Source organism: Engystomops pustulosus, chromosome 4 (genome assembly GCF_040894005.1).
Source record: "Engystomops pustulosus chromosome 4, aEngPut4.maternal, whole genome shotgun sequence".
In the NCBI taxonomy this organism is placed as follows: Eukaryota; Metazoa; Chordata; class Amphibia; order Anura; family Leptodactylidae; genus Engystomops; species Engystomops pustulosus.
This window is the reverse complement of record NC_092414.1, coordinates 226,176,574-226,248,662: the sequence shown is the minus strand read 5'-3', so window position 1 is coordinate 226,248,662 and position 72,089 is coordinate 226,176,574. Positions and strand designations below refer to the sequence as shown.

The window sequence follows — 72,089 nt, the reverse complement described above, 5'->3', positions numbered from 1 at the left end:
ACGTGTACTTGTGCAGTGTATATGGAGGGGGACGTGTACTTGTGCAGTGTATATGGAGGGGGTGAGTACTTGTGCAGTGTGTATGGAGGGGGACGAGTACTTGTGCAGTGTATATGGAGGGGGACGTGTACTTGTGCAGTGTATATGGAGGGGGTGAGTACTTGTGCAGTGTATATGGAGGGGGATGAGTACTTGTGCAGTGTATATGGAGGGGGGTGAGTACTTGTGCAGTGTATATGGAGGGGGATGAGTACTTGTGCAGTGTATATGGAGGGGGATGAGTACTTGTGCAGTGTATATGGAGGGGGATGAGTACTTGTGCAGTGTATATGGAGGGGGATGAGTACTTGTGCAGTGTATATGGAGGGGGATGAGTACTTGTGCAGAGTATATGGAGGGGGATGAGTACTTGTGCAGTGTATATGGAGGGGATGAGTACTTGTGCAGTGTATATGGAGGGGGATGAGTACTTGTGCAGTGTATATGGAGGGGGATGAGTACTTGTGCAGTGTATATGGAGGGGGATGAGTACTTGTGCAGTGTATATGGAGGGGGATGAGTACTTGTGCAGAGTATATGGAGGGGGATGAGTACTTGTGCAGTGTATATGGAGGGGGATGAGTACTTGTGCAGTGTATATGGAGGGGGATGAGTACTTGTGCAGAGTATATGGAGGGGGATGAGTACTTGTGCAGTGTATATGGAGGGGGATGAGTACTTGTGCAGTGTATATGGAGGGGGATGAGTACTTGTGCAGTGTATATGGAGGGGGATGAGTACTTGTGCAGTGTATATGGAGGGGGATGAGTACTTGTGCAGAGTATATGGAGGGGGATGAGTACTTGTGCAGTGTATATGGAGGGGGACGAGTACTTGTGCAGTGTATATGGAGGGGTGAGTACTTGTGCAGTGTATATGGAGGGGTGAGTACTTGTGCAGTGTATATGGAGGGGGTGAGTACTTGTGCAGTGTATATGGAGGGGGATGAGTACTTGTGCAGTGTATATGGAGGGGGTGAGTACTTGTGCAGTGTATATGGAGGGGGATGAGTACTTGTGCAGTGTATATGGAGGGGGGTGAGTACTTGTGCAGTGTATATGGAGGGGGATGAGTACTTGTGCAGTGTATATGGAGGGGGATGAGTACTTGTGCAGTGTATATGGAGGGGGATGAGTACTTGTGCAGTGTATATGGAGGGGGATGAGTACTTGTGCAGTGTATATGGAGGGGGATGAGTACTTGTGCAGAGTATATGGAGGGGGATGAGTACTTGTGCAGTGTATATGGAGGGGGATGAGTACTTGTGCAGTGTATATGGAGGGGGATGAGTACTTGTGCAGTGTATATGGAGGGGGTGAGTACTTGTGCAGTGTATATGGAGGGGGATGAGTACTTGTGCAGTGTATATGGAGGGGGATGAGTACTTGTGCAGAGTATATGGAGGGGGGTGAGTACTTGTGCAGTGTATATGGAGGGGGATGAGTACTTGTGCAGTGTATATGGAGGGGGATGAGTACTTGTGCAGAGTATATGGAGGGGGATGAGTACTTGTGCAGTGTATATGGAGGGGGATGAGTACTTGTGCAGTGTATATGGAGGGGGATGAGTACTTGTGCAGTGTATATGGAGGGGGATGAGTACTTGTGCAGTGTATATGGAGGGGGATGAGTACTTGTGCAGTGTATATGGAGGGGGATGAGTACTTGTGCAGAGTATATGGAGGGGGATGAGTACTTGTGCAGTGTATATGGAGGGGATGAGTACTTGTGCAGTGTATATGGAGGGGGATGAGTACTTGTGCAGAGTATATGGAGGGGGATGAGTACTTGTGCAGTGTATATGGAGGGGGATGAGTACTTGTGCAGTGTATATGGAGGGGGATGAGTACTTGTGCAGTGTATATGCAGGGGGGAGTACTTGTGCAGTGTATATGCAGGGGGATGAGTACTTGTGCAGTGTATATGGAGGGGGATGAGTACTTGTGCAGTGTATATGGAGGGGGATGAGTACTTGTGCAGTGTATATGGAGGGGGATGAGTACTTGTGCAGTGTATATGCAATGTATATGTAGTGTATAGTGTGTGTGTATGGGGGATGTTATTACTTGTGCAGTGTATATGGAGGGGGATGAATACTTTTGCAGTGTATATGTAGTGTATAGTGTGTGTGTGTGTGTGTGTGTGTGTATGGGGGGTGTTATTACTTGTGCAGTGTATATGTAGTGTATAGTGTGTGTGTGTGTGTGTGTATGGGGGGTGTTATTACTTGTGCAGTGTATATGTAGTATATAGTGTGTGGGGGGGGTGTTATTACTTGTGCAGTGTATATGTAGTGTATATGCAGTGTATAGTGTGTGTGTATGGGGGGTGTTATTACTTGTGCAGTGTATATGTAGTATATAGTGTGTGTGGGGGGTGTTATTACTTGTGCAGTGTATATGTAGTGTATAGTGTGTGTGTGTGTGTATGGGGGGTGTTATTACTTGTGCAGTGTATATGTAGTATATAGTGTGTATGGGGGGTGTTATTACTTGTGCAGTGTATATGTAGTGTATAGTGTGTGTGTGTGTGTATGGGGGGTGTTATTACTTGTGCAGTGTATATGTAGTATATAGTGTGTGGGGGGGGTGTTATTACTTGTGCAGTGTATATGTAGTGTATATGCAGTGTATAGTGTGTGGGGGGGGGTGTTATTACTTGTGCAGTGTATATGTAGTGTATATGCAGTGTATAGTGTGTGTGTATGGGGGGTGTTATTACTTGTGCAGTGCGGGCTCTCACCTTCCTGTAGAGGTCTATGGCGGCGACACAGTGACCTATGACCCCAGTGATAAGGCACGTGATGCTGTCTTGCTGTTCCCGGTGCGGCCTGTAGATGGCAGCAGAAGACGGAGGAAAATCACTGGAAGGGAAACCAGGACAGTATAAGGTATGGGGGTGCGGGATAGGGGTACACGGGGGTGTATGGGGGTGCGGGATAGGGGTGCACGGGGGTGCGGGATAGGGGTACACGGGGGTGTATGGGGGTGCGGGATAGGGGTGCACGGGGGTGCGGGATAGGGGTACACGGGGGTGTATGGGGGTGCGGGATAGGGGTACACGGGGGTGTATGGGGGTGCGGGATAGGGGTGCACGGGGGTGCGGGATAGGGGTACACGGGGGTGTATGGGGGTGCGGGATAGGGGTACACGGGGGTGCGGGATAGGGGTACACGGGGGTGCGGGGGGGTGTATATGGTGTGTAGGGGTACAGGGCTGTATATGGTGTATAGAGGTACAGGGGGGTGTATAGGGGTACAGGGCAGGGTGCATATGGTGTATAGGGGTACAGGGCAGGGTGTATATGGTGTGTAGGGGTACAGGGCTGTATATGGTGTATAGAGGTACAGGGGGGTGTATAGGGGTACAGGGCAGGGTGCATATGGTGTATAGGGGTACAGGACTGTGTATCCTCCTCCTCCACCATAGAGTGCGGGAGTGTGAGTTAACGGGAGTCCTCCTCCACCATAGAGTGCGGGAGTGTGAGGTAACGGGAGTCCTCCTCCACCATAGAGTGCGGGAGTGTGAGGTAACGGGAGTCCTCCTCCACCATAGAGAGCGGGAGTGTGAGGTAACGGGAGCCCTCCGCCACCATAGAGTGCGGGAGTGTGAGATAACGGGAGCCCTCCTCCACCATAGAGAGCGGGAGTGTGAGGTAACGGGAGTCCTCCTCCACCATAGAGACCTGGAGTGTGAGGTAACGGGAGTCCTCCTCCACCATAGAGACCTGAAGTGTGAGGTAACGGGAGTCCTCCTCCACCATAGAGAGCGGGAGTGTGAGGTAACGGGAGTCCTCCTCCACCATAGAGAGCGGGAGTGTGAGGTAACGGGAGTCCTCCACCACCATAGAGAGCGGGAGTGTGAGGTAACGGGAGTCCTCCGCCTCCACCATAGAGAGCGGGAGTGTGAGGTAACGGGAGTCCTCCGCCTCCACCATAGAGAGCGGGAGTGTGAGGTAACGGGAGTCCTCCGCCTCCACCATAGAGAGCGGGAGTGTGAGGTAACGGGAGTCCACCGCCTCCAACATAGAGAGCGGGCGTGTGAGGTAACGGGAGTCCACCGCCTCCAACATAGAGAGCGGGCGTGTGAGGTAACGGGAGTCCACCGCCTCCAACATAGAGAGCGGGAGTGTGAGGTAACGGGAGTCCTCCGCCACCATAGAGAGCGGGAGTGTGAGGTAACGGGAGTCCTCCTCCACCATAGAGAGCGGGAGTGTGAGGTAACGGGAGCCCTCCGCCACCATAGAGTGCGGGAGTGTGAGATAACGGGAGCCCTCCACCACCATAGAGAGCGGGAGTGTGAGGTAACGGGAGTCCTCCTCCACCATAGAGACCTGGAGTGTGAGGTAACGGGAGTCCTCCTCCACCATAGAGACCCGGAGTGTGAGGTAACGGGAGTCCTCCGCCACCATAGAGACCTGGAGCGTGAGGTAACGGGAGTCCTCCTCCACCATAGAGACCAGGAGCGTGAGGTAACGGGAGTCCTCCTCCACCATAGAGACCTGGAGTGTGAGGTAACGGGAGTCCTCCTCCACCATAGAGAGCGGGAGTGTGAGGTAACGGGAGTCCTCCTCCACCATAGAGAGCGGGAGTGTGAGGTAACGGGAGTCCTCCTCCACCATAGAGAGCGGGAGTGTGAGGTAACGGGAGTCCTCCGCCTCCACCATAGAGAGTGGGCGTGTGAGGTAACGGGAGTCCACCGCCTCCAACATAGAGAGCGGGCGTGTGAGGTAACGGGAGTCCACCGCCTCCAACATAGAGAGCGGGCGTGTGAGGTAACGGGAGTCCACCGCCTCCAACATAGAGAGCGGGCGCGTGAGGTAACGGGAGTCCACCGCCTCCAACATAGAGAGCGGGCGTGTGAGGTAACGGGAGTCCACCGCCTCCAACATAGAGAGCGGGCGTGTGAGGTAACGGGAGTCCACCGCCTCCAACATAGAGAGCGGGAGTGTAAGGTAACGGGAGTCCTCCACCACCATAGAGAGCGGGAGTGTGAGGTAACAGGAGTCCTCCTCCACCATAGTACCTGGAGTGTGAGGTAACGGGAGTCCTCCTCCACCATAGAGACCAGGAGTGTATGGTAACGGGAGTCCTCCTCCACCATAGAGACCTGGAGTGTGAGGTAACGGGAGTCCTTCGCCTCCACCATAGAGAGCAGGAGAGTGAGGTAACGGGAGTCCTCCTCCACCATAGAGAGCGGGAGTGTGAGGTAACGGGAGTCCTCCGCCACCATAGAGAGCGGGAGTGTGAGGTAACGGGAGTCCTCCGCCACCATAGAGAGCGGGAGTGTGAGGTAACGGGAGTCCTCCGCCACCATAGAGTGCGGGAGTGTGAGGTAACGGGAGTTCTCCACCATAGAGAGCGGCAGTGTGAGCTAACGGGAATCCTTTGCCTTCACCATAGAGAGCGGGAGTGTGAGGTAACGGGAGCCCTCCGCCACCATAGAGAGCGGGAGTGTGAGGTAACGGGAGTCCTCCACCATAGAGAGCGGCAGTGTGAGCTAACGGGAATCCTTTGCCTCCACCATAGAGAGCGGGAGTGTGAGGTAACGGGAGTCCTCCGCCATCATAGAGAGCGGGAGTGTGAGGTAACGGTAGTCCGCCTCCACCATAGAGAGCGGGAGTGTGAGGTAACGGGAGCCCTCCGCCACCATAGAGAACGGGAGTGTGAGGTAACGGGAGTCCTCCGCCTCCACCATAGAGAGCGGGAGTGTGAGGTAACGGGAGTCCTCCGCCTCCACCATAGAGAGCGGGGGTGTGAGGTAACGGGAGTCCTCCGCCTCCACCATAGAGAGCGGGAGTGTGAGGTAACGGGAGTCCTCCGCCTCCACCATAGAGAGCGGGAGTGTGAGGTAACAGGAGTCCTCCTCCACCATAGTACCTGGAGTGTGAGGTAACGGGAGTCCTCCTCCACCATAGAGAGCGGGAGTGTGAGGTAACGGGAGTCCTCCTCCACCATAGAGAGCGGGAGTTTGAGGTAACGGGAGCCCTCCGCCACCATAGAATGCGGGAGTGTGAGGTAACGGGAGTCCTCCTCCACCATAGAGAGCGGGAGTGTGAGGTAACGGGAGTCCTCCGCCTCCACCATAGAGAGCGGGAGTGTGAGGTAACGGGAGTCCTCCGCCTCCAACATAGAGACCTGGAGTGTGAGGTAACGGGAGTCCACCGCCTCCAACATAGAGACCGGGAGTGGGAGGTAACGGGAGTCCGCCTCCACCATAGAGAGCGGGAGTGTGAGGTAACGGGAGTCCTCCGCCTCCACCATAGAGAGCGGGAGTGTGAGGTAACGGGAGTCCTCCGCCTCCACCATAGAGAGCGGGAGTGTGAGGTAACGGGAGTCCTCCGCCTCCACCATAGAGAGCGGGAGTGTGAGGTAACGGGAGTCCTCCGCCTCCACCATAGAGAGCGGGAGTGTGAGGTAACGGGAGTCCTCCGCCTCCACCATAGAGAGCGGGAGTGTGAGGTAACGGGAGTCCTCCGCCTCCACCATAGAGAGCGGGAGTGTGAGGTAACGGGAGTCCTCCGCCTCCACCATAGAGAGCGGGAGTGTGAGGTAACGGGAGTCCTCCGCCTCCACCATAGAGAGCGGGAGTGTGAGGTAACGGGAGTCCTCCGCCTCCACCATAGAGAGCGAGAGTGTGAGGTAACGGGAGTCCTCCGCCTCCACCATAGAGAGCGGGAGTGTGAGGTAACGGGAGTCCTCCGCCTCCACCATAGAGAGCGGGAGTGTGAGGTAACGGGAGTCCTCCGCCTCCACCATAGAGAGCGGGAGTGTGAGGTAACGGGAGTCCTCCGCCTCCACCATAGAGAGCGGGAGTGTGAGGTAACGGGAGTCCTCTGCCTCCACCATAGAGAGCGGGAGTGTGAGGTAACGGGAGTCCTCTGCCTCCACCATAGAGAGCGGGAGTGTGAGGTAACGGGAGTCCTCCTCCACCATAGAGAGCGGGAGTGTGAGGTAACGGGAGCCCTCCGCCACCATAGAGAGCGGCAGTGTGAGGTAACGGGAGTGTGAGGTAACGGGAGTCCTCCTCCACCATAGAGAGCGGGAGTGTGAGGTAACGGGACTCCTCTGCCTCCACCATAGAGAGCGGGCATGTGAGTTAACGGGAGCCCTCCGCCACCATAGAGAGCGGGAGTGTGAGGTAACGGGAGCCCTCCGCCACCATAGAGAGCGGGAGTGTGAGGTAACGGGAGTCCTCCGCCACCATAGAGAGCGGGAGTGTGAGGTAACGGGAGTCCTCCGCCACCATAGAGAGCGGGAGTGTGAGGTAACGGGAGTCCTCCGCCACCATAGAGAGCGGGAGTGTGAGGTAACGGGATGATTATACAATGATGAGACATCAGAATATTTATAAAACAATATAAACCATTTATTAGAGGCTCAGACTTTGGGCTCCGGATGTTCCCTCTCAGGGGAATGGGGCGTCCGGGGCGCGGTTGAAGCTGGCGTCCAGGAAGATGGTGAGGGTCCCCAGAGTATTAAAGATGATGAATGTCCAGAGGAAGAGGCGGTCCACCACCATGGCCACGTACTGCCAGTCCTCCTTCAGCTGCCGGGAGAGAGGGCGTAATCAGCCGTACATAATAACCCGGCCTCTAATAGTGTGCATTACAGTAGTATTAATACTCCAGCGCCAAATCTATAGGATTATAATACTGTTATTACTCCCCCGACAGATCTATAGGATTATTATACTATTATTACTCCCCTGACAGATCTATAGGATTATAATACTATTATTACTCCCCCAACATATCTATAGGATTATAATACTGTTATTACTCCCCCGATGGATCTATAGGATTATAATACTGTTATTACTCCCCTGATGGATCTATAGGATTATACTATTATTACTCCCCCGATGGAACTATAGGATTATAATACTGTTATTACTCCCCCGCCAAATCTATAGGATTATAATACTATTATTACTCCCCTGACAGATCTATAGGATTATAATACTGTTATTACTCACCCGACAGATCTATAGGATTATACTATTATTACCCCCCCGACAGATCTATAGGATTATACTATTATTACTCCCCCAATATATCTATAGGATTATAATACTGTTATTACTCCCCCAACATATCTATAGGATTATAATACTGTTATTACTCCCCCGACAGTTCTATAGGATTATAATACTATTATTAGTACCCCAACAGATCAATATGATTATTATAATACTATTATTATTACTGTTTGAGATATGAAAAAAATATCTCCCATCACAATGCATCCTGATAAACCCGGGACATTACCCATAGATCCGGGCACCGGGACGGTGGTATCTTCTTATATGTGTTATCCATGGACTCCTTCCTTCTAATATCAACTTTTACAGTTATGCTAATGAGTCTGAAGGGCTCCTTGGGCGTTTACCAGAGCCTGTCCGTTCTTTAGCTTCTACAGCTGTTACACTGTCTCCCCTTCTGATCTCTCAGCACTTCTTCCCCTCTTCTGTCTGATGTAATCTCACTCATGCACAGTGTAGCAGCCTGCACAAAGAGAACTACCCCAGAACCAGCGCCTTGGTCTACGAGTAATGTCCTGGGTTTATCAGGATGGAGTTTGATGGAAAACGTCCTATCACTGCTCTCCCAGTACTCACCGTATCGTAGTCCTCCTGCTCCTGCAGCTGCTGGGCCAAGTAGCGGATGGCACTGACCGCAGACTGAAGATCTGGAGGGAGAGTAAGACCCAAACTGGGTCCATCCAGGAACCACTTCATGTCTTTAGAGAAGGCCTCCGCCTGATACCTGTGCAGGGAGAACCCAAAATATCTATGTGAACTGATGACTTCTGTAATAATCTTATACTGCCTGTGTGAGCGGTGGTCACAGCCCTGCCCCCTGCCTGTATATCCTGTGTGAGAGGTAGTCACAGCCCCGCCCCCTGCCTGTATATCCTGTGTGAGAGGTAGTCACAGCCCCGCCCCCTGCCTGTATATCCTGTGTGAGCGGTGGTCACAGCCCTGCCCCCTGCCTGTATATCCTGTTTGAGAGGTAGTCATAGCCCCGCCCCCTGCCTGTATATCCTGTGTGAGCGGTAGTCACAGCCCCCCCCTGCCTGTATATCCCGTGTGAGAGGTAGTCACAGCCCCGCCCCCTGCCTGTATATCCTGTGTGAGAGGTGGTCACAGCCCCCCCCCCTGCCTGTATATCCTGTGTGAGAGGTGGTCACAGCCCCGCCCCCTGCCTGTATATCCTGTGTGATAGGTGGTCACAGCCCCGCCTCCTGCCTGTATATCCTGTGTGATAGGTGGTCACAGCCCCGCCCCCCTGTCTGTATATTCTGTGTGAGAGGTAGTTGTCGTCGCAGCTGTCCCCTGACAGTGGCATCCGTGGTGTAATATAACGGTTCTGCATTTAGTCATATATTTGTTTAAAGGGAACCTGTCATCAGAAATTGTCCTAATAAACCACTTTGTGTATATAATCCATCAGTTACACGTCTAGGTCATGTGTCTCTCCTGCCTCAGTGTAATCATGTAGAAAACTGGTGCAGACACTTTATAACATGTACAAGATACAAAGACCTTCTATCAGTATATAGTACCAGAAAACTGGTGCAGACACAACACATGTGGCCATTGTGATTTTCTGGAGTTGATGTTTTTAGCGCCATGTAATGTTCTTACCGTTCTGGTTTTGGGAAGATAAAGTCATTTTCTGGCCGGCGTATGAAGTACTCGTCTGCGTGTCGCGGAGCGGCTACTGTACGGGAGGTAGGTAGAGCCACCACTGGGGGTTCAGACTTTGGCCGACTGATTCCAAGATACCGGGGCAGAAGAAGGATAAAAATCTAACAACACAAGGATAAGATTAGTACAAGACAAGAGAAGACTTACCCAGAGCAGCACCCGCAAGAGAGAAGACCCACGGGCTCTACCTGCCGCACCCACTGGGGCATGTGATGGGTGTTTGGGGAGCGGTGGTGCAGGTTCAGGACGACCACGCTCAGGATGACAGAGAAGGTAACGAGGATCATGGTGAACATCAGGTAGTTGACAATGATGGGGACGGCCAACGAGGTCTCCGGGACCTTATCAGCCAAAAGCAGCAAGAAGACAGTCAGCGTGAGGAGGGCAAAAATAGAGAGGGTCATCTTCTCACCTGGAGGGAAGGAAAGCAGATGATGGAGAGAGTCAAGACAGTACAGACAGTCCGCCATGACCATCATCCCCAAGATGGTGAAGCTCACACCTTCCACACTCGCCACCTGTGGTACCAACCCAATGAAACCCTAGAAAGTGAATCCTGGGAGCAAAGGCTTGTTACCTGCATCCGGGGGCAGATAGAACACGAAGATGGCCAAGATGGTAATGAGGATGCAAGGAACGATGATGTTGACGATGTAGAACAGGGGTTTACGCCGAATAACCAGATAAAAAGTGATATCTTCATAGGTGGGGTCGGTGGGCAGGGTGTTCTTACGAGAAGATCGGTGACGGATTTCCCACTGGCCGTTTTCTGCAAGAAACACAATTGTGTGAACCACAGGACCTGGATGACCTGTGTGTGACCTCAGCATTATATATGTATCTATGTTATATATTAGATGACCTCACCGGTGAAGGTATTCGGGAAGATGACCACTTGGGTGATTTCCCTTCCTTGGGAGTCTCGAGGATGCTCCAGCGTGATCTCGTCCGCTTCATAGGTCTGAGACCGGAACACCATGCTGCAGTTCTGCCAGTCGAAAGGAAAGTACTCAACCTAAATGGTGGGGGTGGAGATGAAGCCATTAGGAGGACGAGTGACCACAACCATATAGAGACATGTCTACATTATCCCAGAGATCTGGCTACCACTACAGGAGAAGCCGTAGCCTCTCACCTCGATGCTGCAGCTGCTGTGATAGAGAGCTGGTGGGTGCCAGGTCACGTTCCCTTTCCAGTTCACGAGAACCTCCACCTCCAACGCAACATCAAATTCACCATCATTACTGCCAGAAGGGAGAAGAAGGAAGAGGTGGCCAAGAGTCCCGGAGCCAGAGGACCACCGATCTGTATCAGCCACATACTCACTTATTCATGAGGACGATATCCGGTTTCCACACCTGGTCTGAAGGGATCCGCAGGGTCTCAATCCCATGATATTGTGTGGGGTCCCAGGTCAGGCGATTATCATTCCAAGCCTGGAGGAATCGGATGATTAGAAGGTGGTGAGCAGAAGAATGTGCCATTACCCCATCAGTTACAGTGTGTGCAGCCCAAGGCCAGGAATGTGCGGGCCCCATGAAATAAGTGGCCCCAAGCCCCCGGATGGACCACAACCTACCAGATTCATGAAGCCCTTGGTCGTCAGCTCTTCATCTTTCTCATTCTATAGGAAAGAAAGGAAACGTGATGAAGACTCCCTTAGAGCGGTTGTGACCCATGTGACCCAATCCATAGAGGGAGGGGGCGGCTTGCCATAAGGACCAGGACCATGTGGTGTAGGACTAGGTGGTATCTGGGGCTCTGAGTGAGTGCTGCGCCAGCTTACCAGGCTGATGAGTTGGGAGAGGACCATCCCCACTTGGACGGGCACCTTCTCCTGAGGAGTTCTCGTAGGACGGACGTGAACATTGTAATTTTCAAACAACTTATCCCTCAGAGATCCTTCGGAGTGAGCGGCTCCGACCCCTGGTAATGATAAACGCGTCACATGACCAGTTTAGTTTCTTGGACCCTCTACAGTGTGCAGACCCCTTTCAACTCGAATAGGACTGTAATATAGTCTTCACCAATGGTAAGTTGATGTTGGTTGTTGTAGTACTATGTACAGTCTGTGTGTATCACAGTCACATTGGGGGTTGTAGTACTATACACTCACCGGCCACTTTATTAGGTCCACCATGCTAGTAACGAGTTGGACCCCCCTTTTGCCTTCAGAACTGCCTAAATTCTTGGTGGCATAGATACAACAAGGTGCTGGAAGCTCCTCAGAGATTTTGCTCCATAGTGACATGATGGCATCACACAGTTGCCGCAGATTTGTCGGCTGCACATCCATGATGCGAATCTCCCGTTCCACCACATCCCAAAGATGCTCTATTGGATTGAGATCTGGTGACTGGAGCCATTTGTGTCCAGTGACCTCATTGTCATGTTCAAGAAACCAGTCTGAGATGATTCCAGCTTTATGACATGGCGCATTATCCTGCTGAAAGTAGCCATCAGATGTTACAGGGTACATTGTGCTCATAAAGGGATGGACATGGTCAGCAACAATACTCAGGTAGGCTGTGGCATTGTACCAAGGGGCCCAAAGACACCATGACACCACCACCACCAGCCTGAGCCGCTGATACAAGGCAGGATGGATCCATGATACCACCACCACCAGCCTGACCCGCTGATACAAGGCAGGATGGATCCATGACACCACCACCACCAGCCTGAGCCGCTGATACAAGGCAGGATGGATCCATGACACCACCACCAGCCTGAGCCGCTGATACAAGGCAGGATGGATCCATGACACCACCAGCCTGACCCGCTGATACAAGGCAGGATGGATCCATGACACCACCACCACCAGCCTGAGCCGCTGATACAAGGCAGGATGGATCCATGACACCACCACCACCAGCCTGAGCCGCTGATACAAGGCAGGATGGATCCATGACACCACCAGCCTGAGCCGCTGATACAAGGCAGGATGGATCCATGACACCACCACCACCAGCCTGAGCCGCTGATACAAGGCAGGATGGATCCATGACACCACCACCACCAGCCTGAGCCGCTGATACAAGGCAGGATGGATCCAAATTCTGACCCCACCATCCGAATGTCGCAGCAGAAATCGAGACTCATCAGACCAGGCAACGTTTTTCCAATCTTCTACTCTCCAATTTCGATGAGCTTGTGCAAATTGTAGCCTCAGTTTCCTGTTCTTAGCTGAAAGGAGTGGCACCCGGTGTGGTCTTCTGCTGCTGTAGCCCATCTGCCTCAAAGTTGGACGTAGTGTGCGTTCAGAGATGCTCTTCTGCCTACCTTGGTTGTAACGGTGGCGATTTGAGTCACTGTTGCCTTTCTATCAGCTCGAACCAGTCTGCCCATTCTCCTCTGACCTCTTGCATCAACAAGGCATTTCCGCCCACAGAACTGCCGCTCACTGGATGTTTTTTCTTTTTCAGACCATTCTCTGTAAACCCTAGAGATGGTTGTGCGTGAAAATCCCAGTAGATCAGCAGTTTCTGAAATACTCAGACCAGCCCTTCTGGCACCAACAACCATGCCACGTTCAAAGGCCACAAATCACCTTTCTTCCCCATACTGATGCTCGGGAGAACTGCAGGAGATTGTCCTGACCATGTCTACATGCCCAAATGCACTGAGCTGCCGCCATGTGATTGGCTGATTAGAAATTAAGTGTTAACGAGCAGTTGGACAGGTGGACCTAATAAAGTGGCCGGTGAGTGTATATTTACATTAGATGTGTGTCACCATCATGTTGAGGGTTGTAGTACTATATATGTACAGTCGGTGTTTATTACCGTCATGTTGGGGTTTGTAGTACTATATATGTACAGTTGATGTGTATCACAGTCACATTGGGGGTTGTAGTGCTATATATGTACATTAGATGTGTGTCACCATCATGTTGGGGGTTGTAGTGCTATATATGTACAGTCTGTGTGTATCACAGTCACATTGGGGGTTGTAGTACTATATATGTACAGTCGGTGTGTATCACAGTCACATTGGGGGTTGTAGTGCTATATACGTACAGTCTGTGTGTATCACAGTCACATTGGGGGTTGTAGTGCTATATATGTACAGTCGGTGTGTATCACAGTCACATTGGGGGTTGTAGTACTATATATGTACAGTCGGTGTGTATCACAGTTACATTGGGGGTTGTAGTACTATATATGTACAGTCGGTGTGTATCACAATCATGTTGGGGGTTGTAGTGCTATATATGTACAGTTGATGTGTATCACAGTCACATTGAGGGTTGTAGTGCTATATATGTACAGTCTGTGTGTATCACAGTCACATTGGGGGTTGTAGTACTATATATGTACAGTCGGTGTGTATCACAATCATGTTGGGGGTTGTAGTGCTATATATGTATAGTCGGTGTGTATCAGAGTCACATTGGGGGTTGTAGTACTATGTAAAGTCGGTCAGTATCTCAGCCATGTTGGGGGTTGTAGTACTATATATGTACAGTCGGTCAGTATCTCAGCCATGTTGGGGGTTGTAGTTCCCCCTGGTCCTCTCACCTTGTAGCAGAGCTGTATACAGCAGAGTAACGGCGAGCAGTCTCCAGGTCTCCTCCATGTCTCTTCTGCTTGGGGCGGTCTCTGTGACGGACAGGACAGGGGGTCTTGCCTTGTCATTCACAAATCCTCAGGCAGCTGTCGCATGAGACCCCCCTCCCCTGCCAGACATTCCTGCACACGTATGTCACATACCTACCCGCAACTACACCCCACAGTGTACAGACCCCCACTCACTGTATACAAGAGAGGAACCCAGACCCCCCACTCACTGCCTACAAGAGAGGGACCCAGACCCCCACTCACTGCCTACAAGAGAGGGACCCAGACCCCCACTCACTGCCTACAAGAGAGGGACCCAGACCCCCACTCACTGCCTACAAGAGAGGGACCCAGACCCCCACTCACTGTATACAAGAGAGGGACCCAGACCCCCACTCACTGTATACAAGAGAGGGACCCAGACCCCCACTCACTGTATACAAGAGAGGAACCCAGACCCCCACTCACTGCATACAAGAGAGGAACCCAGACCCCCACTCACTGCCTACAAGAGAGGGACCCAGACCCCCACTCACTGCCTACAAGAGAGGGACCCAGACCCCCACTCACTGCATACAAGAGAGGGACCCAGACCCCCACTCACTGCCTACAAGAGAGGGACCCAGACCCCCACTCACTGTATACAAGAGAGGGACCCAGACCCCCACTCACTGCATACAAGAGAGGAACCCAGACCCCCACTCACTGCATACAAGAGAGGGACCCAGACCCCCACTCACTGCCTACAAGAGAGGGACCCAGACCCCCACTCACTGCATACAAGAGAGGGACCCAGACCCCCACTCACTGCCTACAAGAGAGGGACCCAGACCCCCACTCACTGCATACAAGAGAGGGACCCAGACCCCCACTCACTGCCTACAAGAGAGGGACCCAGACCCCCACTCACTGTATACAAGAGAGGGACCCAGACCCCCACTCACTGCCTACAAGAGAGGGACCCAGACCCCCACTCACTGCATACAAGAGAGGGACCCAGACCCCCACTCACTGCCTACAAGAGAGGGACCCAGACCCCCACTCACTGTATACAAGAGAGGGACCGAGACCCCCACTCACTGCCTACAAGAGAGGGACCCAGACCCCCACTCACTGCCTACAAGAGAGGGACCCAGACCCCCACTCACTGCATACAAGAGAGGGACCCAGACCCCCACTCACTGCCTACAAGAGAGGGACCCAGACCCCCACTCACTGCATACAAGAGAGGGACCCAGACCCCCACTCACTGCCTACAAGAGAGGGACCCAGACCCCCACTCACTGTATACAAGAGAGGGACCCAGACCCCCACTCACTGCCTACAAGAGAGGGACCCAGACCCCTACTCACTGCCTACAAGAGAGGGACCCAGACCCCTACTCACTGCCTACAAGAGAGGGACCCAGACCCCCACTCACTGCATACAAGAGAAGGACCCAGACCCCCCACTCACTGCCTACAAGAGAGGGACCCAGACCCCCACTCACTGCCTACAAGAGAAGGACCCAGACCCCCCACTCACTGCCTACAAGAGAGGGACCCAGACCCCCACTCACTGCCTACAAGAGAAGGACCCAGACCCCCACTCACTGCCTACAAGAGAGGGACCCAGACCCCCACTCACTGTATACAAGAGAGGGACCCAGACCCCCACTCACTGCATACAAGAGAGGAACCCAGACCCCCACTCACTGCATACAAGAGAGGGACCCAGACCCCCACTCACTGCCTACAAGAGAGGGACCCAGACCCCCACTCACTGCATACAAGAGAGGGACCCAGACCCCCACTCACTGCCTACAAGAGAGGGACCCAGACCCCCACTCACTGCATACAAGAGAGGGACCCAGACCCCCACTCACTGCCTACAAGAGAGGGACCCAGACCCCCACTCACTGTATACAAGAGAGGGACCCAGACCCCCACTCACTGCCTACAAGAGAGGGACCCAGACCCCCACTCACTGCATACAAGAGAGGGACCCAGACCCCCACTCACTGCCTACAAGAGAGGGACCCAGACCCCCACTCACTGTATACAAGAGAGGGACCGAGACCCCCACTCACTGCCTACAAGAGAGGGACCCAGACCCCCACTCACTGCCTACAAGAGAGGGACCCAGACCCCCACTCACTGCATACAAGAGAGGGACCCAGACCCCCACTCACTGCCTACAAGAGAGGGACCCAGACCCCCACTCACTGCATACAAGAGAGGGACCCAGACCCCCACTCACTGCCTACAAGAGAGGGACCCAGACCCCCACTCACTGTATACAAGAGAGGGACCCAGACCCCCACTCACTGCCTACAAGAGAGGGACCCAGACCCCTACTCACTGCCTACAAGAGAGGGACCCAGACCCCTACTCACTGCCTACAAGAGAGGGACCCAGACCCCCACTCACTGCATACAAGAGAAGGACCCAGACCCCCCACTCACTGCCTACAAGAGAGGGACCCAGACCCCCACTCACTGCCTACAAGAGAAGGACCCAGACCCCCCACTCACTGCCTACAAGAGAGGGACCCAGACCCCCACTCACTGCCTACAAGAGAAGGACCCAGACCCCCACTCACTGCCTACAAGAGAGGGACCCAGACCCCCACTCACTGCCTACAAGAGAGGGACCCAGGCCCCCACTCACTGCCTACAAGAGAGGGACCCAGACCCCCACTCACTGTATACAAGAGAGGGACCCAGACCCACACTCACTGCCTACAAGAGAGGGACCCAGACCCCCACTCACTGTATACAAGAGAGGGACCCAGACCCCCACTCACTGTATACAAGAGAGGGACCCAGACCCCCACTCACTGCCTACAAGAGAGGGACCCAGACCCCCACTCACTGTATACAAGAGAGGGACCCAGACCCCCACTCACTGTATACAAGAGAGGGACCCAGACCCCCACTCACTGCCTACAAGAGAGGGACCCAGACCCCCACTCACTGCCTACAAGAGAGGGACCCAGACCCCCACTCACTGCCTACAAGAGAGGGACCCAGACCCCCACTCACTGCATACAAGAGAGGGACCCAGACCCCCACTCACTGCCTACAAGAGAGGGACCCAGACCCCCACTCACTGCATACAAGAGAGGGACCCAGACCCCCACTCACTGCCTACAAGAGAGGGACCCAGACCCCCACTCACTGTATACAAGAGAGGGACCCAGACCCCCACTCACTGCCTACAAGAGAGGGACCCAGACCCCTACTCACTGCCTACAAGAGAGGGACCCAGACCCCTACTCACTGCCTACAAGAGAGGGACCCAGACCCCCACTCACTGCATACAAGAGAAGGACCCAGACCCCCCACTCACTGCCTACAAGAGAGGGACCCAGACCCCCACTCACTGCCTACAAGAGAAGGACCCAGACCCCCCACTCACTGCCTACAAGAGAGGGACCCAGACCCCCACTCACTGCCTACAAGAGAAGGACCCAGACCCCCACTCACTGCCTACAAGAGAGGGACCCAGACCCCCACTCACTGTATACAAGAGAGGGACCCAGACCCCCACTCACTGCATACAAGAGAGGAACCCAGACCCCCACTCACTGCATACAAGAGAGGGACCCAGACCCCCACTCACTGCCTACAAGAGAGGGACCCAGACCCCCACTCACTGCATACAAGAGAGGGACCCAGACCCCCACTCACTGCCTACAAGAGAGGGACCCAGACCCCCACTCACTGCATACAAGAGAGGGACCCAGACCCCCACTCACTGCCTACAAGAGAGGGACCCAGACCCCCACTCACTGTATACAAGAGAGGGACCCAGACCCCCACTCACTGCCTACAAGAGAGGGACCCAGACCCCCACTCACTGCATACAAGAGAGGGACCCAGACCCCCACTCACTGCCTACAAGAGAGGGACCCAGACCCCCACTCACTGTATACAAGAGAGGGACCGAGACCCCCACTCACTGCCTACAAGAGAGGGACCCAGACCCCCACTCACTGCCTACAAGAGAGGGACCCAGACCCCCACTCACTGCATACAAGAGAGGGACCCAGACCCCCACTCACTGCCTACAAGAGAGGGACCCAGACCCCCACTCACTGCATACAAGAGAGGGACCCAGACCCCCACTCACTGCCTACAAGAGAGGGACCCAGACCCCCACTCACTGTATACAAGAGAGGGACCCAGACCCCCACTCACTGCCTACAAGAGAGGGACCCAGACCCCTACTCACTGCCTACAAGAGAGGGACCCAGACCCCTACTCACTGCCTACAAGAGAGGGACCCAGACCCCCACTCACTGCATACAAGAGAAGGACCCAGACCCCCCACTCACTGCCTACAAGAGAGGGACCCAGACCCCCACTCACTGCCTACAAGAGAAGGACCCAGACCCCCCACTCACTGCCTACAAGAGAGGGACCCAGACCCCCACTCACTGCCTACAAGAGAAGGACCCAGACCCCCACTCACTGCCTACAAGAGAGGGACCCAGACCCCCACTCACTGCCTACAAGAGAGGGACCCAGGCCCCCACTCACTGCCTACAAGAGAGGGACCCAGACCCCCACTCACTGTATACAAGAGAGGGACCCAGACCCACACTCACTGCCTACAAGAGAGGGACCCAGACCCCCACTCACTGTATACAAGAGAGGGACCCAGACCCCCACTCACTGTATACAAGAGAGGGACCCAGACCCCCACTCACTGCCTACAAGAGAGGGACCCAGACCCCCACTCACTGTATACAAGAGAGGGACCCAGACCCCCACTCACTGTATACAAGAGAGGGACCCAGACCCCCACTCACTGCCTACAAGAGAGGGACCCAGACCCCCACTCACTGCCTACAAGAGAGGGACCCAGACCCCCACTCACTGCCTACAAGAGAGGGACCCAGACCCCCACTCACTGCCTACAAGAGAGGGACCCAGACCCCCACTCACTGCCTACAAGAGAGGGACCCAGACCCCCCACACAGTGTACAGACCAGGGGCGTAACTACAGCAGTATATTACAGGTAGGGATCGCTCATCTGTAATTCCTGCCATGAGTGTGCTATGGGCCCGCCTCCTCATAGATTGTAAGCTCTTGTGACCATTTTACAAGCACTGTCACCTCCTGTCCCCTCCTCCTCATAGATTGTAAGCTCTTGTGACCATTGCACAAGAACTGACACCTCCTGGGTCCCCTCCTCCTCATAGATTGTAAGCTCTTGTGACCATTGTACAAGCACTGTCACCTCCCGTGTCCCCTCCTCCTCATAGATTGTAAGCTCTTGTGACCATTGTACAAGCACTGTCACCTCCCGTGTCCCCTCCTCCTCATAGATTGTAAGCTCCTGTGACCATTGTACAAGCACCGTTGCCTCCCGTGTCCCCTCCTCCTCATAGATTGTAAGCTCCTGTGACCATTGTACAAGCACCGTCGCCTCCCGTGTCCTCTCCTCCTCATAGATTGTAAGCTCCTGTGACCATTGTACAAGCACTGTCACCTCCCGTGTCCTCCTCCTCCTCATAGATTGTAAGCTCCTGTGACCATTGTACAAGCACTGTCACCTCCCGTGTCCCCTCCTCCTCATATTTTGTAAGCTCTTGTGACCATTGTACAAGCACTGTCACCTCCCGTGTCCTCTCCTCCTCATAGATTGTAAGCTCCTGTGACCATTGTACAAGCACTGTCACCTCCCGTGTCCTCTCCTCCTCATAGATTGTAAGCTCCTGTGACCATTGTACAAGCACTGTCACCTCCCGTGTCCTCTTCTTCTCATAGATTGTAAGCTCCTGTGACCATTGTAAAAGCATTGTCACCTCCTGTGTCCTCCTCCTCATAGATTGTAAGCTCCTGTGTCCCCTCCTCCTCATAGATTGTAAGCTCTTGTGACCATTGTACAAGCACTGTCACCTCCTGTGTCCCCTCCTCCTCATAGTGCTTGTACAATGGTCACAGGAGCTTACAATCTATGAGGAGGAGGACACAGGAGGTGACGGTGCTTGTACAATGGTCACAGGAGCTTACACTCTATGAGGAGGAGGACACAGGAGGTGACATTGTCACCTCCTGTGTCCTCCTCCTCATAGATTGTAAGCTCTTGTGACCATTGTACAAGCACTGTCACCTCCTGTGTCCTCCTCCTCCTCATAGATTGTAAGCTCTTGTGACCATTGTACAAGCACTGTCACCTCCTGTGTCCTCCTCATAAATTGTAAGCTCCTGTGACCATTGTACAAGCACTGTCACCTCCTGCATCCCCCCTCCTCCTCATAGATTGTAAGCTCCTGTGACCATTGTACAAGCACTGTCACCTCCTGCGTCCCCCCTCCTCCTCATAGATTGTAAGCTCCTGTGACCATTGTACAAGCTCTATCACCTCCTGTGTCACCTCCTGTGGTATATACCATATCAGACTCCTCCCACTCGGCCTTGACGTGTGTTACCTGGATACTACATGTACCTTGTTGTATCTAAGTTGGAGTAGGTAAAGCCATAGCAGTCAGGTCTCTGGTGTTCATGGTTTATTGAATACAATCTGTTAGTAGATGGGAGGCTTTTCCTCTACATTGAGTCTCGTGAGTTTGGGCCTTCAGATATAAGTGAAGTTGGTTAGTGTGTATACATAGATAGAGAAATGGATACAGGAATATAGTGTCTTATCATTTGCAGAATATACTGTGTACAGATGCTGGAAGACGGTTTTCAGGCTTCCTGAGATGCAGACCACACGATAGTCCCTTTAAGTGGTCATGGATATTATTGCCATCTTGGATGCAACATGGCAGGTCCTCCCCTCTAGAGTCTTACAAATTCATGATAGGTTCAGGAGCAAGTCCCTTTTCTAGATGAGACCCTGTTTTCCTGGGGTGTTGTCATTGGACACTTCCTTCATGATGGTGCAGAGTTGTTGCAGTCTCCATCGTCCTCCCTCACCGAGCTCCACGAAGCCTAGCACTTGGTTTCGGAGTTAGTTTTCTCTTTGGGGACAATTTAATAACATCATGAAGAGAAGGCTCCTTGTAGAGAGCCACTGCAAGACAAAAGAGTGTTTGCATCAGTCATATGTCACGGTCATGTGGACCTCTCCCTGGTCATCACCTATTCTCCTATAGACTCCTCACTGATTGTCATTCATCTTCTTGTAGGCCTCTCAGTCATCTACAGACCTTCCAGTCTACATGTGGACCCTCCAGTTATAGCGCTTCTCACGCAGATGCAGAAGCTTGCTAATCTAAAGATTACTCCAGTCATGTCCCCCCTTTGTCGTCGACCCTAATAAAAACAATTCCAAGTCCACTGTGCTGCAAGCACAACCCATGTCACCGTAGATTGCTTCCAGCTTCAGCTCGCCCTACAGTAGTCTCTCCAATTACAGGTTTCTCGGTGGGAGCTCACCCTCATCTAAACTTTTCCTAGTCATGAGTTGCTCCCCTTCAGGATTCTTCTCGATCTCTGCTCCACCATTAATTTCTTACCTTCACTCAGCTTTGGAAGGAAGTGACCAGCCGGTCTGTGTTTCTTCACCCGATTACCCTCCATTGCCCTTCCATCTTTGTTAAGACCCAGGTACCACCCACGGCCGGAGCTACGCTGGCGATAAAGTGTTGAGGAGTAGGTGACAAAGTAGTTGTCAAAGACGCTCTCTTTGAAGCGACATTCAGGAGTAAAATGAATCTAGAGCGAAGATAATGGAACACACACAAGCATCAGATGTTTGCCATTGGCACATAGAGTAGATGGATGAGCACCCTTCGAGGGTGGCATGGGAATGTGCACTCGCCTACATAATAAGAAATGAACGCTTAGTGGAAAATGTAGCGTTACATGGTGTTCTTTCACTGTGAAAACGCGATAAATGAGGTCATTGTGCCTTATTATAAACCACTAATGTACTTCACTACCGGAACAGAAGTCGTGGAAATACTAACGTTGTCGATAAAAAACCAAGAAGACCCAAGATTGAGAAACCTACACCGCCTGCAGAAGATGAAGTGTCACCAAAGACTTCCAGATCTCTGAAGCTCATTATAATAATATAAATATTCACATGACACCCAAGATATCCAGATCTATGACGCTCCAGACAAATCTAGAGCAAGATCCTTCAAGATGAGGCTGCACTCCTGACATTAAAGGCATCCTATCAGCTCCTTAGTCGATGGTCTGTTTATGCATCATGGGCTTAATGATGAGAAACCTTTACTTTATTTATATACTGGTGAGCATTTAGTGTCTTAAGGGCGTGGCGCGTCGGCCTTGATGGACAATGCCCCGATTCCCCAGTCATTCAGAGCCTTCTCCAGGACACTAAACCAACATCTACAAGAAGATACATTCTACATGAAGATTCTCCAATATATTGAGGCTTATACACGACCTTCAACCAGGGTAATACTGAGACACTAAACCAAGATCCAAGGCCAAATGTTGAGCCCAATTTATCATCAGAAATTGATTGAATAAACCACTAGCAGTAGGTTGGCAAACATCTGAACACATTCCAGATCATGTTTCCTTCAGGCCAAAGTTTGATGGAATCATCCAGAAAATCAACTTTGATATGAGATGCAAGTTGATTGTATAAAGTCATGGAGGCGTGGATTTTCCGCAAAAAGCCCCCTTCTGTGTAATTGATGGTCCTGCGTCCAGAGACATCACAACAGATCTGCTGAAGTCTGATGTCACAGAGGAGGAGGCGTTCAGAGCTCCCCATTTTGACTTCAGTGTTAGAGGGGTTGTTGGAGACTGTATTAAAAAATGAAAAAAAAAAAGGTGGCCGGGAGGGAGTTACTTTAAAAAAAATAAACATTTACTTACCTCCCAACACCCTCCCAGCGTCCCACGATGCCATCACTCTGGTCTGTGCCCCATGTAAACTAAGAGGGGCACGAAAGTGGCTTTGCATTCAGCTTCCAGCTGGCCGAGATGGCTGGCCACGCCCAACCGTCCCCAGCGTTGTATATGAGCGTGGCCAGCCACCTCGGCCGGAAGCTGAATGCAGAGCCACTTCTGTGCCCGTTTGGCTACATGGGGCACGGACCATAACAATGGCATCGTGGGTCGCAAGTAATTTTTTTTTTTAACCCCCTAAGGGACTTTTTTGGCCTTTAGGACACGGTCCCATTTTTCAGATCTGCCCTGTGTCACTATAAGTGGTTATAGCTTTGGAACGCTATGAGATATTCAGGGGATTTTGAGAATGTTTTCTCGTGACACATTGTTCTTCAAAGTAGTTTAAAAATTTTGGATGAATCTTTTGTGTTTAGTATTTAAAAAAACACGAAATTTGGTCAAAATAACTCGTAAATAACCCCATTATGGAAACTACACCCCTCAACGTATGAAAAAGCACTTTTATGGAGTTTGTTAACCCTTGAGGTGTTTTATTGGGGTTAAAACAAAAATGAAGGTGCAGTCTGCAAATTGTAAGATTTTTTTGATAATCCATTCATTTTCGGTGGAAAATTAAACGTTTGTAATGGATTTGAAAATGAAAAAAGTTTTGATCCCCAATTTCTCCCGAGTGCCGATCCCCCATATGTGGTGGTGACTGCTGTATGGGCGCACGGCCGGGGATAGAAGGGGAGGAGCCATCCAGAGCAGATTTGCATTGTCACATTGTACAGGATATTATTTTTTTTTATTTTTTTTAATGTGGACCTATAGGGGCTTATTTCTTTTGCCACATGAGATGCACTTTTTTGGTAGGTAATTTTGGAACATCTATAGCTAATTGGTGAGATTTTATTAACTCTTTGTTGGTGGAGGAAATGAAAATCATCAATTTTTAGGAAGATTTTTTTGTTTACCATAACCTGAAATTGGTCACCACGATTACGAAAATACCTAATTTATATAGATTTAAAATTTTTTCCCATTTTTACTAAATAAAAAGTAATTTGGCGACAATCTAGTTCATGTTAGCATCACCGTCTCTCATATGCATACATTTTTTATTTTTCACCTCACAGATCTGGTTAAGGGCTTAATTTTTGTGAGAAGGATTGTTCTTTTTAGTGTTCTTATTTTAGAGTGCGGAACATTTTTTAATTACTTTTTAGAGCATTTTTTTAAAGGTAGTAATTAAAAATGATCTTTTTTCGGAACGTTTTTTGCGTTTTTTTTTCCCGGTATTTACTGTACAGGTGCAGTAATGTTTCTGTTTTATTATACAGATTGTTACGGATGCGGCAATAGCAAATATGTGGCGGTTTATTGCGTTTATGCGATTTTTATACTTTATTAAGTGTTTTTATGGGAAAGTGACATTTTAGGGGCTTATATTTTTATTTTTTTATTTATTCTAACGTGTAAACTGTTTTTAACTTTTTTTACTTGTATATACTTGAACTTGTCCAATACACTTCTCTACAATACTAATTTATTGTAGAGCAGTGTAAACTGTCTGAGCATGCAGACCCGGATGGGATCTGACTGCTGCGAACATCGGGCAGCCCCGGGGCACTTTGCAGACCTCGGAGCTGCCCAGAAGTGGATCGGATCCCCCGGTAAGCGGCACGGGGGATCCAATCCATTGAGGGAAGACCCTTACACTCTGCGGTAATGCTTGTTCACGGCATGTAAGGGGTTAACACTTGCAATCAGAGTCGGCTCCGATCATGAGTGTTAGAGTGCAGTGTCAGCTCTAACACGAGCCGGGGCCAGAAGCATCTAACAAGAGGTACGTACTATAACATCCTGGTGGGGTTAAGCAGCCCCCTCCTGGCCACTATTGTTTTTTTTTTATATAGTCTCTGGCAACGTCTATAAACTCTCAACCTCCTTGACTTTATAAAAGCAATTTACATCTCACTTCAAAAGTTGATTTTCTGGATGATGCCACCACACGGGATCATGAGAGAAACAAAAACTATAAACTATATAGTAGTAGTGGTTTATTAAGCCAATTGCTGATGATGGGTTCCCTTTAAGACCTTCAACTACAGTCTTCTCCAAAGCCTTGGACAAAGCATTCAACTAGAACCGACATTCAGTAGAAACATTTTCCAACATATTGAGCCCAACACAAGACATTCTAGGGTTATATGAAGAAAGATTAGCTTTTCAACCTGAGGCTTCTTCAAAATATTGGGGCTCATTTACTTACCCGGCGTGTTCTCCGACGAGGATTCGGGTCTTCTGGCAATTCAGCAAGCTCGTGCGTCCAACTTCTTGCAGGTGTCACTGCTGCGTCGAGGTCCGCTGGAGTTCACCATCTTCTCCCTGGTGCATGTGAGTGCTTGATTTTGCGGCACACTTCGTTTTTTAAATTCTGCGTTTTTTCTGAATCCGTCGGGTTTTCCGACGGCCACGCCCTCCCCCCAATTTTTGTTGCGCGAAAGCCGCCGCGATTGCGCCAAAATCCAACCGCGTGCGGCAGAATTTGGCGCAAAACGGAAAAAGTCGGGAAACCCGACGAAAATGTGGCTGCAGAGCCCTTAGTAAATGAGCCCCATTGAGTGCAAGGCGAAGCATTCTGCTAGAGTCTTCTCCAACTCATTGAACCAACATTCAAGAATAAAACATTAGGGCCATCTCCAAGATACTGAGTCCGCCTACAAGAAAATAATTAAACTGGAACCTCCAGAACATTGAGAAATTCAACTATAGCCTTCTGCAGGACACTGAACCAACATTCAACTACAGCCATTTCTAAAGTATTGACCTGCAGCTAGAGCCTTCTTCAGGACACAGAGACAATCTTCAAGAAATAAACAGTGAACTGTAACATTATGTAAAATACTGAGACCTATCGAAGATCCTCCATACAAAGCCTTCAACCAGAGCTTAACTAGACTCTTCTCCAGGGCAGGATGAGAAAATTTCTCATAGATAATATCATAGATAATATTTGCGTTTTCCCGACGTGTTACCCGAATATTTCTGATTTTCCCTGAATTGCCCCGCACACGATCGGATTGTGGCGCATTGGCGCTGGCATGCACGCGACGGAAATCGGGGGCGTGGCCGAATGAAAACCCAACGGATTCGGAAAAACCGCCGCATTAAAAAAAAATTGTCGCGGGACTCCGCTTACCTGCACCAGGTATAGGCTCGTGCATTCCGGCGGACCTCGGGGAACTTCAGCGCAGCAGTGCCACCTGGTGGACGGCGGAGGAACTACCTTAGTGGATCGCCGGGAGACCCGAATCCACCGAACAGAACGCGCCGCTGGATCGCGAATGGACCGGGTAAGTAAATCTGCCCCCATTGAGTCTAGTATGATGCATTCTATTAGAGCCATCTTGGAGACACCGAACCAATATCCAAAACAAACGTTTTAACTATGGTATGGAAATGCTTTCTCCGGGAAAACTTTGCCTCTGTACTACCTTGTACGGCAGCCGCCTATACATCAAGCATGACTATGGTAGAAAGCCTAACAACATGATGCAAGATAATGGCCAAACCAGACTCCCAACTGTGGACATCCCTGTTTCAATGTGTTTGCATCTCATCAGAACGATGTAGGGAACCAAATTTGGCCAAGTGAGAGAACAAACACCAGAATTCCTAATGGAGAATGCGTGGCCTTTAGGCATCCACACAGCTGCAGAGATGGCCTTTAATCTACCTGATGATGCTGTAGAATACTTATAAAATATCTTTATTGTAAAACAGTAAAAAAACGTAGTCTACAGCACGGTCAAGAACACGGGCACTCGGTAGACCGTCTACTACACTGTATCCAGGGTAATCGGATATAACCTTCTCTAAGACGACTAAAGAAAGACCAGACATTCAACCAGAGCTTTCTCCCAAACGCTAAACACCCAAGATGGGACTCGCCAAGAAGCCAACATCCAACTGTAGATGAACCTTTGTAGAGATGCTGAGCTTACAGCAAAGATTGATTCATCCACCTGCACTAGGAGATTGTGCCACGCCACTGCGTTTAAGAGACCACTAAACTGTATTCATGAATGAGTCTCGGGCTGGGGACACTGCCGAGCTGGGTGCCACCGGGCTTGTGCTGCACCACATTCATTATTGTGATAATGAATCAGACCTGGTCTAAACTGTGCACCACATTTTGGCGCAAACTCCATGATTTTCTTGCGACTGGCAAATGTGAAATATGACCACGACGCCTTTTGTGAGGCTATGGCCCTTTGTAAGAGGAGTCTGAAAACGGCCTAGAAGCATTCAGAAATGTGTCGGAATTTAGACATTGTTTTTGGCACAAAATGTCATTTTTGGGTGCAGAAGCCATCATGATTTCCCCCCATTATGTTTAGTAGATTGTCAAAACAGCTACAACTCAGACTAAGCCAATTCTTTTCCTTCCGATACACGATGCACAATCATGGGGAGATGCCGCAGTGTAGATCTTTCCATGGATGCTCCATATGGATGAAATGTCTGGTGGTAATGAGATAAAGCCACTCACTGAGTTATAGAGACGTCCCTCTGAATTCATGGCCACATACTGACAGCTGGCCGAGCTCTGTATGGCAACAACTCGAAGACCCACAGGGATAACATTAAACAAAGCTTGAGACAAGGAATAGAGAGAACAAGTACAGAATTAAGATGAAAGAAATGCTTCATGGACCTGTGCACTGTGTTGTATGGGCTCCTGGGTTCTGCAACCTGTCGTACAGGGGCGCTCCTAGGTTCTGTCCCCTGTTGTACCAGATGTGCTTCTAGTAACCTGTCAAGCCCAGTGTGATTGTAGGTTTGTTTCCATGGTTGCGCTCAGAGCCTCTGCATCCTGCAGGACAGAGGGTGCGCTCAGAGCCTCTGCACCCTGCAGGACAGAGGGTGGGCTCAGAGCCTCTGCACCCTGCAGGACAGAGGGTGCGCTCAGAGCCTCTGCACCCCGCAGGACAGAGGGTGCGCTCAGAGCCTCTGCACCCCGCAGGACAGAGGGTGCGCTCAGAGCCTCTGCACCCCGCAGGACAGAGGGTGCGCTCAGAGCCTCTGCACCCCGCAGGACAGAGGGTGCGCTCAGAGCTTTTGCACCCCGCAGGACAGAGGGTGCGCCCAAAGCCTCTGCACCCCGCAGGACAGAGGGTGCGCACCCTGTAGTTACTCAGGAGTAAGCACATGTGCCCGGACTCACTAGTGGATCTTTAGCAATGACTGCAGAACCAGCGATTGCCCTGTGCTAGCACCTGCTGCCCGGGTGTGAGTATCACGTGTATGAGAGTTGGTGCCACCCAGGGGTCATGTGTTTGTTACTGTTGTATCCATCCTGCCAAGGCTCTGCTCTGATTGGTCGCTTGCAGGGAGCTCTGCAGGAGATGATATAAGGGATCTGTGTGTACTGTCCTGGGACCGTCTCATCCCAACTCCGCTAAAGCCCTGGCTGGGATCTATGCCACAAGCAGACAGGACCATTGCCGGAGCTGCAGGAAGGACCATTATCAGCCTCTTACCTGCTGCCAGTAAGGAAACTAAGTAACGAAATATTCTGATTGTCCAATGTGATCCCTGGCTGTGATCCTGCTAACACCCCCTCCCCCTTCATCTGCCCGGGGATCTATTACCACACACCGGGGGTGCTCCAGGAGGATCCCCTCATCTACACCACAGCCTCCCCCTACATCTGCCCCGGGATCTATTACCACACACTGGGGGTGCCCCAGGGGGATCCCCTCATCTACACCACGGCCTCCCCCTACATCTGTCCCAGGTTCTATTACCAAACACCAGGAGTGCTCGAGGGGATCCCCTCATCTACACCACAGCCTCCCCCCTACATCTGCCCGGGGATCTATTACCACACACTGGGGGTGCCCCAGGGGGATCCCCTCATCTATACCACGGCCCGGGGATCTATTACCACACACTGGGGGTGCCCCAGGGGGATCCCCTCATCTACACCACGGCCCGGGGATCTATTACCACACACTGGGGGTGCCCCAGGGGGATCCCCTCATCTACACCACGGCCCGGGGATATATTACCACACACTGGGGGTGCCCCAGGGGGATCCCCTCATCTATACCACGGCCCGGGGATCTATTACCACACACTGGGGGTGCTCCAGGGGGATCCCCTCATCTACACCACGGCCTCCCCCTACATCTGTCCCAGGTTCTATTACCAAACACCAGGAGTGCTCGAAGGGGATCCCCTCATCTACACCACGGCCCGGGGATCTATTACCACACACTGGGGGTGCTCCAGGAGGATCCCCTCATCTACACCACAGCCTCCCCCTACATCTGCCCCGGGATCTATTACCACACACCAGGAGTGCTCGAAGGGGATCCCCTCATCTACACCACGGCCCGGGGATCTATTACCACACACTGGGGGTGCTCCAGGAGGATCCCCTCATCTACACCACAGCCTCCCCCTACATCTGCCCCGGGATCTATTACCACACACCAGGAGTGCTCGAAGGGGATCCCCTCATCTACACCACGGCCCGGGGATCTATTACCACACACTGGGGGTGCTCCAGGAGGATCCCCTCATCTACACCACAGCCTCCCCCTACATCTGCCCCGGGATCTATTACCACACACTGGGGGTGCCCCAGGGGGATCCCCTCATCTATACCACGGCCCGGGGATCTATTACCACACACTGGGGGTGCCCAAGGGGGATCCCCTCATCTACACCACGGCCCGGGGATCTATTACCACACACTGGGGGTGCTCCAGGGGGATCCCCTCATCTACCCCACGGCCTCCCCCTACATCTGCCCGGGGATCTATTACCACACACCAGGAGTGCTGCAGGGGATCCCCTCATCTACACCACGGCCCGGGGATCTATTAACACACACTGGGGGTGCCCCAGGGGGATCCCCTCATCTACCCCACGGCCTCCCCCTTCATCTGCCCAGGGACCTATTACCACACACTGGGGGTGCTCCGGGGGGATCCCCTCAACTACACCACGGCCTTCCCCTACATCTGCCCGGGGACCTATTACCACACACTGGGAGTGCCCCAGGGGGATCCCCTCATCTACACCACAGCCCCGGGATCTATTAACACACACCAGGAATGCTCCAAGGGGATCCCCTCATCTACACCACGTTCCGAAGATCTATTAACACACACTGGGGGTGCCCCAGGGGGATCGGTCACTATACTGCAACCTCTGCCTCTTCTGGCCCTGATGGGAGTGGACCCGGCCCGTTCTGGACAAAGCCCCCGGGACATATCCTGGTGCCAGGCCGTAACTGCAGGGAATCCAGCCGCCCCCACACCGAGGTCAGGCCCCAGTGGGTGGACATTGCACATGCAGACCTTGATCATTCCAAATGCCTGACCACAATACTCACTGTAAGGGCTCAGCTCTTCCTTCGTTCCGGAAATTGTCCCATCTGGAAGAAACTGCAGAAAGAAACCCATTCTGCTTAACAAGCGGGTGACTATCCCCTTCAGCTGCGGCTCTGGAGAAGACAAACAATCAGGATCCAAGAAAATCCATCACTTCTCCTGCACAACCTGAAGATAATAACCGGATTCTCTCCTTGTACCGACCCCGACCTCCATAACTGCCTCCTCCGGGAACAAGAACCTCATCCATTATCCCGGCCGAGGACGACCCAGAAACACTGGCAGAACCGAGTGCAAACAAGGTACAGGAATAGTATATACAGGACGGGGTGTAGCGTATATATAATGTACAGGAATAGTATATACAGGACGGGGTGTAGTGTATATATAGTGTACAGGAATAGTATATACAGGACGGGGTGTAGCGTATATATAATGTACAGGAATAGTATATACAGGACGGGGTGTAGTGTATATATAATGTACAGGAATAGTATATACAGGACGGGGTGTAGCGTATATATAATGTACAGGAATAGTATATACAGGACGGGGTGTAGTGTATATATAATGTACAGGAATAGTATATACAGGACGGGGTGTAGCGTATATATAATGTACAGGAATAGTATATACAGGACGGGGTGTAGCGTATATATAATGTACAGGAATAGTATATACAGGACGGGGTGTAGCGTATATATAATGTACAGGAATAGTATATACAGGACGGGGTGTAGCGTATATATAATGTACAGGAATAGTATATACAGGACGGAGTGTAGTGTATATAATGTACAGGAATAGTATATACAGGGCGGGGTGTAGTGTATATATAATGTACAGGAATAGTATATACAGGACGGGGTGTAGTGTATATATAATGTACAGGAATAGTATATACAGGACGGGGTGTAGTGTATATATAATGTACAGGAATAGTATATACAGGACGGGGTGTAGCGTATATATAATGTACAGGAATAGTATATACAGGACGGGGTGTAGCGTATATATAATGTACAGGAATAGTATATACAGGACGGGGTGTAGCGTATATATAATGTACAGGAATAGTATATACAGGACGGGGTGTAGCGTATATAATGTACAGGAATAGTATATACAGGACGGGGTGTAGCGTATATATAATGTACAGGAATAGTATATACAGGACGGGGTGTAGCGTATATATAATGTACAGGAATAGTATATACAGGACGGGGTGTAGCGTATATATAATGTACAGGAATAGTATATACAGGACGGGGTGTAGCGTATATATAATGTACAGGAATAGTATATACAGGACGGGGTGTAGCGTATATATAATGTACAGGAATAGTATATACAGGACGGGGTGTAGCGTATATATAATGTACAGGAATAGTATATACAGGACGGGGTGTAGCGTATATATAATGTACAGGAATAGTATATACAGGACGGGGTGTAGCGTATATATAATGTACAGGAATAGTATATACAGGACGGGGTGTAGTGTATATATAATGTACAGGAATAGTATATACAGGACGGGGTGTAGGGTATATATAATGTACAGGAATAGTATATACAGGACGGGGTGTAGCGTAAATATAATGTACAGGAATAGTATATACAGGACGGGGTGTAGCGTGTATATAATGTACAGGAATAGTATATACAGGACGGGGTGTAGCGTATATATAATGTACAGGAATAGTATATACAGGACGGGGTGTAGCGTGTATATAATGTACAGGAATAGTATATACAGGACGGGGTGTAGCGTATATATAATGTACAGGAATAGTATATACAGGACGGGGTGTAGCGTATATATAATGTACAGGAATAGTATATACAGGACGGGGGGTGTAGCGTATATATAATGTACAGGAATAGTATATACAGGACGGGGTGTAGCGTATATATAATGTACAGGAATAGTATATACAGGACGGGGTGTAGTGTATATATAATGTACAGGAATAGTATATACAGGACGGGGTGTAGTGTATATATAATGTACAGGAATAGTATATACAGGACGGGGTGTAGTGTATATATAATGTACAGGAATAGTATATACAGGACGGGGTGTAGCGTATATATAATGTACAGGAATAGTATATACAGGACGGGGTGTAGCGTATATATAATGTACAGGAATAGTATATACAGGACGGGGTGTAGCGTATATATAATGTACAGGAATAGTATATACAGGACGGGGTGTAGCGTATATATAATGTACAGGAATAGTATATACAGGACGGGGTGTAGTATATATAATGTACAGGAATAGTATATACAGGACGGGGTGTAGTGTATATATATAATGTACAGGAATAGTATATACAGGACGGGGTGTAGTGTATATATAATGTACAGGAATAGTATATACAGGACGGGGTGTAGTATATATAATGTACAGGAATAGTATATACAGGACGGGGTGTAGCGTATATATAATGTACAGGAATAGTATATACAGGACGGGGTGTAGCGTATATATAATGTACAGGAATAGTATATACAGGACGGGGTGTAGCGTATATATAATGTACAGGAATAGTATATACAGGACGGGGTGTAGTGTATATATAATGTACAGGAATAGTATATACAGGACGGGGTGTAGTGTATATATAATGTACAGGAATAGTATATACAGGACGGGGTGTAGTGTATATATAATGTACAGGAATAGTTTATACAGGACGGGGTGTAGCGTATATATAATGTACAGGAATAGTATATACAGGACGGGGTGTAGCGTATATATAATGTACAGGAATAGTATATACAGGACGGGGTGTAGTGTATATATAATGTACAGGAATAGTATATACAGGACGGGGTGTAGTGTATATATAATGTACAGGAATAGTATATACAGGACGGGGTGTAGCGTATATATAATGTACAGGGATAGTATATACAGGACGGGGGGTAGGGTCTCCTGTTGTCTTCTTACCGGGATCTTTTTCCGGATTTCTCCTTTGGTTCCCGCACAGTCGGACCTTGGAGACGAGGAAGAGCAGCTGCTTCTGGCACAAGGACTTGGTTCCCCGGGGACAGACTTTCCTCTGGGGGGGGACAGGGCGGGTTCCTCCAGAATCTTTAATTTCTCTCTTCTGACGGATGAGAGAACTAGCGAGGGCAGCCATCTCCCCCCCAATACGTTACCTGCCCCCTTCTATGTAATCCTCCATGTGCAGGAGTCCTCCACCTCCCAGCAACGATCCTAATTGTCCTCCGATCTTATCAACATCAGTCTCCTGGCGTCCCGAGCCTCATTTTTCCGACACGGAGTCCAAATTCATCAGCGATCGCCGTCTCCTCCTCAATGTTTCCTCCCCCAGTGCTGCCGCCTGCCCAACATCCACCCTCTACCCCCCGTCCTGTATATACCATCCCTGTACATTATATATACACTACCCCCGTCCTGTATATACTATTCCTGTACATTATATATACGCTACACCCCGTCCTGTATATACTATTCCTGTACATTATATATACGCTACACCCCGTCCTGTATATACTATTCCTGTACATTATATATACGCTACACCCCGTCCTGTATATACTATTCCTGTACATTATATACGCTACACCCCGTCCTGTATATACTATTCCTGTACGTTATATATACGCTACACCCCGTCCTGTATATACCATCCCTGTACATTATATATACGCTACACCCCGTCCTGTATATACCATCCCTGTACATTATATATACGCTACACCCCGTCCTGTATATACCATCCCTGTACATTATATATACGCTACACCCCGTCCTGTATATACCATCCCTGTACATTATATATACGCTACACCCCGTCCTGTATATACCATCCCTGTACATTATATATACGCTACACCCCGTCCTGTATATACCATCCCTGTACATTATATATACGCTACACCCCGTCCTGTATATACCATCCCTGTACATTATATATACGCTACACCCCGTCCTGTATATACCATCCCTGTACATTATATATACGCTACACCCCGTCCTGTATATACCATCCCTGTACATTATATATACGCTACACCCCGTCCTGTATATACCATCCCTGTACATTATATATACGCTACACCCCGTCCTGTATATACCATCCCTGTACATTATATATACGCTACACCCCGTCCTGTATATACCATCCCTGTACATTATATATACGCTACACCCCGTCCTGTATATACCATTCCTGTACATTATATATACGCTACACCCCGTCCTGTATATACCATCCCTGTACATTATATATACGCTACACCCCGTCCTGTATATACCATCCCTGTACATTATATATACGCTACACCCCGTCCTGTATATACCATCCCTGTACATTATATATACGCTACACCCCGCCCTGTATATACCATCCCTGTACATTATATATACGCTACACCCCGCCCTGTATATACCATTCCTGTACATTATATATACGCTACACCCCGTCCTGTATATACCATTCCTGTACATTATATATACGCTACACCCCGTCCTGTATATACCATTCCTGTACATTATATATACGCTACACCCCGTCCTGTATATACCATTCCTGTACATTATATATACGCTACACCCCGTCCTGTATATACCATTCCTGTACATTATATATACGCTACACCCCGTCCTGTATATACCATTCCTGTACATTATATATACGCTACACCCCGTCCTGTATATACCAATCCTGTACATTATATATACGCTACACCCCGTCCTGTATATACCAATCCTGTACATTATATATACGCTACACCCCGTCCTGTATATACCAATCCTGTACATTATATATACGCTACACCCCGTCCTGTATATACTATTCCTGTACATTATATATACGCTACACCCCGTCCTGTATATACTATTCCTGTACATTATATATACGCTACACCCCGTCCTGTATATACTATTCCTGTACATTATATATACGCTACACCCCGTCCTGTATATACTATTCCTGTACATTATATATACACACTGCACCCCGTCCTGTATATACTATTCCTGTACATTATATATACACACTGCACCCCGTCCTGTATATACTATTCCTGTACATTATATATACGCTACACCCCGTCCTGTATATACTATTCCTGTACATTGTATATACGCTACACCCCGTCCTGTATATACTATTCCTGTACATTGTATATACGCTACACCCCGTCCTGTATATACTATTCCTGTACATTGTATATACGCTACACCCCGTCCTGTATATACTATTCCTGTACATTGTATATACGCTACACCCCGTCCTGTATATACTATTCCTGTACATTGTATATACGCTACACCCCGTCCTGTATATACTATTCCTGTACATTGTATATACGCTACACCCCGTCCTGTATATACTATTCCTGTACATTGTATATACGCTACACCCCGTCCTGTATATACTATTCCTGTACATTGTATATACGCTACACCCCGTCCTGTATATACTATTCCTGTACATTGTATATACGCTACACCCCGTCCTGTATATACTATTCCTGTACATTGTATATACGCTACACCCCGTCCTGTATATACTATTCCTGTACATTGTATATACGCTACACCCCGCCCTGTATATACTATTCCTGTACATTGTATATACGCTACACCCAGTCATGTATATACTATTCCTGTACATTATATATACGCTACAAACCCGTCCTGTATATACTATTCCTGTACATTATATATACACTATTTCTGTACATTACATATATAGCTCTACACTACACCATCATCCCTCGGCTTTTCCCGCTGTTTATCCCTCCTCTGTTCCTCTATCCAATTCCACACTGCACCGTTTTCAAGTTGACACATTTATTAAAGTGTATTTTCTGGGATGGGCTGGGGGCCAGTATTTTCTGGGATGGGCTGGGGGCCAGTATTTTCTGGGATGGGCTGGGGGCCAGCTTGGCAGGACTAAGTCGCACAGAAAGACAGCAGGGAGCAGATTTGGTGCCAGCTTCTCTTGCTGTTGAGTAGTTTGGGGGTCAGAAGGAGTTGAGGGATACAATGACAGTTCAGGGTCTCTGCTTGATGAGTTTCTTTATGTTTGGTCTGTTTCCCCCCAAGGGACAGGAGAGTGATAACTGCAAAAAGTCATATAAATCAAGAGACAGACGCTATCCAATCTAGAATCTACTCCTCTTATCATTGACAGCGAATCTGAGGAAATGGGAACCATCCAGGAAATTACATACAGGGGATCTTTGGGAAGAACATAGATGGAGGACATGAAGAAAGCCCAGAGATCTACAGAGGAGAACATAGATGGAGGACATGAAGAAAGCCCAGAGATCTACAGAGGAGAACATAGATGGAGGACACGAAGAAAACCCAGAGATCTACAGAGGAGAACATAGAGGGAGGAAATGAAGAAAGCCCAGAGATCTACAGAGGAGAACATAGATGGAGGACACGAAGAAAGCCCAGAGATCTACAGAGGAGAACATAGATGGAGGACACGAAGAAAGCCCAGAGATCTACAGAGGAGAACATAGAGGGAGGACACGAAGAAAGCCCAGAGATCTACAGAGGAGAACATAGAGGGAGGACACGAAGAAAGCCCAGAGATCTACAGAGGAGAACATAGAGGGAGGAAATGAAGAAAGCCCAGAGATCTACAGAGGAGAACATAGATGGAGGACACGAAGAAAACCCAGAGATCTACAGAGGAGAACATAGAGGGAGGAAATGAAGAAAGCCCAGAGATCTACAGAGGAGAACATAGATGGAGGACACGAAGAAAGCCCAGAGATCTACAGAGGAGAACATAGATGGAGGACACGAAGAAAGCCCAGAGATCTACAGAGGAGAACATAGATGGAGGACATGAAGAAAGCCCAGAGATCTACAGAGGAGAACATAGATGGAGGACATGAAGAAAGCCCAGAGATCTACAGAGGAGAACATAGAGGGAGGACACGAAGAAAACCCAGAGATCTACAGAGGAGAACATAGATGGAGGACATGAAGAAAGCCCAGAGATCTACAGAGGAGAACATAGATGGAGGACACGAAGAAAGCCCAGAGATCTACAGAGGAGAACATAGATGGAGGACACGAAGAAAGCCCAGAGATCTACAGAGGAGAACATAGATGGAGGACATGAAGAAAGCCCAGAGATCTACAGAGGAGAACATAGATGGAGGACATGAAGAAAGCCCAGAGATCTACAGAGGAGAACATAGATGGAGGACACGAAGAAAGCCCAGAGATCTACAGAGGAGAACATAGATGGAGGACATGAAGAAAGCCCAGAGATCTACAGAGGAGAACATAGATGGAGGACATGAAGAAAACCCAGAGATCTACAGAGGAGAACATAGATGGAGGACATGAAGAAAGCCCAGAGATCTACTGAGGAGAAAGTCTTGAGAACTTCTGCGGAGGATCTGAGGAAATCTGGTATCTTCAGGCAGGTGTAAGATCTACAGGCAGACATACAGTCAATCGATTGAAGATCTAGTTGTCTACTGATCTGGACTACAGATACAAGGCCTGTGTATAGATCTCCCATATGTATTGTGGCTAACTTGAGTTTCTTTCTATAGTGTGAACCATGCTTGATTTTTTTTTTTTTTTTATCTCTAGTTGATGGAGATCTTTGGGTAGGACATAATCTTTGGATTAACAGATGCTAGAGATCTATTAGATGGACCAAAATTCTAGGCAATGGATATCAACAGTGAAGAAGTCTGGCTCCCGGTTAAAAATCCAAAATCCAGGATTTATGAGGAAGAGAGGACTAGAAATACTGGAGATGGAAGGTCAAGGATCTTTTGAAGATATAGGAATCCACAGAATCTACTCTGAGGATGAGTAGACACTGGAGATCTGATGTGTGTACTGGGAGATATACAGGGAAAATGCAGATTAATAGCGGGTGGAGGTGTTTGAGGAGCACCAGGTTCTATCGCTTGGATCTGTAGACCTTGAGATCAATCCTAGTTTATACATTATCGGTCTATGTACATTGGACATCTAGACGTAGACATCGGATCTACAGTAAGGCATCTGTAAACACTAGAGATTTATGATATAGGATCAGGCGTCACTGTGTTATGGGGATCTACAGATATTGGAGATGTGTAGTCAGGTAAGGGAGCTATAGACTACAAACCTATTAGTAGATTAAACCTGGCAATCTGTCTGAAGATCAAAGTTGATGGAGTGTTGGGTCTGTAAACAATTCTTATATTTCTATAGCAGAGTTCTAGAAGATTGAAAAATGCTTTCTACATAAGAATCCTGAATTTATGAGCACAGATTAATGGGCCAGTTATCAGGGGCCAGAGGCAATGTAAACATTGGAGTATATGGCTAGGCCCAAGACCTACGAGGGTGGAGGTTGTAAACACTGGAGTCTATGACTAGGCTCATGATCTACGACGGTGGAGGTTGTAAATACTGGAGTCTACGACGGTGAAGGTTGTAAACACTGGAGTCTATGGCTAGGCTCAAAATCTACGAGGGTGGAGGTTGTAAACACTGGAGCATAAGGCTCGGCCCAAGATCTACAACTGTGGAGGTTGTAAACACTGGAGTCTGCGACGGTGAAGGTTGTAAACACTGGAGTCTATGGCTAGGCTCAGGATCTACGAGGGTGTAGGTTGTAAACATTTTAGTCTCTGGTCGGGCATTGGCTCTATAACAATGAACTATAATGAATCCTAACAGTATCTACAAGGAAGAAGAGATCTAAAAATACTGGAGATGGCTGGTCAGGGCTCTGTAGCTCCATAATCTCTCAATAATGTAGAGATCTATAGACAGGCCCAGCATCTTCATACACAGGAAAGCCATAGGGAGGGCTCCGTCGCCCCGGATGGGTTGTATCAGGATATGAGAAGTGTGTCAGCATCTTGCTGGATCAGGACGGCCGTGTCCTTGGGTTGATGCCTGACATGGGGGGGTGGGGGTTGCTGTCCATGTTGGAGGGTGACCGCAATGCCCTCTACACTCGCATGCGCCTATTTGCAGAGATCTGCAGATAATGGGTGCGTCCGCTATAGATATATAGGCTGCCTGACGTCTCTTTCTGTGTCCTGCCAGATCTAATATATACACCCGCCACCGCCGCCAGCCTCTGAGCTAATCACAAAATTGATCAGAATTAAGGGAGGGACAGAGTGTGCTGGACGTGAGGGGAATTCATCATGCGCTGCCGCCATGCAGGACTACAGGGGTTAATAATGCAATACTCCACAGCGGCTGGCAGACGAGGGGTTAACACGGAAACCCTGAGTGAACCTGCACATATCCAGGAGGGGTCTGCAGAATGGTGCAGCACTACACGTCTATGCAAGCCACGTGCAGCAGAGTTACATAGGGTAGTGATGACCACAATCTCAGCTCTGCTACATGTGTCCCTGTAGAGGACAATGCAGCTAGCTGGGGTAACACCCTGAGCCCCTCTCCTCCTTCTCCTCAATCTCCTCTCTCTCCCCTTTGTCCCCGACTTTTACCACCTCCTTAGCCTCTCTGATCACTGCCCGCAGGTATCTGGCCGGGTGAGCTCTGACCTCTGACACGTGTCGTGCTAAGGAAGGGCCTCGAGTGCTGCCCAGGAGGAGGTCACATCCAGGCAGGAAAGGGTTAGGGCAGGAGCCCCTGAGGAACAAGTGAGACAGCTCCTCCAAGAGGCCCAGAAAGCACAAGGCTGCATTGTGCCCCTGACTTAGGTAACCTCGCGGCAGCCTCTGACAGGCCTGCAGGAGGGTCACCCATACAACATAGGGCCCCGGGGCCCCGTTCTGCTGAAGGATCTGCCCCAGCACAGCTGTAGAGGCTCTGAGAACCAGCGAGAGGGCAGGGTGTAAGCATCTCCTCATATACAGCTCCACACCGGGGAAACCCACTCTCCATTGTCCACCAGCCCCCCAGGGCAAAAGATGGAAGAGCTTAGGAGCTTCACTATCCTCAGCTACCCATTCATCCAGGTACTGGACCCCCGGGGGCCATCCCTGAACCTCAACCACAGGAACCAGGTCAAAGCGAATACTGAGACTTTGGCTGGAGAGCAGAATAGAGAAGCAGTTACCCCAGGGCTCAGCCCGCTCCAAGGACAAGGGCAGAGAGAACTCCGAGAGATGGGACACCTCCGACAGCAGAGAAGAATTGAACCACAGAGAGACGTCATATGGAGACACATGGACGGTGCCGGCACCAACCACAGGGGGCGCAGGATCCCAGGCAGAGCGGCCCACCAAGTAGTGGCATGGGCTGGACTGTGAGAGGTGGAGCGAGGAGGGAAGGCGAATGATGGGCACTAACAGGGTATAAGAAATGGAGGAACATTCAAAGGGTGAGGGACACCCCAAATCTGAAGACGACACATCCAGGGAACCGGAGCACAGGCCACCAGACAGGAGCAGGAATGCATTGGGAGACGGCAACGGATGGACCCGAGCTGAAAGAACAAGATAAAATTGTAACCCCCAGCAGTCCATCACCCCCTATGACCAACAACTGTAAGAGACAGAAGTACATCATAGAGCATGATGGACAGGAGGTGTCTGGCTGTGTAGTAGTAGTCACAGCAGTACAGTATAGAGCATGATGGACAGGAGGTGTCTGTCTGTGTAGTAGTAGTACAGTATAGAGCATGATGGACAGGACAGGAGGGGTCTGGCTGTGTAGTAGTAGTACAGTATAGAGCATGATGGACAGGACAGGGGGTGTCTGGCTGTGTAGTAGTAGTCACAGCAGTACAGTATAGAGCATGATGGACAGGACAGGAGGGGTCTGGCTGTGTAGTAGTAGTACAGTATAGAGCATGATGGACAGGACAGGGGGTGTCTGGCTGTGTAGTAGTAGTCACAGCAGTACAGTATAGAGCATGATGGACAGGACAGGAGGGGTCTGGCTGTGTAGTAGTAGTAGTACAGTATAGAGCATGATGGACAGGACAGGAGGGGTCTGGCTGTGTAGTAGTAGTAGTACAGTATAGAGCATTATGGACAGGACAGGAGGGGTCTGGCTGTGTAGTAGTAGTAGTACAGTATAGAGCATGATGGACAGGACAGGAGGGGTCTGGCTGTGTAGTAGTAGTACAGTATAGAGCATGATGGACAGGAGGTGTCTGGCTGTGTAGTAGTAGCAGTACAGTATAGAGCATGATGGACAGGACAGGAGGGGTCTGGCTGTGTAGTAGTAGTAGTACAGTATAGAGCATGATGGACAGGACAGGAGGGGTCTGGCTGTGTAGTAGTAGCAGTAGTACAGTATAGAGCATGATGGACAGGAGGTGTCTGGCTGTGTAGTAGTAGCAGCACAGTATAGAGCATGATGGACAGGACAGGAGGTGTCTGGCTGTGTAGTAGTAGTACAGTATAGAGCATGATGGACAGGACAGGGGGTGTCTGGCTGTGTAGTAGTAGTACAGTATAGAGCATGATGGACAGGACAGGAGGGGTCTGGCTGTGTAGTAGTAGTAGTACAGTATAGAGCATGATGGACAGGACAGGACAGGAGGGGTCTGGCTGTGTAGTAGTAGTACAGTATAGAGCATGATGGACAGGACAGGAGGTGTCTGGCTGTGTAGTAGTAGTACAGTATAGAGCATGATGGACAGGACAGGAGGGGTCTGGCTGTGTAGTAGTAGTACAGTATAGAGCATGATGGACAGGAGGTGTCTGGCTGTGTAGTAGTAGCAGCACAGTATAGAGCATGATGGACAGGACAGGAGGTGTCTGGCTGTGTAGTAGTAGTACAGTATAGAGCATGATGGACAGGACAGGAGGTTTCTGGCTGAGTAGTAGTAACAGTACAGTATAGAGCATGATGGACAGGACAGGAGGTGTCTGGCTGTGTAGTAGTAGCAGTACAGTATAGAGCATGATGGACAGGAGGTGTCTGGCTGTGTAGTAGTAGCAGTACAGTATAGAGCATGATGGACAGGACAGGAGGTGTCTGGCTGTGTAGTAGTAGTACAGTATAGAGCATGATGGACAGGACAGGAGGTGTCTGGCTGTGTAGTAGTAGTAGTACAGTATAGAGCATGATGGGCAGGACAGGAGGGGTCTGGCTGTGTAGTAGTAGTACAGTATAGAGCATGATGGACAGGACAGGAGGTGTCTGGCTGTGTAGTAGTAGTACAGTATAGAGCATGATGGACAGGACAGGAGGTTTCTGCCTGAGTAGTAGTAACAGTACAGTACAGAGCATGATGGACAGGACAGGAGGGGTCTGGCTGTGTAGTAGCAGTACAGTATAGAGCATGATGGACAGGACAGGAGGGGTCTGGCTGTGTAGTAGTAGTACAGTATAGAGCATGATGGACAGGACAGGAGGTTTCTGGCTGAGTAGTAGTAACAGTACAGTATAGAGCATGATGGACAGGACAGGAGGGGTCTGGCTGTGTAGTAGCAGTACAGTATAGAGCATGATGGACAGGACAGGAGGGGTCTGGCTGTGTAGTAGTAGTACAGTATAGAGCATGATGGACAGGACAGGAGGTTTCTGGCTGAGTAGTAGTAACAGTACAGTATAGAGCATGATGGACAGGACAGGAGGTTTCTGGCTGAGTAGTAGTAACAGTACAGTATAGAGCATGATGGACATGTAGCTGTCACAGTGGTAGTAGTTTCCTCACGGACACCCACCGATGAGGTTGAAGACGAGGTCCTTGGCTTGCAGACAGGTGTGCAGGACATCCTTCCCCTGCAGCGCGATGCTCTGTCTCCTCTCCAGCTCCTCCAAAAGTTTATTCAGCTCCTCGATGCGAGACCCAGAACAGAAATCCAGGTCAGTCAGAGGCCGCGCCCGGACCGCCATGTCACGTGACCATCAACCTACATAAAGCAGAGGTGAAAATTAGAGTGATGCTCTGCAGTGTAGGAGGAGCAATGTTCTTAAGGGAAGTCAGATGTGTAATAATCTGCAGGATAAATCACTACATATCAGGAGGCAGCAGAGTCGTGTTCTGTATGCAGATTGGTTTGCCCAGAGTTTGCACCCAGTATCTGCTCTCCCAATATATTAGCTCATCGTTACAGTGTATCACTGTCCCAGAGCCCAATCCCTTCCCCATCATCGTTACAGTGTATCACTGGCCCAGAGCCCAATCCCTTCCCCATCATCGTTACAGTGTATCACTGGCCCAGAGCCCAATCCCTTCCCCATCATCGTTACAGTGTATCACTGCCCCAGAGCCCAATCCCTTCCCCATCATCATTACAGTATCACTGGCCCAGAGCCCAATCCCTTCCCCATCATCATTACAGTATCACTGGCCCAGAGCCCAATCCCTTCCCCATCATCATTACAGTATCACTGGCCCAGAGCCCAATCCCTTCCCCATCATCATTACAGTGTATCACTGGCCCAGAGCCCAATCCTTTCCCCATCATCATTACAGTGTATCACTGGCCCAGAGCCCAATCCCTTCCCCATCATCATTACAGTATCACTGGCCCAGAGCCCAATCCCTTCCCCATCATCATTACAGTATCACTGGCCCAGAGCCCAATCCCTTCCCCATCATCATTACAGTGTATCACTGGCCCAGAGCCCAATCCCTTCCCCATCATCATTACAGTGTATCACTGGCCCAGAGCCCAATCCTTTCCCCATCATCATTACAGTGTATCACTGGCCCAGAGCCCTATCCCTTCCCCATCATCATTACAGTGTATCACTGGCCCAGAGCCCTATCCCTTCCCCATCATCATTACAGTGTATCACTGGCCCAGAGCCCTATCCCTTCCCCATCATCATTACAGTGTATCACTGGCCCAGAGCCCTATCCCTTCCCCATCATCATTACAGTGTATCACTGGCCCAGAGCCCTATCCCTTCCCCATCATCATTACAGTGTATCACTGGCCCAGAGCCCTATCCCTTCCCCATCATCATTACAGTGTATCACTGGCCCAGAGCCCTATCCCTTCCCCATCATCCTTACAGTGTATCACTGGCCCAGAGCCCAATCCCTTCCCCATCATCATTACAGTGTATCACTGGCCCAGAGCCCAATCCCTTCCCCATCATCATTACAGTGTATCACTGGCCCAGAGCCCAATCCCTTCCCCATCATCATTACAGTGTATCACTGGCCCAGAGCCCAATCCCTTCCCCATCATCATTACAGTGTATCACTGGCCCAGAGCCCAATCCCTTCCCCATCATCATTACAGTGTATCACTGGCCCAGAGCCCAATCCCTTCCCCATCATCATTACAGTGTATCACTGGCCCAGAGCCCAATCCCTTCCCCATCATCATTACAGTGTATCACTGGCCCAGAGCCCAATCCCTTCCCCATCATCATTACAGTGTATCACTGGCCCAGAGCCCAATCCCTTCCCCATCATCATTACAGTGTATCACTGGCCCAGAGCCCAATCCCTTCCCCATCATCATTACAGTGTATCACTGGCCCAGAGCCCAATCCCTTCCCCATCATCATTACAGTGTATCACTGGCCCAGAGCCCAATCCCTTCCCCATCATCATTACAGTGTATCACTGGCCCAGAGCCCAATCCCTTCCCCATCATCATTACAGTGTATCACTGGCCCAGAGCCCAATCCCTTCCCCATCATCATTACAGTGTATCACTGGCCCAGAGCCCAATCCCTTCCCCATCATCATTACAGTGTATCACTGGCCCAGAGCCCAATCCCTTCCCCATCATCATTACAGTGTATCACTGGCCCAGAGCCCAATCCCTTCCCCATCATCATTACAGTGTATCACTGGCCCAGAGCCCAATCCCTTCCCCATCATCATTACAGTGTATCACTGGCCCAGAGCCCAATCCCTTCCCCATCATCATTACAGTGTATCACTGGCCCAGAGCCCAATCCCTTCCCCATCATCATTACAGTGTATCACTGGCCCAGAGCCCAATCCCTTCCCCATCATCATTACAGTGTATCACTGGCCCAGAGCCCAATCCCTTCCCCATCATCATTACAGTGTATCACTGGCCCAGAGCCCAATCCCTTCCCCATCATCATTACAGTGTATCACTGGCCCAGAGCCCAATCCCTTCCCCATCATCATTACAGTGTATCACTGGCCCAGAGCCCAATCCCTTCCCCATCATCATTACAGTGTATCACTGGCCCAGAGCCCAATCCCTTCCCCATCATCATTACAGTGTATCACTGGCCCAGAGCCCAATCCCTTCCCCATCATCATTACAGTGTATCACTGGCCCAGAGCCCAATCCCTTCCCCATCATCATTACAGTGTATCACTGGCCCAGAGCCCAATCCCTTCCCCATCATCATTACAGTGTATCACTGGCCCAGAGCCCAATCCCTTCCCCATCATCATTACAGTGTATCACTGGCCCAGAGCCCAATCCCTTCCCCATCATCATTACAGTGTATCACTGGCCCAGAGCCCAATCCCTTCCCCATCATCATTACAGTGTATCACTGGCCCAGAGCCCAATCCCTTCCCCATCATCATTACAGTGTATCACTGGCCCAGAGCCCAATCCCTTCCCCATCATCATTACAGTGTATCACTGGCCCAGAGCCCAATCCCTTCCCCATCATCATTACAGTGTATCAGTGGCCCAGAGCCCAATCCCTTCCCCATCATCATTACAGTGTATCAGTGGCCCAGAGCCCAATCCCTTCCCCATCATCATTACAGTGTATCAGTGGCCCAGAGCCCAATCCCTTCCCCATCATCATTACAGTGTATCAGTGGCCCAGAGCCCAATCCCTTCCCCATCATCATTACAGTGTATCAGTGGCCCAGAGCCCAATCCCTTCCCCATCATCATTACAGTGTATCAGTGGCCCAGAGCCCAATCCCTTCCCCATCATCATTACAGTGTATCAGTGGCCCAGAGCCCAATCCCTTCCCCATCATCATTACAGTGTATCAGTGGCCCAGAGCCCAATCCCTTCCCCATCATCATTACAGTGTATCAGTGGCCCAGAGCCCAATCCCTTCCCCATCATCATTACAGTGTATCAGTGGCCCAGAGCCCAATCCCTTCCCCATCATCATTACAGTGTATCAGTGGCCCAGAGCCCAATCCCTTCCCCATCATCATTACAGTGTATCAGTGGCCCAGAGCCCAATCCCTTCCCCATCATCATTACAGTGTATCAGTGGCCCAGAGCCCAATCCCTTCCCCATCATCATTACAGTGTATCAGTGGCCCAGAGCCCAATCCCTTCCCCATCATCATTACAGTGTATCAGTGGCCCAGAGCCCAATCCCTTCCCCATCATCATTACAGTGTATCAGTGGCCCAGAGCCCAATCCCTTCCCCATCATCATTACAGTGTATCAGTGGCCCAGAGCCCAATCCCTTCCCCATCATCATTACAGTGTATCAGTGGCCCAGAGCCCAATCCCTTCCCCATCATCATTACAGTGTATCAGTGGCCCAGAGCCCAATCCCTTCCCCATCATCATTACAGTGTATCAGTGGCCCAGAGCCCAATCCCTTCCCCATCATCATTACAGTGTATCAGTGGCCCAGAGCCCAATCCCTTCCCCATCATCATTACAGTGTATCAGTGGCCCAGAGCCCAATCCCTTCCCCATCATCATTACAGTGTATCAGTGGCCCAGAGCCCAATCCCTTCCCCATCATCATTACAGTGTATCAGTGGCCCAGAGCCCAATCCCTTCCCCATCATCATTACAGTGTATCAGTGGCCCAGAGCCCAATCCCTTCCCCATCATCATTACAGTGTATCAGTGGCCCAGAGCCCAATCCCTTCCCCATCATCATTACAGTGTATCAGTGGCCCAGAGCCCAATCCCTTCCCCATCATCATTACAGTGTATCAGTGGCCCAGAGCCCAATCCCTTCCCCATCATCATTACAGTGTATCAGTGGCCCAGAGCCCAATCCCTTCCCCATCATCATTACAGTGTATCAGTGGCCCAGAGCCCAATCCCTTCCCCATCATCATTACAGTGTATCAGTGGCCCAGAGCCCAATCCCTTCCCCATCATCATTACAGTGTATCAGTGGCCCAGAGCCCAATCCCTTCCCCATCATCATTACAGTGTATCAGTGGCCCAGAGCCCAATCCCTTCCCCATCATCATTACAGTGTATCAGTGGCCCAGAGCCCAATCCCTTCCCCATCATCATTACAGTGTATCAGTGGCCCAGAGCCCAATCCCTTCCCCATCATCATTACAGTGTATCAGTGGCCCAGAGCCCAATCCCTTCCCCATCATCATTACAGTGTATCAGTGGCCCAGAGCCCAATCCCTTCCCCATCATCATTACAGTGTATCAGTGGCCCAGAGCCCAATCCCTTCCCCATCATCATTACAGTGTATCAGTGGCCCAGAGCCCAATCCCTTCCCCATCATCATTACAGTGTATCAGTGGCCCAGAGCCCAATCCCTTCCCCATCATCATTACAGTGTATCAGTGGCCCAGAGCCCAATCCCTTCCCCATCATCATTACAGTGTATCAGTGGCCCAGAGCCCAATCCCTTCCCCATCATCATTACAGTGTATCAGTGGCCCAGAGCCCAATCCCTTCCCCATCATCATTACAGTGTATCAGTGGCCCAGAGCCCAATCCCTTCCCCATCATCATTACAGTGTATCACTGGCCCAGAGCCCAATCCCTTCCCCATCATCATTACAGTGTATCACTGGCTCAGAGCCCAATCCCTTCCCCATCATCATTACAGTGTATCACTGGCCCAGAGCCCAATCCCTTCCCCATCATCATTACAGTGTATCACTGGCCCAGAGCCCAATCCCTTCCCCATCATCATTACAGTGTATCACTGGCCCAGAGCCCAATCCCTTCCCCATCATCATTACAGTGTATCACTGGCCCAGAGCCCAATCCCTTCCCCATCATCATTACAGTGTATCACTGGCCCAGAGCCCAATCCCTTCCCCATCATCATTACAGTGTATCACTGGCCCAGAGCCCAATCCCTTCCCCATCATCATTACAGTGTATCACTGGCCCAGAGCCCAATCCCTTCCCCATCATCATTACAGTGTATCACTGGCCCAGAGCCCAATCCCTTCCCCATCATCATTACAGTGTATCACTGGCCCAGAGCCCAATCCCTTCCCCATCATCATTACAGTGTATCACTGGCCCAGAGCCCAATCCCTTCCCCATCATCATTACAGTGTATCACTGGCCCAGAGCCCAATCCCTTCCCCATCATCATTACAGTGTATCACTGGCCCAGAGCCCAATCCCTTCCCCATCATCATTACAGTGTATCACTGGCCCAGAGCCCAATCCCTTCCCCATCATCATTACAGTGTATCACTGGCCCAGAGCCCAATCCCTTCCCCATCATCATTACAGTGTATCACTGGCCCAGAGCCCAATCCCTTCCCCATCATCATTACAGTGTATCACTGGCCCAGAGCCCAATCCCTTCCCCATCATCATTACAGTGTATCACTGGCCCAGAGCCCAATCCCTTCCCCATCATCATTACAGTGTATCACTGGCCCAGAGCCCAATCCCTTCCCCATCATCATTACAGTGTATCACTGGCCCAGAGTCCAATCCCCCCAATTCATCATTACAGTATCACTGGCCCAGATACAAATCCCCCCCCCCCCCCATCATCATTACAGTATCACTGGCCCAGAGCCCAATCCCTTCCCATTCATCATTACAGTATCACTGGCCCAGATACAAATCCCCCCCCCCATCATCATTACAGTATCACTGGCCCAGAGCCCAATCCCCCCCACATCATCATTGCAGTGTATCACTGGCCCAGAGCCCAATCCCTTCCCCATCTCCATTACAGTGTATCACTGGCCCAGAGCCCAATCCCTTCCCCATCATCATTACAGTGTATCACTGGCCCAGAGCCCAATCCCTTCCCCATCATCATTACAGTGTATCACTGGCCCAGAGCCCAATCCCTTCCCCATCATCATTACAGTGTATCACTGGCCCAGAGCCCAATCCCTTCCCCATCATCATTACAGTGTATCACTGGCCCAGAGCCCAATCCCTTCCCCATCATCATTACAGTGTATCACTGGCCCAGAGCCCAATCCCTTCCCCATCATCATTACAGTGTATCACTGGCCCAGAGCCCAATCCCTTCCCCATCATCATTACAGTGTATCACTGGCCCAGAGCCCAATCCCTTCCCCATCATCATTACAGTGTATCACTGGCCCAGAGCCCAATCCCTTCCCCATCATCATTACAGTGTATCACTGGCCCAGAGCCCAATCCCTTCCCCATCATCATTACAGTGTATCACTGGCCCAGAGCCCAATCCCTTCCCCATCATCATTACAGTGTATCACTGGCCCAGAGCCCAATCCCTTCCCCATCATCATTACAGTGTATCACTGGCCCAGAGCCCAATCCCTTCCCCATCATCATTACAGTGTATCACTGGCCCAGAGTCCAATCCCCCCAATTCATCATTACAGTATCACTGGCCCAGATACAAATCCCCCCCCCCCCCCCCCATCATCATTACAGTATCACTGGCCCAGAGCCCAATCCCTTCCCATTCATCATTACAGTATCACTGGCCCAGATACAAATCCCCCCCCCCCCATCATCATTACAGTATCACTGGCCCAGAGCCCAATCCCCCCCACATCATCATTGCAGTGTATCACTGGCCCAGAGCCCAATCCCTTCCCCATCTCCATTACAGTGTATCACTGGCCCAGAGCCCAATCCCTTCCCCATCATCATTACAGTGTATCACTGGCCCAGAGCCCAATCCCTTCCCCATCATCATTACAGTGTATCAGTGGCCCAGAGCCCAATCCCTTCCCCATCATCATTACAGTGTATCACTGGCCCAGAGCCCAATCCCTTCCCCATCATCATTACAGTGTATCAGTGGCCCAGAGTCCAATCCCCCCAATTCATCATTACAGTATCACTGGCCCAGATACAAATCCCCCCCCCCCCCATCATCATTACAGTATCACTGGCCCAGAGCCCAATCCCTTCCCATTCATCATTACAGTATCACTGGCCCAGATACAAATCCCCCCCCCCCCCATCATCATTACAGTATCACTGGCCCAGAGCCCAATCCCCCCCACATCATCATTGCAGTGTATCACTGGCCCAGAGCCCAATCCCTTCCCCATCTCCATTACAGTGTATCACTGTCCCAGAGCCCAATCCCTTCCCCATCATCATTACAGTGTATCACTGGCCCAGAGCCCAATCCCTTCCCCATCATCATTACAGTGTATCACTGGCCCAGAGCCCAATCCTTTCCCCATCATCATTACAGTGTATCACTGGCCCAGAGCCCAATCCCTTCCCCATCATCATTACAGTATCACTGGCCCAGAGCCCAATCCCTTCCCCATCATCATTACAGTGTATCACTGGCCCAGAGCCCAATCCCTTCCCCATCATCATTACAGTATCACTGGCCCAGAGCCCAATCCCTTCCCCATCATCATTACAGTGTATCACTGGCCCAGAGCCCAATCCCTTCCCCATCATCATTACAGTGTATCACTGGCCCAGAGCCCAATCCCTTCCCCATCATCATTACCAGTATCACTGCCCCAGAGTCCAATCCATTCCCCATCAGCATTACAGTATCACTGGCCCAGAGCCCAATCCCTTCCCCATCATCATTACAGTGTATCACTGCCCCAGAGCCCAATCCCTTCCCCATCATCGTTACAGTGTATCACTGGCCCAGAGCCCAATCCCTTCCCCATCATCATTACAGTGTATCACTGGCCCAGAGCCCAATCCCTTCCCCATCATCATTACAGTGTATCACTGGCCCAGAGTCCAATCCCCCCATCATCATTACAGTATCACTGGCCCAGAGTCCAATCCCTCTCCCATCATCATTACAGTGTATCACTGGCCCAGAGTCCAATCCCCCCCATCATCATTACAGTATCACTGGCCCAGATACAAATCCCCCCCCCCCCATCATCATTACAGTATCACTGGCCCAGAGCCCAATCCCCCCCCCCATCATCATTGCAGTGTATCACTGGCCCAGAGCCCAATCCCTTCCCCATCTCCATTACAGTATCACTGTCCCAGAGCCCAATCCCTTCCCCATCATCATTACAGTATCACTGGCCCAGAGTCCAATCCCCCCCATCATCATTACAGTATCACTGGCCCAGAGTCCAATCCCTTCCCCATCATCATTACAGTATCACTGCCCCAGAGTCCAATTCCTTCCCCATCATCATTACAGTGTATCACTGGCCCAGAGCCCAATCCCCCCATCATCATTACAGTGTATCACTGGCCCAGAGCCCAATCCCTTCCCCATCTCCATTACAGTATCACTGTCCCAGAGCCCAATCCCTTCCCCATCATCATTACAGTATCACTGGCCCAGAGTCCAATCCCCCCATCATCATTACAGTATCACTGGCCCAGAGTCCAATCCCTTCCCCATCATCATTACAGTATCACTGCCCCAGAGTCCAATTCCTTCCCCATCATCATTACAGTATCACTGCCCCAGAGTCCAATTCCTTCCCCATCATCATTACAGTGTATCACTGGCCCAGAGCCCAATCCCCCCATCATCATTACAGTGTATCACTGGCCCAGAGCCCAATCCCCCCATCATCATTACAGTATCACTGGCCCAGAGCCCAATCCCTTCCCATTCATCATTACAGTATCACTGGCCCAGATACAAATCCCCCCCCCCCCATCATCATTACAGTATCACTGGCCCAGAGCCCAATCCCTTCCCATTCATCATTACAGTATCACTGGCCCAGATACAAATCCCCCCCCCCCCCCATCATCATTACAGTATCACTGGCCCAGAGCCCAATCCCTTCCCATTCATCATTACAGTATCACTGGCCCAGATACAAATCCCCCCCCCCCATCATCATTACAGTATCACTGGCCCAGAGCCCAATCCCCCCATCATCATTACAGTATCACTGGCCCAGAGCCCAATCCCCCCCCACATCAACATTAAACCTATCATTATACATCTTGCCATGCCAGATTTGTTCACAGTTCACACCAGGTTTAACTTAAGGCAGTGAATCATGGAGGATTCCAGGATAAGTCCTCACAGCAGATCATCATGTAACCTGCTGCGCCCCTCTTACCTGCCACAGAAACAACCTGCGCTCCTTTCACCATGTAATCACTTCCAGGATATAAGACTGCCCCACCCCCCACCTGCAGACCAAGCCTTAGCCCCGCCCACTCACCTGCACACACCTGAGGCCAGGCCCTACCCACTCACCTGAGGCCCAGCCTCCCTTCACATACCTGGGTGCGTTTAATCTTTCAGTTTTGCAGGTTCAGTTTTTGAAGCCAAAAGCAGGTGTGGACGATAATGGGGGAGAAGAGAGAAGCTGCTCCTACTGCTCGTTCTCTCCACTCCTGGTTTGGACATCAACAACTGCACCTGAAAAACTCAACGTGTGAACACAGCCTAAAAGTGCCCTCACACATTGGCCAAGATCTATAATTGTGTTTGTGCCAGTTTTCTGGTGAATTTGCGCTGATAGAACGTCTTTGGATCTTTGCTGCTCGGTGTCTGACAAGACAGAAACATCTGCACATAAAGGGGCAGTTACTGCTTAGTCTGAATCCCCCTGTAACATCATGCCCAACTCTGGCTCCACTGGTGACATCTGCCCCCCCTGTAACATCACCCCCCACCATTGACTCCTCTGGTGACATCTGCCCCCCCTGTAACATTACCACCACCATTGACTCATCTGGTGACACCTGCCCCCCTGTAACATCACCCCCCACCATTGACTCGCCTGGTGACACCTGCCCCCCTGTAACATTACCACCACCATTGACTCCTCTGGTGACAACTGCTCCCCCTGTAACATTACCACCACCATTGACTCGCCTGGTGACACCTGCTCCCCCTGTAACATTACCACTGCCATTGACTCCTCTGGTGACACCTGCCCCCCTGTAACATTACCACCACCATTGACTCGCCTGGTGACACCTGCCCCCCTGTAACATTACCACTGCCATTGACTCCTCTGGTGACAACTGCCCCCCCTGTAACATTACCACCACCATTGACTCGCCTGGTGACACCTGCCCCCCTGTAACATCACCCCCCACCATTGACTCGTCTGGTGACAACTGCTCCCCCTGTAACATCACCACCACCATTGACTCGCCTGGTGACACCTGCCCCCCTGTAACATCACCACCACCATAGACTCGCCTGGTGACACCTGCCCCCCTGTAACATCACCCCCCACCATTGACTCGTCTGGTGACAACTGCTCCCCCTGTAACATCACCACCACCATTGACTCGCCTGGTGACACCTGCCCCCCTGTAACATCACCACCACCATAGACTCGTCTGGTGACACCTGCCCCCCTGTAACATCACCACCACCATAGACTCGTCTGGTGACACCTGCCCCCCTGTAACATCATCACCACCATAGACTCGCCTGGTGACACCTGCCCCCCTGTAACATCATCACCACCATAGACTCGTCTGGTGACACCTGCCCCCCCTGTAACATCACCACCACCATAGACTCCTCTGATGACCCCTCCCCCCCTGTAATATCACCACCACCATAAACTCGTCTGGTGACACCTGCCCCCCTGTAACATCACCACCACCATAGACTCGTCTGGTGACACCTGCCCCCCTGTAACATCACCACCACCATAGACTCGTCTGGTGACACCTGCCCCCCTGTAATATCACCACCACCATAGACTCGTCTGGTGACACCTGCCCCCCTGTAACATCACCACCACCATAGACTCGTCTGGTGACACCTGCCCCCCTGTAACATCACCACCACCATAAACTCGTCTGGTGACACCTGCCCCCCTGTAACATTACCACCACCATTGACTCGCCTGGTGACACCTGCCCCCCTGTAACATCACCAACACCATAGACTCGTCTGGTGACCCCTTTCCCCCCTGTAACATCACCACCACCATAGACTCGTCTGGTGACACCTGCCCCCCTGTAACATCACCACCACCATAGACTCGTCTGGTGACACCTGCCCCCCTGTAACATCACCACCACCATAAACTCGTCTGGTGACACCTGCCCCCTGTAACATCATCACCACCATAGACTCGTCTGGTGACACCTGCCCCCCTGTAACATCACCACCACCATAAACTCGTCTGGTGACCCCCCCCCCCCCCTGTAACATCACCACCAGCATACCCGACTCCTAGGATTCAGAAAAATCTGCCTCTCCCAGTATACCCTGCTCTTTGTGCCTGCACCTTAGAGAAAGCTCCCCAGCAATATTCCTGCATTCCTGGAAACGCACAAGAGGAACACAGGAGGCTTTCTCTTCAGTGGAATGACTTGAAGATCCGGCAGGGAGTCAAGGGAGGTGCCGGATTATAAGGGCACGCCAGATTAGCCAGCTCCAATTAGGAGGACACTGGCCCTTTAAATCAGGATGAGTCGTGGAGGAGTCACTGGAGGAGGCGTGTGGCCTGGACAGGACCACAGCCTGGAGCCTGGAGAGGTAAGTACGGCAGGGGCGGTGACTGCACCACACCAGAGGGCACGTAGTGCACGTACCGAGGATCGCGGATACGGCTGTGACAGTGCCCCCCTTCAGCTTCTTCTTCCTTTTCTTTCCTTTTCTTTCATCTCCTCCAATTCATCTTGGGACACCTGAGGAGGAAAGCAGAAATAGGACAAACCGAGATGCTTGGACCTGGCATGAAACAAACTGAGGACACCTTGAAGACATCTGGAACGTCTTTTGGCCGGAGACTGGAGTGGCCCTTGGGAAGCCAGAAGCTGGAGTGGCCCTTGGGAAGGCTCCGACTCTTGGGAAGCCAAAGCAGCGCTGGGAGGCTGCGGTGGCCGGAGCAACTCATGGGAAGCTGCAGGCTGGAGCGGCTCTTGGCACAGCGGAGCGGCCTCTGGGAGGGCCGGAGACTCTGGAGCGGCCTCTGGGAGGGCCAGAGACTCTGGATCAGCCTCTGGGAAGGACGGAGACACTGGAGCGGTCTCTGGGAAGGACGGGGACACTGGAGCGGCCTCTGGGAAGGACGGAGACACTGGAGTGGCCTCTAGGAAGGCCGGAGACGGGGGTGTGGAAGAGTCTCTTGGGGCTAGAATCTAAGTGGCCCCTGGTCTTCGCCAGAGCCCCCCGCAAAGCGGGATGGTCTTGCTGCGGCGGGGGTGCCACCAGGACGTTTCACGGGTGCAACTAGGCCCGTGGTTGCAGCCAAGGTAGGGAAGTGGGAAGGCAGGACCTCGGGAAGGCAGGACCTCAGGATGGCCACCGGGATACAGGACCGCCACACGAGTACAGGACCGCCACAGGAACACAGAACCACCACAGGAACACAGGACTGCCACAGGGACATAGGACCCCTACAGGGACACAGGACCATGGGAAAATCCACAGGAACACGGGAAACACAGAGGCGTCTGAAAAAGCACAGGAAACACGGAGGCGTCTCTTCAGTGAAATGACTTGAAGATCCAGCAGAGAGTGAAGTGAGGTGCCAGATTGTAAGGGCATGCCGGATTAGTACGAAAAAAAGGAGTAGATCGGCACTCACTAGGTCCGTTAAAATTCTTCAGCAATTTTATTCATCCGTAATTAGGACTATACACATAACGGCAAATACAAAGATAAGGTGCTGTACACAGGTTACATCTTACGCGTTTCAGATTATTAGGTCCTTAGTCATAGATGCCGGATTAGCCAGCGCCAATTAGGAGGATGCTGACCCTTTAAATCTGGATGAGTAGGAGGAGGTGTGCGGCCTGGACAAGACCACAGACTGGAGCCTGGAGAGGAAAGTACTGGCCGGGGGATAGCCGCGCCACACTGGAGGATCGTGGGTATGGCCCTGACAGACTCCGCCTGTATCGTCAGCTGAGGAACCTATGCAGGTGGACAGAATCTGTCTCTCCCTACAAGAGCATTTTAGACAACATCTGGAGAACCTCTGCCTGTATTGTGCCAGCCCAGAGCACTTCATCGGTACTTTTCCAATGGGTTCTTGGGAGAAGCATCCCTCGGTGTCAGCAAAGCTTCTCCAAGCCTGACTATTCCATTGCTCCTCAGCTTTGGCACCGGCACCCAGATCCAGGTTTCTGCTTTCCTGGATTTGGGCTCTACAGCGAACTTTGTGGATGCTGCCCTGGTCTCCCAGCATCACTTCCTGGTGGTTCATCTCGAGAAACCATTGTCCATTGCCTCGGTCAGTTGCCAGAATCTCTCAGTGCCCATCTGGTTTCGCACGGAACCCCTGCTCCTGCAAGTTGGTGCCTTACATAAAGAGAGACCTTCTTTTTTTGTGCTACCCCAAAGCACTTTCTTTTTGTCACCAAGAAGGATGGCTCTCTCCGCCCTTGTATAGACTATCGCGGTCTTAACAAGGTCACCGTTAAGAATCGCTATCCTCTGCTGCTGATCACGGAGCTGTTTGACCGTCTACGGGGTGCGAGAGTCTTTTCCAAATTGGCTCTTTGTGGGGCCTACAACCTCATCCGCAGTAGGAAGGGTGACGAGTGAATGACCGTCTTTAACACCCATGATGGCCATTTTGAATATTTAGTTATGCCCTTTGGACTTTGTAATGCGCCAGCCGTTTTCCAGGAATTTGTTAATGACATCTTCAGGGACTTATTGTACAGTTGTGTCGTGGTATACCTGGATGATATCCTTGTGTATTCTGCTGATCTTGAGTCCCGCCAGTCCAACGTACGGCAAGTGCAGTCGCCTCAGGGTTAACCATCTCTATGCCAAACTGGAGAAATGCCAGTTTCATCAGAAGAGCCTTCCGTTCCTTGGCTATATAATTTCCAATGCAAATGGATGGTGCAAAGTTATCTGCGGTTCTTTAGCACTTTTCTCGTCTCTTCCCACATTTCTCGTCTCTGGTAGTTCTGATGGTGGCGCTAATGAGGAAAGGTGTTAATTTGCATTTCTGGTCTGCAGCGGCAGAGGAGGCTTTCGCGAAACTAAAGACTGCCTTTTCCTCTGCATCAGTTCTTACCCAACCTGATACCAAAACCCGTTCCTTGTGGAAGTTGATGCCTCCTCCGTGGGAGCTGGGGAGGTCCTTACCCAGAAGGGGCCTAAGGGCAGAACTCCCACCTGCGGCTTATTCTCCATAACTTTCTCCTCCGCAGAGAGGAATTATTCTATTGGAGATCTGGCTATCAAGCTTGCCTTGGAGGAATGGCGCCATCTGCTGGAGGAGGCCCGATTTCCAGTCAGCATTTACATGGACAACAACCTGCTGGTCTTCTGTTGCTGTTACCCGTGCCTACCTGCCTGTGGTCTCATGCGGCTATGGACTTTGTCACAGATCTGCTGCCGTCATCTGGCAATACCGTCATCTGGGTAGTGACTGACCTTTTTCTAAGTTGTCCCGCATCGTTTCGGATCGAGGAATTCAGTTCGTGTCCAAGTTCTGGAGATCTCTGTTCAGCCAGCTGCAGGTGAAACTGGACTTTTCTTCTGCCTATCAACCACAGTCTAACGGTCAAGTGGAGAGATTGAATCAGACTTTAGGTTGCTACCACTTTGTGTCCACCTGTCAGGACGACGGGGCTTCTCTTCTACCATGGACAGAGTTCTCCTACAATTCTCTGAAGAGCCAGCGAGTTGGCACCCTAGAGACCGGGAACGCGCGCGGCCTGTCAGATCGGAAAGCAGGCTCGTGGACAGGTGAGTCCGGGGACGAGCTAGCCACGCCACCACAGAGAGGGACACTGGTGTGCCCGCGATCTGTGACATGGATGGGGCACCTGTGACAGTACCCCCACCCTTAGGGGTCTCCCTATTCTTTGGCCTTCTCCCAAAGCACCTCCGGAGGAGAGCAGGTGCAACATGTTTTGGAGGAACTGGCACCTTACCAGAAAAGTCTGAAGAGGTCAGGATGGGTGGCGGTGAAGAAGTGCCGCTTGGGTAGCATTCTGATCCCCAACACAGGATCTCACCAGTTTTCCAGTTGAGGACCGGAGCATGAAGTTGCAGCCATGGGCGACCCAGGATAGGTGGAGCGGTGGATGAGAGGTGGAGCGAGGCAGGATGTAGAAGAAAAGTCTCTCTTTGTGATGAGCTCCAACCTGGAGAAGAACTGGCTTAGTGCGGTACCGAACCAGACCTGGCAAGATCTGTCCATCGATGGAAGATATGGATAAAGGATTCCGAAGAGGAACCACTGGAATGTGATGCCAGGGAGACCGGAGCGGCATCCACAAAATTTCCAGACTTCCAGAAATGCTGAGATTTGCGGTGGAGCCCTGTTACCGACACTGAGGAATACGTGAACTGTTAGGCGTGAAGACAACGTCTTCACACCTAGGGATGTCTGTCCCAGACAAGGTGATGGTGTCTCCGAGACATGGGAGGACGGACAGGACAAACCCTGATGAGATGCTGGGGACTGGCACAGAATAGACAGAGGTTCTCTTGGAGACGTCTGGAAGGTTCCTCGGCGGCGAGACGGGCACTGTCAACTTGCATAGACCTCAATTCAGACTGTGCAGCCGGAGACCAACGCACCGTGAATCGCACGTCTATCCGAGTGGCCAGGGTTATGAGATCATTCAGAGGACCCGGCAGATCATGGACAGCCAGTGTGTCTTTATTCTGGGAAGACAGTCCTTTCTAGAAAGCTGCTAACTAGGCCGCATCATTCCAGGAGAGCTCAGAAGCTATGGTGCGGAACTTGACAGCATATTCGCCCACAGATGAGACTTCTTGGCGCAGGTTCGACATCGCCATCTCAGCTGAGGATGAGTGAGCTCCTCGAACACGGACTGGAGTTCAGCTAGGGACGTAGCAAGGGTAGCCGTGACTGGATTGCCTCTGTCCCACTGAGAAGCAGCCCAGACCAGGGCTGCTTCTCAGACTCTCTCCTGATAAGGTATCTCGACCTCGGCTGCCACAGCGGGCTAGTTGTACCTGTGGAACGACCTGGTGGTATTCAGTGGGATGGGCTTGCTGCGGCTGGCTCTGGTGAAGACCAGGTGCCACTAAGATTCCGGTCCCAGGTGTCCGCTAGTACCACCTCCCGTGGTGGTCCTGAGAATCCACTCATCCCGAATTCTGACAAACACCATAGGCCCGTCTGGTGACACCTGCCCCCTGTAATATCACTGCCACCATAGGCCCGTCTGTTGACCCCTGCCCCCTGTAACATCATCACTACCATAGGCTCGTTAGTTGACACCTGCCCAACTGTAACATCATCTCCACCATAGACTCGTCTGGTGACACTTGCCCCCCTGTAACATAACCACCACCATAGACTCGTCTGGTGACACCTCCCCCCCTGTAACATAACCACCACCATAGACTCGTCTGGTGACACCTCCCCCCCTGTAACATAACCACCACCATAGACTCGTCTGGTGACACCTGCCCCCCTGTAACATCACCACCACCATGGACTTGTCTGGTGACACCTGCCCCCCTGTAACATAACCACCACCATAGACTCGTCTGGTGACAAGTGCCCCCCTGTAACATCACCACCACCATTGGCTCGTCTGGTGACACCTGCCCCCCTGTAACATCACCACCACCATAGACTCGTCTGGTGACACCTGCCCCCCTGTGACATCATCATCACCGTATACTCGTCTGGTGACACCTGCCCCCTGTAATATCATCACCACCATAGACTCGTCTGGTGACACCTGCCCCCCTGTAACATCACCACCACCATTGGCTCGTCTGGTGACACCTGCCCCCCTGTAACATCACCACCACCATAGACTCGTCTGGTGACACCTGCCCTCCATGTAACATCACCACTGCCATAGACTCGTCTTGTAACACCTGCCCCCCTGTAACATCACCACCACCATAGACTCGTCTGGTGACACCTGCCCCCCATGTAACATCACCACTGCCATAGACTCGTCTGGTGACACCTACCCCCCATGTAACATCACCACTGCCATAGACTCGTCTGGTGACACCTGCCCCCCTGTAATATCACCACCACCATAGACTCGTCTGGTGACCCCTTCCCCCCCTGTGACATCATCATCACCATAGACTCGTCTGGTGACAACTGCCCCCCTGTAACATCACCACCACCATAGACTCGTCTGGTGACACCTGCCCCCCTGTAACATCATCACCACCATAGACTCGTCTGGTGACACCTGCCCCCCTGTAACATCATCACCACCATAGACTCGTCTGGTGACACCTGCTCCCCATGTAACATCATCACCACCATAGACTCGTCTGGTGACACCTGCCCCCCTGTGACATCATCACCACCATAGACTCGTCTGGTGACAACTGCCCCCCTGTAACATCATCACCACCATAGACTCGTCTGGTGACACCTGCTCCCCATGTAACATCATCACCACCATAGACTCGTCTGGTGACACCTGCCCCCCTGTGACATCATCATCACCATAGACTCGTCTGGTAACATCCCCCCCCCCCCCCCCCCGTAACATCACCACCAACATAGACTCGTCTGGTGTCACCTGCTCCCCCTGTAACATCACTACCACCATAGGCTCATCTAGTGACACCTGCCCCCCTGTAACATCACTACCACCATAGGCTCATCTAGTGACACCTGCCCCCCTGTAACATCACCAACACCATAGACTTGTCCAGTGACTCCTGCCCCCGTAACATCATCACCCCCATAGGCCCATCTAGTGACACCTGTCCCCCCTGTAACTTCACAACCACCATAGAACCATCTAGTGACACCTGTCCCCCTATAACATTACCCCAACATAGGCCCGTCTGGTGACACCTACCTCCCCTGTAGCACCACCAGCACCATAGGCTCGTCTGGTGACACCAGCTCAACTGTATCATCATCACCACCATAAGTTCATCTGATAGCTGCCCCCTGTAACATTCCCACCACCATAGGCTTGTCTAGTGACACCTGCCCCTCTTTCAACATCACCCCCACCAGAGACTCATGTGGTAACACCAGTGGTTGAGGTTTAGCACACTCCTTCACGTCTCCATCTTTTCTTGTTGTGTTGGCAGGGACCCAGCAGCCTGGCTGTAGTTGTGGCATAGCACCATGATATCCTGGATGGCTTGGTCCAATTGAACAGGCAACATTCTCCGGGGATGCAAGAAGAGGAGAAGACCGCTGTATAGAGAACGGAGCCACTGGGACACTACTGGTGTATATATAGTGATAGATGCCCAGGCAGGTGGTGAAGGGCTCAAAGGCCCATGGGAATCACGCATCAAGAATTTAGGAGTACCTCAGCACTAGTCATGTAGTTAGAAGGCTGGCTAGTAGGAGCCAGATTGGCTCTGCTGCTTGGGCAGAAAGGTGGCAGTCTCTGTGGAATTATCACATGGTGATGCACACTATGGATGCCTCTGTCTGAAGCCATAGCCATAGTCTCTCTTTATCTCTGGTACAACCTGCTAATGTCTCTCTGTGATTCTTACAGTCTCTGTATCTATGGTACAACCTGCTCCATAGATATACCACTGAGTGAGTGTAAATGACTGCATCAAAGCTGGTCTCTCCTCCTTAGTGGAGTGGCATGCAAAAAAGCATTTCCATTTCTTAAACAGTTTGGCTGTAAGCACAGACCTCCTGCATTCTTCTTCAGTCCTTTCCAGTTGGAATTGTTGGAATTGCGGACTGCCTTCCAAGCGGATCAGGATGACTGGCTTCAGATGAGAGACCTGGAAGGAGTTCGGGATGTGCATAGCGGGTGGAAGACAGAGCGAATAGGCCACTGGATTTATGCGCTTCAGCACCTCAAATGGACCTAGGAAATGTGGACCAAGTTTGTATCTGGGAATCTTAAGTCGGGCAAATCTAGAAGACAGCCAAACTTTATCACCCGGAGAGAAGACTGGAGGAGACCTGCGTTTCCTGTCAGCCTGGTTCTTGGTGTGAGTGGAAGCCTGGAGTAGACAGTGACACGTTTGCACCCAGATGGATCTGAGATCTCGGACCAATTCTCCCACATGAGAGCACTCAGTAAGAGGGAGAGGTGGACGTGGATGTTGTCCATAAACAATGAAAAAGGGACTGGAGCCGGCAGATTCAGAGTCCCAGGAATTGTAGGAAAACTCTGCCCCTTGCAACAGAGTAGACTAGTCGTCCTGACGGGCAGATACAGAGTCTGTGTTAACTCTCTCTACTTGTCCATTGGACTACAAATGGTACACAGAGGGGAAATCCAGCAGCACTTGAAGTTGACTACACAGGAATCGCCAGAATTTGGAAACAAATTGAACCCCACAGTCAGAAACGATATGCAGAGGAAGTCCATGAAGCCAGAAGATGTGAAGCCGCACGTGAGGGTTCGACCTTTGGGCCCTTTCTGGGTAAGAACGGCTGCAGCACCAACGGAGGAGGCGTCAACCTCGAGCAGGAACGATTTCTCAGTATTGGGCCGTGTGGAAACGGGAGCAGATGCAAAGGCAGACTTCATCTTGGAGAAAGCTTCCTCAGCCAGCTTAGGATTGGTGGTTTTCTTTGTCAGTGCCACTACGGGAGACACGAGGGAGGAGAAATGCAGAATGACGGTAGTAATTAGCGAAGACCTACTGGGCGAGGCCACTGAATTACTGCAGACAACTTGGCAGGATCCATCTGTAGTCCCTTGTCAGAGATGATGTATTCAAGGAATGGTAGACGCTTCTAGTGGAACTGGCACTTCTCGAGTTTGGCATATAGGCAATAAGCCCTTAGGCGCCTGAGAACTTCTTGCACGTGGAACTAATGAGACTCTAGGTCAGAAGAAAACACCAGGATATCGTCCAACGACACAAGTGTAATGTAAGGCCCTAAAGATGTCGTTCACAAATTCTTGAAATACTACAGGCACATTGCACAGTCCAAAAGGCATGACCAGATCCTCAAATTGGCCGTCCCGAGTGTAAAAGGCAGTCCTCCACTCATCACCCTCACGGATACGGAAAAGATTATATTCCCCCCGAAGGTCCAATTCAGTAAAGATCTTGGCTCCACGGAGGCGGTCAAAGAGTTCCGTGATCAGGGGTAGTGGATACCGGTTCTTCACCATGACTTTATTAAGACCACAATAGTCTATGCAGGGGCTGAGAGATCCGTCTTTCTTGGCAACAAAGAAGGAGAAGACAGATACATCCCTTCTGTAAATTTTCCTTGATGTAGACAGACATGGCTGTGGTTTCTGGCATGGAGAGTGGGTAAACTCAACGCTGTGGGGGTGATGTCTCAGGGAGCAGCTCTATAGGGCAATTGTAGGAACGATGTGGGGGGTGGGTCTCTGCTTGCTTCTCTGAGAAGACATCAGCATAGTCCCTATAAGCAGCTGGAAGACCCACCAAAGGCTTGGATGACAATGATGAGACCAATGTAGAGTAAAGGAAATATGAGGCTTATCGGGTGCGCTCGTGAACCACTGGTTAGACCAAGGAATGATGCAGTAGGGTTAAATTAACTGATATTTATTTCTCAGATAAAACACCTTTGGGCCTCTTGCTGCTTTAGGTCATTCAGGGTGGTCTGGATAGCTACCATCAGGGTTTTAACTAGATTGGGGGTGAGGCACTTGGCTTCTCCGCTCAGGTCCCTGGAGTTCACCTTCTTCTTCCTGGTGCATGTAAGTGCATTGTCCGTGTATAATGCGCTGTGCGGGGAGTCACTAAGATCGTGCCCCTGATATCCTGCATGTGTCGCTCCCCGCTCATGTCCCCGGAGTTCACCTTCTTCCTCCTGGTGCATGTAAGTGCATTGTCCGTGTATAATGCGCTGTGCGGGGAGTCACTAAGATCGTGCACCCGATATCCTGCATGTGTCACTTCCCCGCTCAGGTCCCCGGAGTTCACCTTCTTCTTCCTGGTGCATGTAAGTGCATTGTCCGTGTATAATGCGCTGTGCGGGGAGTCACTAAGATCGTGCCCCTGATATCCTGCATGTGTCACTTCCCCGCTCAGGTCCCCGGAGTTCACCTTCTTCTTCCTGGTGCATGTAAGTGCATTGTCCGTGTATAATGCGCTGTGCGGGGAGTCACTGAGATCCTGCCCCCGATATCCTGCATGTGTCGCTTCCCCGCTCAGGTCCCCGGAGTTCACCTTCTTCTTCCTGGTGCATGTAAGTGCTTGATCTTGTGACACAAATTGAAAGTTAAATCCCGCGCTCAGTCCGAATCAGTCGGATCGTTCGTTGGCTCACCCCCTGATTTCTGCCGCATGAAAGCCGACACGATGCACCAAAATCTGACACAATGGGGCAGATTTACTTACCTGGTCCAGTCGCGATCCAGCGGCGGGTTCTTCGCCGCTGATTCGGGTTCGGCCGGCGATTCACTAAGGTCGATATCCGACATCCACTAGGTGTCGCTGCGCCCAAGGCCGCTGGAGTTCACTAGAGTTCACCTTCTATTTCTTGGTGCACGTTAAATACCGTGGTTTTTCCGAATCTGTCGGGTTTTCCGATGGCCAGGCAACCAGGCACAATTGCGCTGAAATCCTTCACGGAATCGCGCGATTCGGACTTAGTAAATGAGCCCCAATGCCCTTCTAAATGCCTGTCCCAGCGGAGCGATCCCTGAAAACGTTGGAAAACCCGACGGAAATGGACACGGCTTGTATAGGTAGATGGTGAACTGTGTCGCACCTGATTATTGTCGGATAATGCACTTTCGGTGAACTCCAGCGGCCGGGTAAGTAAATGTGCCCCAAAATATCACTGCATATACTGCACATCCCTCGCTATCACTGCATCTCTCACGTGACTAGGAGGACATCTGCTGGAGAGAGACGGGATCACAGCCCGGAGTACAGCGCGCAAGTGCAACCGAGGAAATCGTCCATATACAGTCATGGCCATAAGTCCTGAGAATGACCCAAATCTCCTCCTGTCACATGATGTGTCCCTCTGGTCTGTCAGATGTTTATCACATACAGAGATACAAGTGCAATCATATTATGGGGAGCAGAAGCTTTTATTGTCAGGTGGGAGGAGTTACTGCAGCGAGTCAGTATCTGCAGGACCTCTCCTTCTTCTCCAGGACCTCTGCAATTCTCCCCGGCAGCTGTCACTCACCTCCTGCACCAGATCCTGACTGATCGCCGTCCATTCCTGCACTATCACTGCTGCATTCTGTCACAGTGGGGGTCATTTACTAAGGGCCCAATTCGCGTTTTCCCGACATGTTACCCGAATATTTCCGATTTGCGCTGATTGTACCTGAATTGCCCCGGGATTTTGGCGCACGCGATCGTATTGTGGCGCATCGGCGCCAGCATGCGCGGAACGGAAATCGGGGGGCGTGGCCGAACGAAAACCCGACAGATTTGGAAAAACCGCTGCATTTTTAAAAAAAAATTGTGTCGCGAAAATTTCACTCACCTTCATCCTGGATAGGCCGGTGTATTTCGAGGCATTCCAGCGGACTTTAGCGCAGCAGCGCCACCTGGTGGACGGCAGAGGAACTACCATCATAAATCCCGGCCGGACCCGAATCCAGCGCAGAGAAGGCGCCGCTGGATCACCAATGGGCCGGGTAAGTAAATCTGCCCCAGTGTGTTGGTTTTGTTTGTCCCCCGTCTCCTGATGATTGACCACAAGTTCTCAATGGGATAAGATCTGGGGAGTTTCCGGGCCATGGACCCAGAATCTCTGTGTTCTGTTCCCGGGCCATGGACCCAGAATCTCTGTGTTCTGTTCCCGGGCCATGGACCCAGAATCTCTGTGTTCTGTCCCCGGGCCATGGACCCAGAATCTCTGTGTTCTGTTCCCGGGCCATGGACCCAGAATCTCTGTGTTCTGTCCCCGGGCCATGGACCCAGAATCTCTGTGTTCTGTTCCCGGGCCATGGACCCAGAATCTCTGTGTTCTGTTCCCTGCACCATTTAGTTCTCCCCTTTATGGCCGGTGCTCCATCATGCTGGAGGAGGCTCTGCTCATCACCATCTGCTCCGGGAGGGTTGGGAGAAGCGGCTCCTGGAGGGTCGGGAGAAGCGGCTCCTGGAGGACATTCTGCTCCCATTCTTTATTCATGGAGGTGTTTTTAGGCGATTCCCTTGGCTGAGAAGCCGCCCCCCCCCCCCACATGAATGGCTGCAGGAGGCTTTACAGGGGCAGGAGACAGGACTGGGGGCATCGCTCACCTTGTCTGCTCCCAACAATCAGAAAGGGGATTCATCAGAGACAATGCCTTTCCCCCAGTCCTCAGCGTCCACTCCCTCCACCTCCTGCAGAATATCCGTCTGTCCCCCAGTCCTCAGCGTCCACTCCCTGCACCTCCTGCAGAATATCCGTCTGTCCTCCAGTCCTCAGCGTCCACTCCCTGCACCTCCTGCAGAATATCCGTCTGTCCCCCAGTCCTCAGCGTCCACTCCCTGCACCTCCTGCAGAATATCCGTCTGTCCTCCAGTCCTCAGCGTCCACTCCCTGCACCTCCTGCAGAATATCCGTCTGTCCTCCAGTCCTCAGCGTCCACTCCCTCCACCTCCTGCAGAATATCCGTCTGTCCCCCAGTCCTCAGCGTCCACTCCCTCCACCTCCTGCAGAATATCCGTCTGTCCCCCAGTCCTCAGCGTCCACCCCCTCCACCTCCTGCAGAATATCCGTCTGTCCCCCAGTCCTCAGCGTCCACTCCCTGCACCTCCTGCAGAATATCCGTCTGTCCCCCAGTCCTCAGCGTCCACTCCCTGCACCTCCTGCAGAATATCCGTCTGTCCCCCAGTCCTCAGCGTCCACTCCCTGCACCTCCTGCAGAATATCCGTCTGTCCCCCAGTCCTCAGCGTCCACTCCCTGCACCTCCTGCAGAATATCCGTCTGTCCTCCAGTCCTCAGCGTCCACTCCCTGCACCTCCTGCAGAATATCCGTCTGTCCCCCAGTCCTCAGCGTCCACTCCCTGCACCTCCTGCAGAATATCCGTCTGTCCCCCAGTCCTCAGCGTCCACTCCCTGCACCTCCTGCAGAATATCCGTCTGTCCCCCGGTCCTCAGCGTCCACTCCCTGCACCTCCTGCAGAATATCCGTCTGTCCCCCAGTCCTCAGCGTCCACTCCCTGCACCTCCTGCAGAATATCCGTCTGTCCCCCAGTCCTCAGCGTCCACTCCCTGCACCTCCTGCAGAATATCCGTCTGTCCCCCAGTCCTCAGCGTCCACTCCCTCCACCTCCTGCAGAATATCCGTCTGTCCCCCAGTCCTCAGCGTCCACTCCCTGCACCTCCTGCAGAATATCCGTCTGTCCTCCAGTCCTCAGCGTCCACTCCCTGCACCTCCTGCAGAATATCCGTCTGTCCCCCAGTCCTCAGCGTCCACTCCCTGCACCTCCTGCAGAATATCCGTCTGTCCTCCAGTCCTCAGCGTCCACTCCCTGCACCTCCTGCAGAATATCCGTCTGTCCTCCAGTCCTCAGCGTCCACTCCCTCCACCTCCTGCAGAATATCCGTCTGTCCCCCAGTCCTCAGCGTCCACTCCCTCCACCTCCTGCAGAATATCCGTCTGTCCCCCAGTCCTCAGCGTCCACTCCCTGCACCTCCTGCAGAATATCCGTCTGTCCCCCAGTCCTCAGCGTCCACTCCCTGCACCTCCTGCAGAATATCCGTCTGTCCCCCAGTCCTCAGCGTCCACTCCCTGCACCTCCTGCAGAATATCCGTCTGTCCCCCAGTCCTCAGCGTCCACTCCCTGCACCTCCTGCAGAATATCCGTCTGTCCTCCAGTCCTCAGCGTCCACTCCCTGCACCTCCTGCAGAATATCCGTCTGTCCCCCAGTCCTCAGCGTCCACTCCCTGCACCTCCTGCAGAATATCCGTCTGTCCCCCAGTCCTCAGCGTCCACTCCCTGCACCTCCTGCAGAATATCCGTCTGTCCCCCGGTCCTCAGCGTCCACTCCCTGCACCTCCTGCAGAATATCCGTCTGTCCCCCAGTCCTCAGCATCCGCTCCCTGCACCTCCTGCAGAATATCCGTCTGTCCCTGATGGTTCCTGGAGAGAAGCGGCTTCTGTGCTGCCCTCCTGGACACCAGGCCTTGCTCCAGGAGTCTCCGCAGTGTCACAGTGCGTGCAGATGCCTCACACCTGCTGCTGCCATTCCTGAGCTCTGCGATGCTGGGAGCCCCATCCCCAAGCTGAGACACTATATAACATTCTGGAGTATATGCAGATTGCCATTATAAACCCTGATGCTGGCGACTTTGTAAAAATTAACATTTGTATCATTCTCAAAGCTTTTGACCACGACTGTATAGGGGAGAAGTAATACTGTGCACCGCCCATATATACAGAAGTAGTACTGTGCACCGCCCATATATACAGAAGTAGTACTGTGCACCGCCCATATATACAGAAGTAGAAGTACAGCAGTAATAGTAGTATTCTGCACTGTCCATATATGTATGTCAGGATTCGGGATGAGTGGATCTTTTGGACCACTGTGAGAGGTGGTTCTAACCGACACCTGGGACCAGAGTCTAAGTGGATTTCACCAAATCCCGCCGCAAAGCAGGATGGACTTGCTGCGGCAGGGTACCACCTGGTCCTTCCATAGGCGTGACTAGCCCGCGGTGGCAGCCGAGGTCGAGGTATCTTAGCAGGAGACAGTCTCGTGGTCAGGTTCAAGCACAGGGTCAGGGCAGGCGGGAGAGATGCAACGTCAAGTGCAATCCGGGGTCAGCAACAGGAGGTCCAGGCAGAAGGTAAACAGGAACACAGGAACACACAGGAACAGGAACACACAGGAACAGGAACACAGGAGCAGGAACACAAGAGGATCGCAGGAATATCGCTGGGGAGCTTTCTCTAAGGTGTAGGCACATAGATCCGGCAGGGATCACAGGAAGGGGCTGGGAAATTATCAGGAAGGCAGGTGGCCAGCGTCCGTTCCGAGTGATGGAGGAGGAGAAAACCTGGAGACTGAAGGGGCTTCAGTCGCAGATGGATGAGGAATGAGGTGGTGAAAGAGACTGCACCAGAACATCAGCAGACTCCGTACAGCGGGCCCCCTGCAGAGCAGGTGGCTTTACCATCAGACTCGAGCTCTGCTGGTGAGGTGGAAGATGACAACTGCGGCCAGGGTGGGAGGCTGATGGCACAGATACGTCTCCTCGAGTCTCCGGTCCATATGCAGAACTTATGGTGATGATCTGGGACCGGAGATTAAAATGAAGATCAAGGCTAAGAAGATCTCGGCCAGAGAGGAGGTAAGACTGGTGCATGTTCCCTACCCTGTGCACTCTGACCAGATCATCGCTATGCTGCAACATCTATGGACTTCCCTGCCACATCCGCGACAGCAAGCGTCAGCAGCTCCTCCTGTTTCTTCTGATTGTTTGCCTCCTGCTGAACCCAGGTTGAGACTTTCCTTACTGTCCAAATATGATGGGGATCCCAAACTGTGCAGAGGCTTCATCACCCAGTGCTCCCTGGATATTTAACTTATGCCTTCACAGTTTGTATCTGAGCAGTCCAAGGTGGCGTTTATTATCAGTCTTCTGTGTGGGAAGGCCCTGGCATGGGTGGCACCCCACTGGGACAAGAAGGATCCCATTACGGCTGACATCTCTTCCTTTTTCACAGAGTTCCGGTCAGTCTTTGAGGAACCAGCCCGTGCATCATCGGTGGGCTCTACAGCAAACTTTGTGAATGCTGCCCTGGTCTCCCAGCATCACTTCACGGTCATTGTCCATTGCCTCGGTCAGTGGCCAGATTCTTTCCATACCAATCTGGTTCCGCACAGAACCCCTGCTCCTTCAAGTTGGTGCTTTACACAAAGAGAGACTTTCTTTGTTTGTGCTACCCCAATGCACTTCCTCTCTCCTGCTGGGTCTCCCTTGGTTGCAGCATCATGCCCCTGTGCTGGACTTCTGGTGAGATTCTTCATTGGGGTCCGAATTGTTCCTCACACTGTATGGTGATTCTTCGTCCGCTACCTGTCAGGATTTCGACGTTGTCTCCCGAGCCTCTGGAGGGGCTTCCTGCTCCATATCTGGACTTCGCAGATGAGTTCTCCAAGAAGCAAACTGAGACTCTTCCTCCACATCGTCCCTACGATTGCCCGATCAACCTGCTGCCCGCTCTCGGTTCCTGAGACTGGCGCCATGTCTGAGTACATCAAAGAGAATCTGCAAAGGGGCTCCATATGTAAATCCTCCTCTCCAGCTGGCGCAGGTTTCTTTTTTGTCACCAAGAAGGATGGCTCCCTCCTCCCCTGTATAGGCTATAGTGGTCTTAACAAGGTCACCGTTAAGAATCGCTATCCTCTGCCGCTGATCACGAAGCTGTTTGACTGTCTACGGGGCTCAAGACTTTTCTTCAAATTGGATCTTCGTGGAGCCAACAACCTCATCCGCATCAGGAAAGGAGACGAGTGGAAGACCGCCTTTAACATCCATGATGGCCATTTTGAATATTTAGTTATGCCCTTGGGACTTTGTAATGCGCCAGCCGTTTTCCAGGAATTTGGTAATGACATCTTCAGGGACTTATTGTACAGTTGTGTTGTGGTTTACCTGGATGACATTCTTGTGTATTATGCGGATCTCGTGTCCCACCAGTCCCACGTACGGCAAGTGCTCAGCTGCCTCAGGGTTAACCATCTCTACACCAAACTGGAGAAATGCCAGTTTCATCAGAAGAGCCTTCCGTACCTTGGCTTCATAATCTCCTTGCAGTTGGATCCTGCAAAGTTATCTGCAGTTCTTCGGTGACCATGCCCAGTAGGACTACATGCCATTCAAAGATTTCTGGGCTTCGCAAACTATTATAGACAATTTATCCCACATTCCTCGTCTCTGGTTGCCCGATGGTGGCGCTTACTAAGAAGGGTGTCAACCTAATACCGAAAAGCCCTTCCTTGTGGAAGCCTCCTCAGTGGGAGCTGGGGTGGTTCTTACCCAGAAAGGGCCTAAGGGCCGAACTCTCACCTGCGGCTTCTTCTCCAAAACCTTCTCTTCTGTGGAGAGAAACTATTGTATTGGAGATCGTGAGCTTCTGGCTATCTCGCTTGCCTTGGAGGAGTGGCGCTATCTCCTGGAGGAAGCCCGATTTCCAGTTAGTATTTACACGGACCACAAGAACCTTCAATATCTTCAGATGGCTCAGTGACTGAATCCGCGTCAAGCCTGGTGGTCTCTCTTTTTTTCCCACTTTAACTTCCACATCCATTTCCGTCCAGCTGAGAAGGCAGCGCCGGTGGACCTCCGGCAGTTACCTCCAGACCTGGTCTTCATAAGAGGATCCTGACCCTGGGACATTCTTCTCATGTGGCTGGGCACCCTGGGGTGCAGCACACTGTGGCCCCCATTTCCCGATTCTACTGGTGGCCTGACTTGGTCAAGGACGTTCAGGATTTTTAGGAGTTCCTGTGCCTCTTATGCCCGCAATAAGCCCTCACGACAAAAACCTGCTGGTCTTCTGTTGCCGTTACCCATGCCTACCTGCCCATGGTCTCATGGGGCTATGGACTTTATTACGGATCTGCCGTCATCATCTGGCAACACCGTCATCTGGGTGGTGACTGAGCGCTTTTCCAAAATGTTCCATTTTTTCCCTCTACCAGGTTTGCCTTCTGCTCCACATCTTTCCAGTCTCTTCTTCCAGCACATCTTCTGGTTTCATGGCCTTTTCCGGCACCTCGTTTCGGATCGAGGTGTTCAGTTCGTCTCCAAGCTATTTGG

General features: G+C 51.1%; 3 protein-coding genes across 12 annotated transcripts in view; all 3 read right to left on the bottom strand.

Moving 5' to 3' along the window:
• LOC140128400 (thialysine N-epsilon-acetyltransferase-like) overlaps positions 1-2,876 on the bottom strand; it is a 71,393-nt gene extending 68,517 nt beyond the window's left edge. For 2 of the 6 annotated variants that reach the window (XM_072150089.1, XM_072150090.1), the window contains exon 1: positions 2,781-2,875. The gene's annotated coding sequence lies outside the window, so the exon portion shown is untranslated. Of the gene's footprint in view, positions 1-2,780 lie in introns of all 6 variants that reach the window. The other 4 variants (XM_072150093.1, XM_072150095.1, XM_072150091.1 and 1 more) reach the window with 4 other exon arrangements.
• Positions 2,877-7,383: 4,507 nt separating this feature from the next.
• CHRNB1 (cholinergic receptor nicotinic beta 1 subunit) lies at positions 7,384-14,354 on the bottom strand. The gene is made up of 11 exons (XM_072150082.1): positions 14,269-14,354; positions 11,535-11,674; positions 11,328-11,372; positions 11,075-11,184; positions 10,884-10,992; positions 10,616-10,763; positions 10,326-10,517; positions 9,937-10,160; positions 9,686-9,849; positions 8,657-8,804; positions 7,384-7,585 (listed from the first exon to the last, which is right to left on the bottom strand). The coding sequence occupies exons 1-11, from the start codon at positions 14,324-14,326 to the stop codon at positions 7,445-7,447; spliced, it is 1,479 nt and encodes a 492-aa protein (XP_072006183.1). The 5' UTR covers positions 14,327-14,354; the 3' UTR covers positions 7,384-7,444.
• A 6,435-nt stretch (positions 14,355-20,789) lies between these two features.
• Positions 20,790-55,139, bottom strand: FGF11 (fibroblast growth factor 11). 5 transcript variants are annotated; one of them, XM_072150086.1, is made up of 7 exons: positions 52,591-52,663; positions 43,160-43,348; positions 40,597-40,965; positions 30,532-30,642; positions 27,676-27,779; positions 21,761-21,959; positions 20,790-21,315 (listed from the first exon to the last, which is right to left on the bottom strand). In XM_072150086.1, the coding sequence occupies exons 2-7, from the start codon at positions 43,329-43,331 to the stop codon at positions 21,215-21,217; spliced, it is 1,056 nt and encodes a 351-aa protein (XP_072006187.1). In that variant the 5' UTR covers positions 43,332-43,348; positions 52,591-52,663; the 3' UTR covers positions 20,790-21,214. The 5 variants fall into 5 exon arrangements, with proteins under 5 accessions (XP_072006187.1, XP_072006189.1, XP_072006188.1 ...); XM_072150088.1 differs by lacking the exon at positions 40,597-40,965; XM_072150087.1 differs by lacking the exons at positions 40,597-40,965; positions 43,160-43,348; positions 52,591-52,663 and adding an exon at positions 33,492-33,916.
• Positions 55,140-72,089: the final 16,950 nt, after the last annotated feature.

Bases quoted from the DNA above. Each gene is read 5' to 3' on its own strand.
- CHRNB1 (XM_072150082.1), bottom strand. From the start codon at position 14,326: ATGGAGGAGACCTGGAGACTGCTCGCCGTTACTCTGCTGTATACAGCT. The intron at 10,993-11,074 runs GTGAGTATGTGG...CCCTTCTGGCAG, and splicing joins GATATCGTCCTCATGAATAA to TAATGATGGTGAATTTGATG. The intron at 10,518-10,615 runs GTGAGGTCATCT...TGTTTCTTGCAG, and splicing joins CTTCCCGAATACCTTCACCG to AAAACGGCCAGTGGGAAATC.
- FGF11 (XM_072150085.1), bottom strand. From the start codon at position 43,331: ATGGCGGTCCGGGCGCGGCCTCTGACTGACCTGGATTTCTGTTCTGGG. The intron at 40,966-43,159 runs GTGGGTGTCCGT...TTGTTCTTTCAG, and splicing joins CCTCGTCTTCAACCTCATCG to CTCGGGTCCATCCGTTGCCG.